A 72089-nucleotide genomic window follows, 5' to 3' on the forward strand; every position below is an offset into this window, starting at 1 on the left:
CATTAATAGATCATGAACTGAGCAGTTTTTGTCAGAACAGTCAATGCCATGACATGAGGGATTTAGCGGTATGGATATTAAACAGGTAAGCAGCATTTCCAAACAAGGCCTCCATGAGATGGCTTTTGGTCTGCTGGTTGTATATGTCGTAAGTCAGAGTCAAGCTTTCAGTGTCATTCTTGGTCCAGAAGGACTAAATCACCTTGGGGGAATTTCCATTTGGTTAGAAAAGCTGCAGGCTGAGCCCAGCAATCCTCCATAAACACGGCCCAGATAGACGATCCTCCTCCTCATGGGTCACAGCCAAAAGTTTCATAACACAGTCATCCATATATCAGACTATGACAGGCCATTTAATCTAAAAGCTACTAGTGTCTATTCTCATGTTACAAGTAACTATTTTTTCAAAGATATTGTATATTTTCCATTAAGTACTAGTAGCTAGGCCTACTTAATGCTATTTAGCTATTAAATGGGATAACAGCAAAAAAAAAAACAACTAGAAATTTCTAGACAGATGTGTGTGTGTGTGTGTGTGTGTATATATATATATATATATATATATGTATATATATATATATATATAATTATTTTTTTAATTTTTTTAAAAAATAAATAAAAACAGTTTTTCCAGAGATGGGTTGCGGCTGGAAGGGCATCCGCTGCGTAAAAACTAGCTGGATAAGTTGGCGGTTCATTCCGCTGTGGCGACCCCGGATTAATAAAGGGACTAGGTTGACAAGAAAATGAATGAATAAAAACATTGTTTTTATTTCAGAATTATTCATTCAAATTTAGTGTCAATAGCAAGCAAAATACTCCTCCTATAGGGTAAGTAAAATCATCTTGTTTTTGGTTTAAAATAAGATGATTTAACTTACACCATTGACATTATTTAGCTGTTTTTAGGAAGAGAAAAAAAAACTTACTTTACTTTGACATATTATTTCTAAAAACAAGTTATTTTGTCTAAAAATGCTTATTTATTAAATCATTTTCAGATATTTGGACCAGACACGAGACAAAAATTCCAAGCAGAAAATTTTCTCCCTTTAAAAATACTACTTATTCATTAGACATCCTTGTAATAATTACAGTTAGTATGTATTTATTAAACATTCATTTCATTTTCTTGTTGGCTTAGTCCCTTTATTAATCCAGGGTCACCATAGCGGAATGAACCGCCAACCCATACAACAAGTTTTTACACAGCAGATGACCTTCCAGCCGCAAGCCGTCCCTGGGAAACATCCACACACACATTCACACACACACACACACACTACGGTCAATTTAGCCTACCCAATTCACCTGTACCACATGTCTTTGGACTGTGGGGGAAATTGGAGCACCTGGAGGAAACCCACACGAAGGCAGGGAGAACATGCAAACTCCACACAGAAACGCCAACTGAGACGAGGTTCAAATTAGCGACCCAGCGATCTTCTTGCTGTGAGGTGACAGCACTACCTACTGTGCCACTGCCTCACCCTTATTAAACATTCATTAGTGCTAATGAAGCTATTTTTTTTTGTTAACATTTCACATTTATGCCATTGGAGATCTGTCAATCAGATATCAGTATTCAATATCTTAATGACTGAAACTCATAGAAGTTAATGTTTTTTAAATGTATTAGTTACTAGTAACTACTCAGGTAGCAAAGAATTCTGGCCCAGGTTTGGCATAAAGCTGGCACAGCAGGCATTTGTCCGGCACTAGCATATAGCATTTGGGCCAAACATGGCCTGGGTTTTGCAAAGGTGGCACAGTCTCTAAGGCGACATAAAAGACTTGGGCCATATCAAATGTAGTATTTATCCCAGATGTCAAAATGTAAATGTATATGTGGGCCATGTAAGTTTGGCCTATCTTGACCCACTTTAAAATACATTCAAATAATTTTTAGGTAAAGAAAAAATTCTACCAATCAGGTCGCTTTGAGAAAAAGGACGGCCATAAAGCGAAATGCTTCATGGGTTCATAAAATTCATTGCAGTTGTGATAAACCAACATATCTGGCCCATATCAGAGCCAGTTATGTGTTAACTTGGTTTAGACTTGGCCCAGAAAGGGTCCATCTTTGGCCCTTGTATGGAAGTCAGACTTGGTCCAGCCATGTACAGTAATTCACTGTGTGTGCCAAGCAAAATCTGATTGTGTGGGCCAGAGAAATTTTGCTAAGTAGGATTCATCAACACCCAGGTAGCAAAGAATTTTGGCCCAAAGCTAGCACAGCAGGCATTCGTCTGGCACTGGCATACAGCATGTGGGCCAAACATGGCCCGGGTTTGCACCAAAGGTGGCACCATCTTTAAGGCGACACAAAAGACTTGGGCCAGATGTTAAATGTAGTATTTGAACCAGATGTTAAAAATTCATACACGGGCCACGCAAGTTTGCCGTATTTTGACCCACTATTAAAATACATTTAAATTATTTTTACGTAAAGAAAAAAGATTCATGGGTTTATGAAATTCATTGCAGTCATGACACACCAACATATCTGGCCCAGTTCAGATCCAATTATCGATTGTTAACAAGACTTGGCCCAGATGTGGTCCATGTTTGGCTCTTGTAGAGAAGGTAGACTTGGTCCAATCGTACCGTAAGTCACTGCGGCATGTGGGCTAAGCAAAGCTGATTGTGTGGGCCAGATCTGGGCCAGAGAAATTTTGCTATGTGGGAATAGTTACTACAGCCACTACAGGGATAAGTACGATCCAATAAGTAAAGAAGACTGCTATCTTTTCAATATCAGCTTTGAATTAGTTAGTAATATAGTATCTAAGGAAAAGGTACTAGTATATGAAATGCTGATCTGTATAGTTACCAATATTGAATGAGCACTAATAAACAAATACTATTAGATAAGGAATACTTAATGAACATTCTATGCTTGCATCCTTAAAAAATGAGTACCAGTAGCACAAAAATAGATGAGTATGTTTTGTAGGTGAAATGTTAAAATGGTTTGCCATATCAGTTTGGAGAAAGGAGAATGTTTAAACATTTTCTGATTCTGTGAAAACAATGAAGTGGTAACTGAACAATGTGGCCTGGTTTTACATTAACATTGTCCTGCTCAACAAATCAATTTAAGGAGAGCCTGCAGTTATGAATTATTCACCCTACAGTGGAATGTGCAAAAAAAAACATGTTTTCCAAAAGCAGAGAGAGGCTGCCCTCCACTGGATCTGCCCTTTAAAACACACTGACTGGAGTCTCCTCTACAACTTTTCCTAAACATTCTCCTGCTAAACTAGGTCATTGAGGAAGTTTGAGGTACTCTGAGGCTTGGGAATGAGTAAAAATACACGTTTACGTGCCACTGATTGTGTCTTTTCCTCTGTCTAGACTCCCTGTGAGGAAAAGCTAGCCATTCTCTGCAAACCACAGAGAGCCGTAGAAACACAACACTCCACCCTACAGCAGGAAATAACTCTATAATCTCCTCAAACAAACAGCAGAAGCTCGCCACACTACAGCTCCAGTGCTGCAGAGACATATTTAGAAAAATTATATGACATACATAAACAGTAGTTCGCCAGTTACCGCAAAAAATGTCGCTCATTTTTAGTTAACAATGTAGGGCAGGCTGAGTGAACTGAACACAGACATGGAGACGATACAATTATGAAACTGTCCATGTCCCATGGCTCGAGGTTTTTGAATACTGTTTTTCATGTTATTTATGTTCAGACAGCTATTACATTTGTGTAAAAAAATGCTGAGCTGCACAGCCTTGTCTTAAAGTCTTAGTTTAGCCAAAAATGGAAATTATGTCATCGTTTACTCATCTTTTACTTGTTCAAAACCAGTTTGAGTGTCTTTTTTTTCTGTTGAACACAAAAGTAGACACTTTGAAGAATGTTGAAAATCTGTAACCATTGACTATGGAAGTCAGTGGTTACAGGCCTTCAGCTTCAGAATATATATATATATATATATATATATATATATATATATATATATATATATATATATATATATATATATATATATATATATATATAGATGCAGAATAAATCAAATTTGTGAAAAAGAATATAACACACACGCACACATCTATATCTATATGTATGTTTATACATATACATACAGAACTACTTTCTTCTGCCATTTTTTCACATCTGCAGCTGACGACAGATCAGCAGAAACCATTGCTACTTAAACCAACGCCACTTTAAAGTATTAAATAATTCTCTAGCATAATGTCTAATGTAATGAAAAAACAGGTGATTTGCTAATTATAGGGCGGAACGGCATGAAAAGTCATCAGTCAGAGTTTTCCCAGTATTTGTCTGTTGCAATCGGGAGATCACAATAATTTTAATCGAAAAAGCCGAAGCTGCTCCAACACTACCAGATTACCGTTGTGTTGCAATAAGGAAAAACACTAAACACATATAGGCATTTCTTCTTCCTTTTTTTTTTTACTGAATTAGTCTGCAGTAATAAAAACAGGAGACTCCAACCAAAAAGTAACTCAGTGTTATATAAAGAGTGATCAACACAAAATACATACATAACATTACTAAAATGCGAGTCCCCGTCTCACACTCAATATAATTACTATTGTATATGTAATGGAGGCCATAGGTGCTGTGCAGGTAAACCTCACTCCCCTGACCTCTAAAGGTGCTCTAGCGACAAATGCTAGAGGCCATGGTCTTTAGCCTCCTTGTTAGAGCACCCAACTGTCAATCGGATAGTCACCGGATCGTTACCAGCTCAGAGCAGGTTAGGTGATGTAGGATCGGTGGGGTTACTTATAAATACAGTTCTACAACATACAAAAAAAATCGAGATCGACTTAGTATGTCACTTTTCTGTTTAATAATGATTTGATGAGCTGCAGTTTGAAATTTGAGTTTTTCTCCTCTAAGGGCTTATTATGTGGTCTCAGTCGCCATGTTGTCGATGGACAATGTCACCTATCTTTGCTCTGCTCAATGACAGGCTGATGAATTTTTTAAGGGGGTTTAACAATAGAAAGAGGTTTGCAACCCTTTGAAGTTGGGTAAATAGTGAGTCAGTTTTCATGTTTGGGTGAAAACTATCCCTTTCAGTATTTAATATATACAATTATCAGTTTCTTTAGGTTTACGAAGTATTTTAATGTACATTATTTATATTTGTGATAGAAAAGAAATGTTTTCCAAGTAATTCCCTTTAATATTTAATTAAGTATAATTATGAGTTGACAAATAATGTAATTTAATTTTCATACAAAAAACGTAATTTCACTTTCAGAAATTGACCATTGGTCAAAATAATAAATGTTTGTTATTGATTTTTTTTATGTGATTAAAAATGAGAGACATTCGACCAAACCCTTCTATAATTAAACAGTGGTTTTGTTGTTCTCTACAAATAAAGACAAACATGGCACAAACCTAACATATTTTATTTAAAAAAAAAAAAACTACAGATAATTAAAGTTTTGATATTTATAAAAACCTTTTTCAGTATTTTGCAAATACTATATAAATATAACAATAGAGCCATTCAGTCTTCAGTAAAACAAAAAAGAGCACAAACACACACACAAAACCTTTGGATATACACTGTTTATTCAGTATTTAGCATCAGTGTTGAGTCTTGTCTAAAAAGCAACACCATCGACCAATGCAAGCATAAACTTGAGTGCCAATTTGAGGCCAGCACTTCGACAGAGGAATGGAGAAACAGATGGAGATGACTGTTTTACAGCTGAAAAGTCGCAGAGGTCTGTGACATGGCGTTATAGAGGAACGTGTTGTTGAAAGGTACAAACTGGTGCGTGATGATTTTAATGGCCTCTTGAGCCGCTGATCCTGCAACAACAAACAGACACTGGGCTTCATTACAACTGACATTATCATAAATGAATGAATTCAGGATATGAAGAAAGTCTTATATATAAAATCAATTACAAGCTAAAAAAAAATACAATAATAATAAAAGTGAAAAGAAGTTTTTTAAAGACAGAGACATGAGCAAAGAAAGGGGAGAATCAAATAAAGTAACTGACAGGTAATCAGAAGCTTTTTGATAGAGGACAACTATGATATTGTACTTAATATCCTTAAATATGTAAACACATTTGCTCTATGAACACTTTCTTAATCACTTCATATCTCTTGAAAACATTGTGCAATTCAAATTGTGCTTCATTTAGGTGAGTGGGCTTGACAAACCACCTGTAGAAACACTTTTTTTTCTTATGCACCTGACACTTCAGTTAAACTCCATCTTACAAGAACTCAATAATAAAAAGGATGATTACTATAAAATGTACCACAATTATGTTGCACTGCTTACTTCAAACTTAAATAACTCCTTTGCACTATATTTAACCTTAAATACCTATTTTGCACAATATTCACCTTTAATACCTCTTTTGCACAACACTAAATGCAAAGGGCACAGTGCATACTCTATGGCAGGGGTCACCAAACTTGTTCCTGGAGGGCCGGTGTCCTGCAGATTTTAGCTCCAACCCTAATCAAACACACCTGAACAAGCTAATCAATGTCTTACAAGGTATACTTGAATCATCCAGGCAGGTGTGTTGAGGCAAGTTGGAGCTAAACCCTGCAGGGACACCGGCCCTCCAGGACCGAGATTGGTGACCCCTGCTCTATGGTGAATCATTTGAGACACAACCACAATTTCGATTACTGTAATATTGTGGCTGGAGCAGCATCATATTTTTATAACTTCCCTGATAGTCAGTGCAAAAAGTGTTAAAATGAAAGCGAAAATCGATAATTACACTTAAGTCTGTAAAGATGTAGTACAAAGAAACTTAAATGACCAATTGTGAACTCCAAAAATTGCAGTTTGGTAAGGGAGATTTGTGTTTTTAATAATCGTTTCATAATTAGGTAGAGATCTGCCTACACACACTTCTTATAAGCTGGGGTATTAGACATCAAATAGTTATAGGACCTCAGAGGGATGGCCCCCCAAAATACTACATTTTCCATATAGAGAATGTTACTTCAGAGCTTCACAAGAAAAAAAAATGACTGTAAGAGCAAAAAGATGCAAAAAATTTGCTATAACTACTTGTTGCGCTACATATTATCGAGTCAAAAAAAAAGAACCCACTGTAAATACCCCAGAAATATTACTTATCTGCATGTTTATGTCTTGTTTTTTTAAATATCGTGCTGCCAGTGTTTTATATGGCACTTGTTTGCCCAATCAATTACATCACCCTAAATACAATGCTGGGTTAGACCCAATTCTGATATAGGAGCTAATTTAGATCCCCCAATTGGTGTTCCTGGAACTAAAACCACTCCAAGTTTCTGGATTGAAAAGACCCTAAAATTGTGTACTTCTGCCAACAGGATGAATGAAAAGTTTCATCCACTGCGGAAGCCCCTATTTTAAATTGATTCTGTGTCTTGTAGCTGTTTTGCATCTGATGGACACATCACAAATGTTAGGGGTACGGTGTAAGAAAATCAAAGTTATCATCAACTGATCTGAGTGCTAATATAGCTAGCATTAATTAATGTTCTCTTGATCTAAACTGAAAATTAAAGGAGCTTTTGTCACAGAAACTCATAAATCACATCAAGGTTAGATGGAAATGAATAGAGTACGACAGGAAATGTTCAACCTGCTCTGTATATAATAGATAATAATGGTTTATAGAGCATCACTCAGTACCACATGGTACTTAAGTGGTTGAATACAAAAAAAGAAAAAGCATTTACAACCTCAGTGAATAACGTCAGAGCTGTCCCGGTGCACCTCTGAATGCACCTTCTATTGATCTGATTATCACATGCACTCAAAATCAAAGCCTCTTGGATGCATTTACACCCCACAATAATGTAGTCAAGTGCTTTCTGATTATTAAAAATGCAAACAATCGTTTATATTTATTATATTTACATAAACTGTTCTTTTGTTTGAATATTTATGCACTTTGCAGATGCTTTTATCCAATGTATTAAGGATTAAATCATGTATTAAATGACCTTTGATTAATCAGCCAGTCTTAGAGTGGTACAAGGGCTGGGCGATTAATCGAAAAATAATCGAAATCGACATTCAGAACCTATAATCAATCTAATTTTTCCAGGTCAATTTCTTAAATTAACGTAGACTAACCATGTTGCGTACCCTTTTCGCTATTCAGCGCACTCAAACGACCACACCTCCATCATGGAAAGCCAGATAGGCATGTTTGTGTGATCATTCTCTGGATGAATATTGTAAAATCCAAATCTTGATTGATGTCTTTTGGACCAGTTGTTTTTGAGAAGGATGGGAAAAGTATCGTCTACGCATGTGTACGGAAGATGATAGGTATTAGCGGTGTTCCGTTCACAATTAAAACAGTGTTCTGTACAGGGCAGAAATCTTAAATTCACTGGCAAAAATGCACATTGCTTTAAGTATTACTAAAAACCAACATCAGAATATACTATTATTGGGTTTATTTTGAAGTTAATGTTATATTTAATAGTCACACTTTATTTTGACTGTCTGTTTGTTGAATTAAGTTACATTGGATCAACATGCTAACTAATTCTTATTAGATTATAAGTAGACTGTTAGGTTAGGGTTAGTGTAAGTTGAAATGTACTTGCAAAGTTTCTTATAGTCAGTTAAATGTCTGTTAAAGGAGCAGTATTAACAGATATTTAGCAGACAGTCAACTAATATTCAACTGGACCATCAAAATAAAGTGTTACCTTTTTATGAAAGTTTGAAATGATTTTTTTACAATCATTTAATTGTTATATCATGTTTATTTTATTATAGCATGACAATTGAAAAATATTAAAACATTAAATTGATGCTGTTACACTCCTGGAATTTAGCGTGTGTGTGTCTCTTTCTCTAGCTCTTTCTTGCGCCTGTGCGCACCTGTTCTCTCTGTCTCTCTTTTCTCTCTTTCGGTTTTACAGGTTCAGCCCCCTTCGAATTGTTATTGGCTGTAGGAGCAGTCAATCATCATTATCTTCGGTGACGTGGTGGCTTCGGTGGCCAATCTGAGTGGTTGCCAGGGTTTTAAAAAGACGATGAGTAGGACGTTGGGAAGAGGCTTTTGCATTCCGTTTTGTGCTTTTTTTTTTAATCTGCCTCACGTTATTTCTTTGTTTTTGGGGGGTACTTTATATTGCTTTGTCAAAAGTTGTTCTTGCTATTTTTGTTTATCTTCACTAATATTCTTTTATTGTTAATTTGAAATTTTGCTGATATGCTTTGTGGTCCCCAGGGAATTTGGAGAGGTAGATGTCACATGACGTACATCCTTACATCAACTAGTAAACTTTAGAAACTTTAAAAAAAGTAAAAAATAATAATAATAATTTGACTGTTATTTGTTGTTATCTATTTTATTCTTCTTTATCATTATTATTTTCTGTTCATCTTTGATTTTTGTATAATAAATTCTCTTTTTGGCAGTATTTTTCTAGATGCATGGTTCTTCTTCTCCCATATTACACAAAACTATCACAATATAAATGGTATTTAGTCCAATCCCTAGTTTAACATCACGAGTTTGTAACAGATGCAAATTGACGCTAATTTAAATGACCTTTAATGAATATAAACATCATCACTGCACAAAGATTATTCAAAACAGTGTTTGTCTCTCAGGCTCTCTCTGATGGAGTTGCGCCATACAATCACCCCCCCACAACTGACATTTAAATATCCCCATTTCAAAGCATTTATTTAACAAAAGATAATTTATTTAACAATTTGTGATAATATAATATTCCTTTCCTAAAGACTATAATATTGTGTGATGCATAAATGACATGCAAATGCATATCGTCGTTGCTCTAAATGTCTCCTATCCAAAGCAACACTCACCCCTTTAGCTTGCCCACTGTCTATTTTCAAGTGCATTAGGTGGACATAGCAAACTTTCTGAATTTTATCAGAAACATTTGGTAGGAGTCTCTCTGATGTGTTTGGGGGTGAAAGATTGACAAATAAAGATTACACAGATATATAGCTTGTCTATGACCCGTAAGAATTTATGCAGACATTGGCGTTAAAATGTAATCTGTACAAAACATCATTGTGTACGGAACATGGTTAGTCTACGTTACTTTCCCAACCAGATGTGGAGCCATGTGACCCATCTCAGCTTAGGCTGATTTATACTTCTGCGTCGCATAACTGCGCACCTCTCGAAAAAAAAAGGAACTACAGTATATGTCGCAAGTTTGCACTACAATGACGATGATTGGAAGCTGCACCAGAGATGCCTTGAGATAGCATATTTTCCATTAAATTTAAATGATTACTTAAATTAAAATGTTTTTTTTTTTTTACAGAAGATTCAAGAAACGCACTGTTTAAAAATATTATTTACAGGATATACAAGGGTTATTTATTTAGAAGAGATGCTGCTTATTTTCTCGTTTTGAAAGCATTGAAACTAATTTTGTTTCCAAAAGTGCAAGTAATTTATGTTCACTTTTATATGAGAAAAAAGTTACTTTTGGCTTTAGGCAATGTGTGTTTTAATTTTGATTGTTTAACGTTGATGTTCAATAAATAATCATGGATAGTAGATAGTGTGTGTTTCCTTCAGTTATTTTAGAATCAAGTAATGCACCCTTCATTCAAAAATCTTTTACTTGTGATTTATTGTACAAACCCTGTCAGTGAACTATGACGGCAATAAATAAATAAATAAATAAAATAATCGTTTATTAATCATAATAAATGTTTAATTAATCAAGATTTTGATTTTAGGTCAAATCGCCCAGCCCAAGAAGGTACACTTACTTTTTTGTTATTGCTTTCCTTGGGAATCAAACCCACACCTTTGGCATTTGTTAGTGAAATGCTCTACTACTTGAGCTATAGGAATTATACTCGGAATTCCAGCAATAAATATTTGATTTCTCATCCTTATAATATAAATTATAGTATGGGATGTGAAAGTACAGTGAGTGAATAAGCATGAACACTGACCTCCCAGAAAAGCTGCGACTGTGTGTGGCTCAGCAGCTCCATATCGGCAGCTGGAAGACATGAAAATAACATTTACACTTGCTATTTGACTATAAACAGAAGGAGCAGCAGAATGAGGGCCTCTTTATCATCAGTATTACAAAACTAATTCCAGTGTAAATATTTAGCTAGTACAGATTTAGGCCAAACAGGCTTAACTGTCAGCTTAAACTTACAACTCATGGATGTAGTCATCTTTTACATTGACGTTAAGACTGTACTCCTGCAGGAGACTGTTTACACACAGCTTCAGCTTGTTAATGTCTTCCTCCACCTGATAATTGTAGACACCTGAGAAAAAAAAAAAAACATCATACTCTAATATCAGTGTGACAGTTCATAAACACACCACTGTATAAACGTTTTGTTCAAGGATAAGATATTAAGTCTGCCTGTCTCATGCTCAACAAAACTGCAACATTTCCTGCAACATTACTTCAGTCAAGTGTCACATGTTCCTGCAGAAATCATTTGAATATACTGATTCTCAGGAAGAAACTGATACTCAGGAAACATTTTGTCATATTATCAATGTAGAAATAATGTGAATATATGTACAGTATAAGAGCTGTCAGAAGATAAGACTCTAAACACTGCATCAAAACGATAAACAGTTGCAGTATGTATTTGTTAGTGGTAAATTAATTGCAAATTACAACTGAAATTAAGTAATTAACCTTAAAATGAAAATTTAAGTCATTGTTTGTTTACATTTACAAAAAGTAGCTTTAGAGATCTTCATTCATTTTCCTTCGACTTTATTTCAGAGGTTGTCACAGTGGAATGAACCGCAAACTATTTCGGAATATGTTTTATGCAGACCTTCCACAATATATTATGCCCTTCCAGTTCAACCCAGTACTAGAAAACACCTACACACTCTCTCATTCACACACACATACACTACGGACCATCTAGTTAATTCAATTCCCCTATAGCGCAGGTCTTTGGACTTTGCGGCGCACACGGAGGAAACCCACGCGAACACGGGGGGAACATGCAAACTTCACACAGAAATGCCAACTGACCCAGCCAGGACTCAAATCAGCGACCTTCTTGCTGTGAGGCTAACCACTGAGCAACCGTGCTGCCACTAGAGAGCTTCATTTTGACTCAATTCATTAGTCAAACTTTGGGCTACAACAGCCATGTTTTATTTTCTTCAAAATAGGTATTTTGATATATTTACAGATCATTTATTGCAGCTGTTGTTATGGTCACACTTTACAATAAGATTGCATTAGTTAATGTATTTACTAATATGAACAAGCAATGAACATAGTGGAAATAAAGTTCTTCTGTAGTTTACGTAAACTATGATAAATAAATGCTGCACAAGTATTGTTCAATATTAATTATTGTAAAAAAATGCAGTAAGATTAGAAGCTTTATTGTAAAGTGTGACCAATGCTTTTTTTTTATACATTCCATAAATATATAGATTTTTTTTAATATTCTGCAAAAAATAAAAAATCAATAAAATCAATACAGGTTTGAAATGACACAAAAATTAATGAAATAATTTTCATTAATATTCAGGGGTGGTCAGTTAAATGTGCTTGTTTAAAAATGGAAACACAGAAAAACAGTAATAGCTGTGAAAACACAATTACTTGAAACCCTTTAAGAGATCTGTAATGACCAATAAGTGTCTGTTCTAATTACTCTGATTACTTCTGACCTGGGTAGCGGGAGTGTTGCTGATAGAAGCGGTCGACTGAGCGGAGCATAAGGTACAGAACCATCTCACTGTCTGGACTGTCCATACAGGATGCTATGGAGACACAAACAACAGCTTTAACACCACCCAAGCATGGATGTACACAACAATGAACCATCAGATTCCCTGTTAGTAAATCCATCTAAACAGTCCTGAACAGTGAGCATAACATTTACACGCTGAGATAAACCACAAGGCCGTAAAGAACACGTACTGATTTCATCTTTATTAAAAGTGTCCACACTGTACTCGTCAGCCAGAGACCTGCAGCGCACCACTCGGAGAAAAGCCGCGTTCTTACCTGTGGGACAACAAAACACCACACAACACAGGTATTAAACAAAGAGGTTGGATGTGGAGAAAACTACCAATGCTCAAAAATGGGAAAAATAATTATTCTGTTCCTTTAACCATGAATTTCATAAATGCAGTAGGCAAATCTGGATATTAAAGAATTCAGATTCCATGACAGTGAACATGCACAATATTGTTATCGTTGGCATGTAAAAATATGGTAAATAATTATTTATTATTTCAAGTTTTTGAGTGCTTTTTAAGATTATTCAAAGCGTATTTTTAGTGTTGTTCATAACAGAGCTAAATGCTTGGTGCCTTATGCCGAGTTCAGACTGCATGATTTTCAAACTAGTCGTGTCACAGATGTTTTCACACTGCATGACTATCTGGGCTGGCGTTTCGTCGCTGCTTTGTTTACACTGCAAGATGGTTCGGCGACATAAACATTCACATTGCATGACTTTACTATAGGGAGAATCGCCGACAACTTCGTCCAAACTACGTCTCACAGCCAAAAACAAGTAGTATATCTTTTGTTATTAACTACATAATGAGAAAGAAGCCTTTAATGGGGTAGAACATGTACATGTTTGCTCACCTGGGTTTAAAGGGAATTAGCCATTTCTCCTCAACTTAAGTTGCTAATAAACTAATTTCTTTCTGTATGAAATGTCAAACAGACACGGTTGCTCCACTAGTTTTTCCTCCATTTTGTGGGTCCAAATAAACCGAAAAAGAGCGCTTTTAACTTCTCCCCCAGCCTCCCGCTGGCCAGCAGCAGGTACACACACACGCACACACAAGAGAAAGCTGCTCTCTCATTGGCTGTAGGCGATGGCTGATGTTATTTTCAGTCAAAACTCAATTCACACGGCATGATTTGAATCGGCGATAGCTCCAGATATTTAGCATGCCAAATATCTCACAGGCATCGGCGACTCATCGACGATTCTCTCAGATCGCGTCTTTGATCATTCATACTGTGTGATTGTCACTCACGTGCACGAGCAGCGATTTGCCTGTGATTTCAGGCATTTGTCGGCGATTTCTCAAAACCTGTCGGTGAGCCAAAATCGGGGCTAAAATCACGCAGTCTGACCTAGGCATTAATTAGTAAATTAGCTTCATTAATCTGTTCTATTACACGCTAAAATATTGATTGAAAATTTGATGACTATGTTTAGGGTTATTGTACTCTAATAGTAAACGCATCGACTTCTCGACTATGGAACTCGCTTCCCCTAGACCAAAGGAGCAGTGACAGTCTTAACACTTTTAAATCTTGTCTTAAGATCCATCTTTTTAAAGGGCCACGAAACCCCCCTGTTTCAGCAGGGTGGATTACGTGCACTGTAATCCTCACGCGAGTCCAGTTGCACTCTCATAGCGGGAAAATGAAAACAAAACCTTTGATGCAGCAAATTATAAAAGCAATACTGACAACCTGCGTCTCCAAACAATTCTTCCTCTTCCACTTGTTTTGGCAACACAATGTGGCGTCTCTCTCTGCCGTCTGAACACTGTACAGGTAAAAACGGTCTTCGAAGCTATCATGCATAATAATGAAGTTGCACCGCATACACAATAGAGCATGCTGATTCGTTTAAACAAAATCTTTCTCATGAATGAATGCAGCACACTCAAAGACGTCACGATGCACTTACAGGTACAGACAGCCAGTCTACACGCTGGATTACACATAAGGATCTAATCGCTGTGACGCAGCTTAAAAAATTTGTTTTAAATCGGAAGAACGAATTTGCTCAAAAAAATGGAAAAACAACCAATTTTCACTTTTTCTGTAAAATATGTGTCCTAATAGTGTTTTTAGCAATGTGGGACACATATGCGACTGTCAACAGCTCAAAAATGAGTTTTGATGTTTCGTGACCCTTAAAGCAGGCTTTCCTATGACTATCCTTTACCATGTTATTTTACACTTCGATGTGTTTATGCTTCAACTCCTTTCATGTATTTAAAATTTTGTCTGCCATTGTTTTATTTTTTATTAATTGTTTTATTAATTTGCTTTGGTGTGTCTGTTGATGCTTATTTTAAGGTGACCTTGGGGGTCCAGAAAGGTGCCATTTATAAATAAAATGAACTACTACTATTATTATTATTATTATTATTATTATTATTATTATTACTACAAGTCTCCAATAGGTAACATTAGTTAATTTAACTAACCTCACTAAAATAAAAACTACAAAAGCTTTTATTAATCTTATAGCTGATAATATTTAAAATCGTTGCAATATTTTGTTATTCTGTGATATATATTGTGATATGAATACAATTCCACCAGATGACTTAAATAAGTGAAGTTTTTCAAACTAATTTCGAGAGGAGCACGTGATATAATTGACTGCAGCTGGCCTCCCATCTACACTCATTAGTTAGCCAATCAGATTTATCGTAACTCACTATAAGTAGCCTAGCTAGATTTACTCCCTTATCTTCGTTTTCCGAAGAAACCCCCCATCCACCCCTTTCTCCTCCTTTCCTCCTTTATAAAAGGGGAGCTCTCGAGAACCACCTGATCTCGTACTCCCCTCACATGCTCTATAGACCTGGCGGGAGCCTTAGGCTCAACTATCTCAGAGCTCAGGGTTCTCTCCCGGGACAGCATGCTAAACCTGCTAACAGTTGTCAAGCAATATCTAAGTGTGAACTTTTAATTCTGTATGGAATGAATTAATAATTAGTTGATTAGTTGGGATGATCCTGTAAGTGTATCAGCATAAAACAATCTACAAGCCTAGAAGAATACAATAAAGAAAAAGATACAAATTAAATAAACAATTAATTGTATTGTTTCCTGGGACGTCTAACAAGTATGCAGATAGAGTAATTGAATAGTAAAATGTAAAATAATACTGTATAGTCTTTGTTGAATAAATAATTAAATAAAACGAATCCTAATTAAGGTTAATAAAGGTACAAATTACTTTGCCCGAATGCTTAAAAAAAACCTTACACAGTCACAGGCCTCAAAAAATATTCAAATGATGAATTATAATCCAGAGTCAACATTGCAGATCCTACGATGTGACAACTGTAAATGATTACGTTGCGATATCGATGCCGAAACAATATATTGTGCAGCCCTAATCTTAGGTGATGCTAATTTCTGATTTAATTACTAATTATGTGTCGAAATCAGTCAAAATCTAATATGTTGTATTAAATGGAATTTAGAATTAATACTATTCATTTGTAATTTTAACTAATATTAACAAAATAACTGTAATATATCTGTTTTTTTCTTACTGCTGATTTTAATCTATTATTTAACATTTACTAAAGATCCTTCATTGTAAATTGTTACCTATTGTACTTTATAATGCTTTAGCAATTTAGTTTGTTTCAAACATCTGTTTACTTTGAACATGTATATTTAATACATCAATAAACTATATATTTTTTGTTATTATACCTGTTAAAGTAGCATTTTTTTTACTTAATGTTCATATCGTGACAATACCGTGTATACGTGATAAATTAATTCAGCAATTAATCGCAACAAGAGAATTTGGGACCATCAAAGGCCAAGAACGCAAACAAGCATATCTGAATATACTCACAAAAGAGTTTGATTTCCTGTTCAGAGATGCTTTCTGGAGTCTTTGGATCAAGCAGAGAGTTCATATTATTAACGTTAATGTGCAAAAAAAGATCATAGCACAACAGTATGCTGATTATGTACAGTAAATACCTTTCCAACTGATTGTAGAAGCATTTCAACATGTTTGGACACAACTGCAGCATCCCTCATGGCTTTGTCTCTGTACCTGAAAGTTGAAAATGTCAAATAAATGCTAGTTTTTACCATCAACAGGCAGTCTGATTACATATTCAATACAGAAACCACCCCATCAGTACAGCTGTTGGTCATGATCAATAATTCTTAGTTAATGCTACTAATGTTATGCTGTTTCAAGGCTTCAGAGTGTGTTTTAAGTAATCCTGAAGGCTTTCAGTGAAGCACGTATTGAAGCTTGTAATGTTTTGACGACGACCGAAATCTCGTTTTGCCTGACTGGTTCAGGAATCGGCTCAAATTTTGGCGTAACCATTGAGTGCGACATCCTCCGCTGAGTTACTCAAGCAAGTTGACTGCCATCTGCCCAATGAAAATCAGCCACAATCCCGTTTTAGGATAATAATATTGCCCCTTCCCTGACACACTTTATTTAGATTTGCCCGATTCATTTTGAGCTAATAAATGTATGACAGTTATGTCATACAATAATCATTCAGCATCACAAATTTTTTTTATTAAATAGATTAGTTTATAGCTGCATCCGAAATTGCATACTTTGATACTATATAGTAAGTTAAAAACATTATGCAAGCCAAGTAGTACCCAGATGACCCACTAATACCAGATTCTGAAGTGCACATGCGATTGATACTATGGTATCTCAAGATGCCTGCAAGAGAATTCATAAATGGGAGTAAAGCAATGCAACAGACACGGATAGGTCACGTGATAAGGTCAAATGATAATGTTTCCAAGTTTAACTCGTACTCACATTCATACTATATAGAATGTACTTTTCTGTAAACGTAGTACCGATTTTATTAGTAGGCGATTTCAGACGCAGCCTGTGTAAACATCTCTTTCTTAATTATTTTGTTTAAGACTTAACATGTAAAATACAGTGGATCACATCAGGTCTTCTGTAACATAGCTGCTAGTTTTAGACTTTTCGGCCACCATGTGGTAATGTGAGCAAATGAAGCCTTGAAAATGAACCTTTTTGTGAAACATATGGGTAAAAAAGATTCAATGATTAGTAAGACTTCATCAGATCTTGCCATCACTAGTTAATTATTGTAAGATGCAGGCTAAATTGCAGTGCATATTTGCGAGGAATGGGTTATTTTTTGGTTTTTCTCCTGTTGTGCTCAACAAACAATCAATTGAACAGAGAAAGGTCCCATGACCTTAAGGCAGGAGGGCCGGTGTCCTTCATAGTTTACCTCCAACTTCCTTCAACACACCTCCCTGGAAGTTTCTAATACAGTTGGAACTAAAATATGCAGGACACCTGCCCTCCAGGACCGAGTTTGGACACATTTGCCTTAAGGTTAACTTCACACCTTTCTCCAAATTTCGGGAGGTAAAATATTGACCCTCGAGCATGACCAAATGACCGGAGAAGGGTCTCATGACCTTAAGGTTAACTTTCTCCAAATTTCAGGAGGTAGAATATTGACTCTAGATAATCATGCCGACACTACAAACCTCAAATTTGTGCGTTGCAATCAGAAATAATGTGCACCTAGCGGAGAGAGAAGGTGGGCCTGATCAACTCACTCTTCTTTCTTACCTAATAGGCCGACTTTTGGCCAGCACCTAAATTATGACTATAAATATGACTATATAAGGTGAGGATTAAGCGTACATCGCCCAGCATTCTCGGACACACGTGTTGGTTTTCCAATGTGACTGCAACGAGCTACCCAGTCTTTGAAGTGGAAAATGATGACACGTCTCTGAGGTTGTATATAAATATATCAAATAGCTTGGGGTTTCATTATCTGTCTTTTATTTATGTAATCTTTATTACCCATCTTTATTTAGCATTATTAGCCTTTTAAGCAATTTTGTTGTATTTCGATTAATAATGTTCATGAGTATGATTCATTATTATTGAATATTTTTATGATAATTGATATCAGCAGTCAGTACCAGCAATAAACAGTTGTACTGCTTGATTAGCATGGTGTATGGACGTTTATTTGTACCTTCTCTTGTAGATTAGCACCACACTTGTCTCACTTGCATAAACACAAACCATGCTAAAACCTTTTTGGTATGCCGAAACATTTTACATCCTAAAATTTGGGGCATATTAAAACAATATTAATCAAATACACAGTGCTCAGCATAACTGAGTACACCCCATTTTGAAAATTAATATTTTTTTATCCATTTCTCAGTAAATATAAGCAAAATAAAAAAACATAATAATAAAAAATACAACCTGCAAAATTTCAACTAAATTTTTTTCATTTTTTTTTACTTATATTTAATGTTTTTCTATAACATATAAATTTGGGTGTACTGGTTTTTGGACCGCTATCATAAATTATTGTTAGATAAGCTCCAGATTTGGCTTTGGTACTGACTAGTCTAATGTACATGCACAAATATAATACTGTATAGCTTCCTATCAAAAATATCAATTTAAAAGATAGATTTGTGAGGGGTCTACGCATATATGCTGAGCATTGTACTACTGAGAATTTTCAAATAGTGATGAAAAAGCTGAATACATACACATTTTGTAACTTGATGAATTTGTCTGAATCTGCAATCATGTCTGGGATGCTTCCTCGAACCGGGAGGTTTCCGTTCCCCTCATTTTGAACAAAGTCCCGAACTCCATGTGCCATCACCCAAAAGGACGAGCTCTATGATAAGACAATCAAAATGAAACGTTTCACAGATTTTGACAACCAATAGACTGAAAAAAACTAATTTATTCTGACTTTAGGTACAAAAAAGATTTGTCAACAAATAAAGGTGAAACTGACCCGTTTATAATTAATTATTATTATTAATTGATTTATTATTCTTAATAGTTAAAAACTAAAGTCAAATCAAAATAATCACAGGCAAGATAAGCAACACCACACATGATAAGCAGCCAACAAATATGCAGTAATTGTGATGCTGCTGTCATGTCAATATTCAAGAATGATTTGAGTGACTATTTTAAATGTAAAATAAAGAAGTTCAGCAGTTCTGAGGGCAAATAGTGGTCAAACCCAGTGCTAGCATGATGCACCTAATAAATTGGCCAGTAAGAGTATATTGATCAGCCCTGGAAACCTGTCTTTGATTCAAATGTACAATATAAGTGGTCAAGTTGTGAAATATATCAATAAACGTATAAAGATAGAGCTTGAAAGTAGTTTTACATATCCATACTAACCTGTGAGGTAATGTTTTCACACTGCTCAGCATTAAAAATGTCCTGCGTTCCACTGGAGATCTACATAAATGCAGGACAAGTCTCAATACAGAATGTAAAGAACTATAATAATTATTATTTCTTTAAACTTGAGGGGCTCCAGTACCTTGGTGGGGTTTAGAGCAGTGTTCACGTTCTTGATCGCCTCCTCAAAGTTCTCTTCATCTTCAAGTCCTCCATTCTCATTCTTAAGGATCCCTGAGGAACGAAAGAAATTACAGAAAGGCCAGAAAATTGATAAATTCCTAATGTGATGCATTATATTACCTTCTCTGAGGAGTTGCCTGAATGCTTCTTTCTCCTTATAATTCTTGGGCAACTGGGAGTTGTTCTGGATCAGAAAACACACACTTTGAGAAGGTCTGACATTCTGAAGATGTCATGATCAGAAGGGTCTCAAGAGTATGTCGTTACCTCATTGTACCACTTTTCCAAATATCTGGCAACCACAATGATCCACGGTGTGTGACTGTGATCCTACAACAGAGCAAAAACATATTGCATAACGAACTGCAATTGATTTAATTCACACTATCAAAACGGACACCAATAATAAACGCTCTGATATCAACTTTAATCTTACCTTCTTCTCCATGTTGTCCAAGTCGTAAGACTCTACATGGCGTTTGAGCTCTGTGAATGGCTGGTCTAGTCTCAGATCCTCCAAAGCATTATCTGGATGAGACTCCACCACTACAGTCAGGGACACAAATAATGCAATTCTTATAAATTTGCAAATTTACTTAAAAGAAAGATTTATGGGTTGCCTAAACAGTACAATTAGACTAGTTTAGGCAAATTTCCACCGACATTAGTCAGTCTTTCATGAGCAAAATAAATATGGTCAAGTTCAGTTTAGCTTTATTATCATTTCACTACATTTGTGGACATGCATTGGAATAAAATGTCATGTCTCGCCGGACCACAGTGCTACATAAACATAATCATAAATATTAACACAAAACTGGACATAAGAGCCTTTTTACACCTATACATAACTAACATTCTGGAGCAGTAATCTAACTATCCTATATACAGTGTACTACTAACTATACAGTTGACGTCAGAATTATTAGCCCCCTTTGAATTTTTTTCTTCATTTTAAAATATTCTCCAAATGATGTTTAACAGAGAAAGGAAATTTTCACAGTATGTCTGACAATGTTTTTTTCTTGTGGAAAAAGTCTTAATTGTTTTATTTCGGCTAGAATAAAATAAGTTTAAAATTTTTATGAACCTTTTTTAAGGACAAAATTATTAGCCCCTTTAAGCTATATTTTTTTCTTGACTTTCTACAGAACAAACCACTGTTATACAATAACTTGCCTAATTACCACATCCTGTCTAGTTAACCTAATTAACCTATTTAAGCCTTTAATTGTAAAAATTAAAGTTGTTTAAAATAAACAAGCGGTCTAATAATTCAGAGGGGCAAATAATTCTGACTTCAACTGTACATATACCATAACTATTTAACTATACACAGGGCTCGAAATTAACCTTTTTGCTTGGTAGCACCGGTGCTCCTAACTTTACGAATTTAGGTGCATCAGCCAAAATTTAGTCGCATCCACCAATTATAAGCACTGTTACTACAAGTTTTATACAGACATATTTATTGCATTTGAAATCAACAGTAATCAAACTAACACACAAAAAATATATGTATGCAAGCGTAAGGAAAATATGTCTCAACGAAATCCTGTTATCACAAGAAAATAGATTTTTATAACATAACTGAGTGACCAAAACATACACGGACCGCTCACCGGCCCTGCACGCACTGCTTGACATGAGTAACTCTGTTAACGATATAACTGTGCTGTTCTCACGTGTGCTGTCTGATATTGCACTGATGCTTTTGACATATACTGTACCTTATTATATGCATATGTCATGTTCATAGCAATACCGGCCTTTTCATGAGTAGCGAGTACACGCTACAGTACAGTACAGTACAGTACAGTACGTGGTGTTAAATTTTACATATAGCTGCCACTAATAGTTGCCAAGGCGGATGTTGCCAAGGCTAGATGTGGCAAACAGTTACCTGAAAATTTCATCCCACAGACGTTTCATAGCGGACTTGAAGCCAATTGAAGTATTTTTTCCACTCTACGAAAAGTGTAGATGGTGGATTAACATTCAGCACATGATCACTAGTAAGATGTGTCATTATTTGTAACTTTAGAGGCCATGGTTTCTAAAACAAAATCTGTCAGTGTTATCTTCATTCTCATCTTCAGCTCTTTACAGTTTTTCACGGTAGTATCTCTCCCTGTCATCCAAAGCCAAAAGGCATTGACTGAGTGACTGACATCTGATATTTCAGTGCTAGAGCAGTGGGCCAATAAGAAGAGCGTGAAGGCGGGGCAAGCATTACGGACTTGGCTTTGTTTAATGCAGCAAGTTGACATGACAACTGTTTTAAACCATTCCTGAGTGCTGCGTTTTGTGTTTCAAGTGCAGAGATGCATTCTGCGTGAATGTCTCCCAAATCTGCACGTGTGGTGAACATTTTGCAGTAAAAACTAGTCGCACACAACAATTTTATGCACTCGCACAAATGCTCCCAAATATATTTTGAGGTCGCATAGATAAAATTTCAGGCGCGTATGCGACCAAAATGGTCGCAATTTCGAGCCCTGATACACATAACCTAAGACTAAGCAAGTACTTTTACATAAGACAGAACTATATTGTGCAAGATATTGTGCATAAGATGTATTTTAAGGTTGAAGAAAACAAATAGTGCAACATGATTTGTGGTGCATTCACAGGTAAACATTGCAATCTTTACTGATTTCTTGTAAGATGCAAAGTGTCTGGATATATAGAGAAGAGTGTTTCTAAGGGTTTGTCAAGCCCACTCACCCACAAATCAACCATCCTGTTCCACTACTACTCATGTATTCTCTCAAAAATAATTTGGCTTTTAAAATGGCAATTACCTGTGTGCTCCTTTACAATCAGCCTCATGTAGCCAATAAGTCCATATGTTCGACATACAAGAAATGGCACTCCAGACTCCCATAACACTGCACCGAGCCTCAAACATGTGCTGTCAAAATAAAACACATGAACATAAGCTGATCTGATAAAAATAACATTCATAACTCCAATTCATAATTGGTTCTAACTATGTAATCTAACATTTGTCTGTTTGGCAATGCATTTCAAAGACACCCACAAAAATAATAATGAAAAAAACAAACATTTCAGGATTGTGTTATAATACCTTTCTGGAAGCTGGACGGCAATTACCAGACTAAATCTGTGAAAAAACTCACAGTCGTTGTCCAATAGCTTATCAGGACTCTGATAAGAAGAAAAAAATAATAATTGGATGAAGAGATAAAAAAACACACAAAAGTCTGGAACAATTTACTGAATTAATGTGACTCACAATCAGGATCAAAGGCTTATTAGTAATTTTTTTTTTTTCAAACAAACTTTCCACTGGACTCTTGTGCTGGCCTATAATTAAATATGCACCATTTGCTCATCAGGTAAAAAATGAACAAACCGCCCTCACTAAACCTCTAAAATAAAGACGCTAACTATAATTTAAATCCACAAATATTTTTGGCAAGAAGAAACAACCTCATCTTAATCACACAATCTGTGAATGTCTAGGATTTCCCTCACCTATGTGCCATATTTGATCAGTTATCAGCATTCATCAGATTAATTTTGCAGTTTTTGTGAATTATTAGTCTATATTGACACCTTTTAATACAACCTTGCTTTTCAAAACAATCCATTTCCTTAAAAAGTAAATTAAAAAATACCACTAATAATTCATTCATTCATTTTCAGCTTAGTTCCTTTATTAATCAGGGGTCGCCACAGCGGAATGAACTGCCAACTTATTCAGCATATGTTTTATGTAGCAGATGCCCTTCCAGCCGCAATCCAACACTGGGAAACACCCATACACTCTTGCACCACTAATAATGACACATATAATCTTTTGAGACCTTATTTCTTTCAAAGGCATGGCATTTTCTAAAACTACGAGCATTTTCATTTTAAGCTACAATCACCTAATAAGTCTTAACAATCTTAAAAAATCCAAAATGCATTGTTTTGATTTACCCGAGTTTACTTGAGTTTGTATTGCAATTAATTAAATAGAAAACTTTGCTGACAGAAATGTATAATATGTTTTGAAGACATGTAAACTGACCTCTTCCACAAAGTTTCCAGAAACATCACTGTTGAGCTCCTGGAGCAATTCCGTAGCCGCCTGTGCCCTGTTCTGAAAAAAAAAGCCCAGTATCAATTACCATATGCCACATTAGGGTTGGATAGTTGGAAGGTTTTATCGACACGGCTCTATACTTACCTTTCCAATAGCACTGCTGCTGAGAAAAAAGCTGCAGAAAATATTAAAGAATGCAATCAGGCATAATTATCAATATATCATATTATATTTCCAAAAAAGATATACATCATCACGCCAACACATTTACTTGTTTCCAACATCCTCCCCTGACACTTTGTGCCCGTCTACAATGGTAAAGGCTCCGATTCCTAAAAAAGGAGGAGTGAACATATAACATTAGCACAATAACCAATATGATTCACGTCTCAGTGCCAGAATTTGAGGTGTACAGTGAGATATATACAGTACCGGGCAGCACAAGGTTCTTGAGGATTTCAGTACCAGATGCAGTGGCATTGATGAGACACACATGGGCATTTTCAAGTGCTTCCTGTCCATGATCTCCCCACAACCTGATACAAACACATCTCAATCACTCAATGACCAGTCTATAACCACATTGAGATAAAGTTGGTTTTATATTGAAACTCACACTCTCTCCTTAATAATATCATTTCACAAAAGTAATCTTTGCAAACTTTAAATAGTGAAATTATACTAGCAGCCAATGAATATTAAATTTCAACATTGTTCACAGTCAAATAAAATGTGCTAATGTTGTTTTCAAGTCATACTTGCATGTGATTTCATATTGAATTTTCAAAGTACCAAGGTAAACAATATAGCAAACATGTCACAAGTTATTACTGACCAAATGTGCAAATATAAAACCAACTTTACTTCAATAACAACCATTATATATAAATCTGACAAATACAGAGAGGAAGGCAGCCTAAATAGCATTACATCGTCAAATAAATGTGACCCTCGACTAAAATCTTATGTTTTATGTTGCACAGGTATATTTGGCAAATGATAAAATAAATAAAATAATTAGCTAAGGGTCAAAATTATTGATTTTCCCTAAAATCTTAATATTAGGTAAAGAACATGTTCAGTGAAGATATTTAGCACATTTCCTATTGTAAATATATCAAAACTCAGTTTTTGATTAGTGATATGCAATACTAAGCACTAGATTTTAATTAAGACTCCAGATGTTCAAGTATTTGTGTCTCGGCCAAATGTTGTCCCATCATAACAAAGTATATTGAAGTAGCTAAAAAAATCTAAACAAGAGCAATTCCGTGCAAATGTCAAACTTAAGTTTTTACTAAAATAGCGAAACCGTTTCTGGGTTTTTGGTGTAAGTATTTTATAGTACTTTAGAAATACCCCAAATTGCATCTGTCAATGTTTTTAAACTATTCTATTTGATTTACCAAAGTCACACAAGAGGCAATTTAACATCTGTCACATCCATAAAAGAGAGAAGTCACATAACGACACTTAAATGTGAAAATATTACATAAAATAAAATTTTCATTTTTTGTTTTATTATCCTTTGGATAAGCATAGTTTCTTTTGGATTGAGAAGTAATTCACATAATTTATACAAAGCACGATGTATACTATAAACCCGCAGACTTTTTTTGTCACATCCATAAGGCATGTTTCCTCATTTTAAATAGGCTTTAAAGCATGTTTACATATTGATATTTTTCTAGTCCCTTAACTCTGTGGTCATTTGTTCTGGAAAATCTAAACAAAAGTTTCAATTTAATTTTAACATTTGCTTTCTGGCGAGGCAGTGGCGCTGTCGCACGCTCAGTTGGCGTTTCTGTGTGGAGTTTGCATGTTCTCCCTGCCTTCGCGTGGGTTTACTCCGGGTGCTCCGGTTTCCCCCACAGTCCAAAGACATGCGGTACAGGTGAATTGGGTAGGCTAAATTGACCGTAGTGTGTGAATGTGTATGTGGATGTTTCCCAGAGATGGGTTGCGGCTGGAAGGGCATCCGCTGCGTAAAAACTTGCTGGATACGTTGGGTGGTTCATTCCGCTGTGGCGACCCCCGATTAATAAAAGGAATTTACTTTCTATGCGAATTTATGTTTTGAGTTTTTACTGCAAATGTCACATCCATAACGCTGGAAATGCTCATAAACAAATCTGAAATATATGAAGTGTTTTCAGATCTGCTACTTTAACGTTAACGTTACTTGACGGGCCAGGCGAGAAGTCTGATTAATTCTGTCGTTGCTGTTTAAATTAAACAATGATGAATTTGACGAGATAATTAAAGCTCTTGCAGTGACCGATGGGCCTCTGTACATTTGCGTTAATGCAATAGGAAAACTTTACCGCTGAAGCAGAATAATTGGTCGTGCGAACCCGATTATTATGTGATTTTCGAACACACAAATGATACATACCTGAGCTGTCGATCATACTTCTGCTCTTTGCTTGTTTTGGGGTCTGTCATGGTCCTCTGTCTCTCTCTCTGTGACGGCTGAATCCTACCGGCGCGCCGCTGTTTCACTATTTTCCGATCGACGGTCGCAGATTCGTTGCAGACAGACTTGATGCTCCACTTTCGGGTGACCGCGAGATGGAGGCAGCGAGCAGCTTGAACAATACTGATTTGCAGCTCTGCATTGACGCTTGGAGTATATGCATTCTAAAGTGGATAGTTCATGCAAAAAACTCATAATTTATATAATTTAGGCTACTCACCCTTGACTTGCTCAAGGATCCAGTTTGAGTTCTTGCACTTTGAAGTTTATGAGCATTTGAAGTGAATCAAACAAGTTTTTCAAATTTCCCCTAAGACAATAATGGGTGTTATTCTATAATTTTAGGGCAACTTTGATGAAAGTTAATGATCCACTTCAAATGTAGACTTTTATATTGTCTATATATTGTCAGAAACATATATTTCCCCAACACATATGTCCACATGCCAGAAACATAGGCTATATGTCCACATATATGTCAAAACCAATATATATCCCCTGTATGTATAACATATGTCACATATATGCCAGAAACACATATGTCCTATATTTGTCAGAAACATAAATCATTTATATACCAGAAACAAATATGTCCCATACATGTCAGAAACATACGTTCTATGTCAGAAACATGTCCACTTATATGCCACAAACATGTCCCTAATATGTCAAAAACATATATGTCCCCTATATTTATAGCACATATATGACATATATATGCAAAAAACATATATGTCCACATATATGCCAGAAACATAAATGGCCATATCATCATGGCAAAGATAAAATAAATCAGTTATTAGAAATGAGGTATTAAAGCTATTATGTTTAGAAATGTGTTGAAGAAATCTTCTCTCCGTTAAACAGAAATTGGGGGAAAAAAATAAACAGGGGGGCTAATAATTCAGACTTCAACTGTATGTCCCATATATTTCAGAATCATATATGTCCACATATATGCCAAAAACATATAAGTCCCATGTATGCATAACACATTAATGTCCACATATATGCCAGAAACACAAAAGTCCCATTTATGTCAGAAACATATGTCAATATATGTAAACCACATATATGTCTAATAGATGCCAGAAACATACAAGTCCCCTAAATGTGTAACACATATATGTCCGATATTTGTAAGAAACATATATGCCAGAAACATATATGTCATTTATGCATAACATATGTCCACATATACGCCAGAAACACATATGTCCCATATATGTCAGAAACATATTTGTCCACATATATGCCAAAAAGGTATACAACCCTTATGTGTATGACAAATAAATGTCCCAAATATTTCATAAACATATATGTATCCATATTTATCTCCGATAAACGTCAGAATCATATGTCCCTTATATTTCAGAATCATATAGGTCAAGATATCTGTCAGAATCATATATGTCAGAAAGATATATTTCCACATATATGCCAGAAACACATAGGGGAAATGGGGTAATGTGAGACACCGCTTGAATCTAGACAACTGATTATATATACCACTCTATAACAATTTTGTTTTCAAGCCCCTTCCATTTCCCCTTGACCATGAAGGTCAGGAACTCATGGTGCCGTGAAAAGCATGTTTTTTTCACAAAATATGTTTTTTTGCATATAAAAGTAAATTTTCTTACAGCCAACTTAATCAACTGTGATTAAAATTTAGAAAAATTGATTAAAAAAGCTTATATCATACATGTTGATGAACTATCAAGATATAAAACCATGTGATGATGCTAGAAGATTAGCATGAACTGTGTTAGATTTTGCTGTATTTGGCTTAACCGTTCTTGGGTGGCTCGCCAATGTATTAGATTACTCTAATACATAAAATAAATATGCTGACCAAATTTCTTACGGAGAGAAGACTTTATTGAAGACAATCAATAGTGCAGTTCCTTAGCAGTGATGTTAACCCGTCGGTCTTCAAGTAACTTAACCCAAAGTACTGTCTGTGAGACAGTACTTTATACTAGCATCAAACAAACCATTCTGTTTACGAAGCTCAGCAGGACCCTCTTCAGATGTTTCAGCTGTTGTTTTGCTAATACCCATTGAGATTGTAAAAGGGTCATTTAGTTCACACCTATCAGTTTGTGGGGGTCGAGGCACAGGTCACCCCATCATATCACATCAGAGTTTAATCAATGTAAATGCAAGTGAACTAAAATGCACATAATCTTTCAATCCCTCCTCTGATCATATTTGATCATAAAACAAGTTAATCATGTATACAGAAATCTGCAATACAGGCTATATAACTTAAAGTGACAGAATAAGAAGTCATGGTGAAGCTTGCATTTCCTCAAATGCCTGAGTCCATTTCTATTTGAAGTTGTGATGTTGTAGAAGTAGCAGGATGTGGTTGTGTTCTGTGGATGTTCAGGTGTGTTCATCTAGGTGTCTGGTGTTGTGTGTCTCTGGTCATCCTCTGGAACACCTGCAATCACACAAAAGGGAAAAGGGAAACGTATCTTGCCCAGAAAAAGATTTCAGAGAAATTTTCAAACTGCCTATAGAAACTGTCCCTATATAATATTGACAGGACACTACAGTGTTTATCAGTGGTGGTTAATGTCTTCATCCTCAGGCGACAAGCTAGAGCCTAAAAACTCTAGTCCCGCCATATCTGGACTCTGAAAAACACTACTGTCATCTATCCCTCGTCTCTAGGCAAACTTACGTTGATCCATTCATCAAGTCCCTGAACATTAATTATTGAATCAGATACTAAAACTTTCTCAAGTGAGCTTTTCCACTTGGATTTTAGTGGTAGTTTCTGAGGTTGTCCTGTCTTTACCCATTTACTGGGCTCTAAACAATGGCCCCTCTTCAGAGGTGACAAAACTTGATTAATGTCCTTATGTACGGCCAGGCTGAGTCTTGCTTCATTTTGGACAAGGCTGTCAGATGTCAGGTTTTCAGTGGACATGGGCTGGCTTGGGGCATGTTCAAAAGGGCATAGTCTGTTTCCATCCATACTGCATTGGTTGTCATCACGCAGTTCTTTTGCATCGTCCATCAGCATTTCTTTTGTTGAATTTTTATTTGCAGTCTGCATTCTGTCTAAGAATGATCGGTGATCTTGCTGAAGCTGTCTTAATGCCGCTGTATGTTCACCTCTCTCCTTTACGGCTTGTTTGGCAACACCATCTACTAGGACATCAAACTTGTTTTCATCTGTTGAGACTTCTGTGTCAGCTTTTACCTTATTGTTTGCATACACATTCAGTTCATCAGCTTCTGGAAAAGACGTCACTAGCTGGTGCTGCAGAGAGAGGTTCTTCAGTTTCCCTGCGGCTATACAGCATTTAGCAGAGTCTGTTTTTGCTGTATTGTTAGCTGCTGAAACTGCTTGAACAGGTGGTCATCATCATGGCTTTGATGTTTTAAACTGAGCTTGCACTCACGGGCCCAGTGTCCTTCTTCATTGCAATTCCTGCATCTTCCTTTAGTTCGTAGTTTTGAGTATCTCTGATACTCACTTTCTTTTTGTTCATCCTCAATTGTTCTGCTGTTGTAAAACAAACGTTTGGATTGCAAAGATCTGAGTCTGACATCTTGTGCTCTCTCCAGTTTAGCTGACCATTCAACAATCTGGATGAAAGTTGTTACAGTGCTGTCCCAGTCATCATACCTGATTTTAAGATCTTTAGAAATCTCAGGATTGAGTCCGTTGACAAATGCTGTTTTCAGGGGTATTCCAGTGTCTTTGTCAAGATCTTCACTTGTATTCAGACCAGAATGTTCCGTCCATATTTGTCTGAAGCGTTCTTCAAACTCTACAACACTTTCTCCAGTTTTCTGCATGCATGAGGTAATTCTTGCCCAATTGACCTCTGCAGGTTTCTGTTCAAACAAGAAGTTTTTTATGGCTTCCCATCCATCCTCTGTGTTTTCTTGTGATTCACCAATCCTTCTTTCAACACTTTCTGTGAGTCTCTTTTGGTCACTGTCTCTTAGGGTGACATTAAGAATCATCACACCGTCTAGTGGATGTAAAATGTAGATTTTCTGCAGTCGTTGAAGAAAATGCCAAACCTTTTGTGGTTGTTTGTATACATCTGGCAGCTCTTTTGACCATTTGTCAACTTGCTCTGGAGTAGCTGGATGGTATGTCCTGTATGGAACATACTTCTTTACCACTTTTGTCACAGTGCGAGTTCGTCTCTCTCCATTGTCTTCATAGCCCTCCTCATTGTCAATTTCAACGTTAGTCCTTCTGTGTTTGACAATCACAGGAGCTAATCTAATCTTTGAGTTCACTGGGTCATGAACACAGGTGTTGATAGAAAGATCAGCCTCACTGTCAACAAAGCTGCTTGAAGATCTTGATTCCAGCTGTTTGGAGATCAAAGTCAATAGCTTGTTGTTTTCCTTTTCCAGTCTTTCTTTATGCGTCTTTAAGTTTTGCAATTGTTCAGCCAGTGCTCGAACTTTAGCTTTCTCCGCTTTGTTCTCACGTTCCAATCTGTCAGTCTCACACTTATGCTCATGTTGAAGAATTTGCTTAACCAAAATCACAGACAATCCATCCTTCTTGGTGGTTGTGCATAAGCGCTGTGTCTTTCCATAAGCCCTTTTAATGTCCGGCAATGCCCATAATCCACTCCCTGAGTGCTTGATGCTGTACTTCTTGCATACATCATCACGACACTTCCTCAGTCCCAGCCTTTTGTCTAAATATGCATTCAAATTCTCCAACATCTGGTCAATGGTAACACATGGAGGTTCTGTTCCATGTTTTTCTGATGTTGTTCTCAGGGTAGCTCCATTAGCATAGTTTCTTGAAGACTCAGCCATGGGAAGTACAGGACAGTGCTCTCAGAGGTGTGAAACAGAACAAAAGGTGTTAGAGCTAATAAAGGTGCTTATTCAAATTTAAATTAACAGCAGTCTGTTAAACCATTACAAATACATAGACAGATTCAACATTTGTTTCAAAGCTAAAATAGTGGCTACTAAATTAGCACTTTCATTATTCAACATTTTTTTCAAAGCTAAAATAGTGGCTACTAAATTACCACTTTCATTCTTTCAGTCCCAAATCTTATTTGGCTACTAACAATCTTTGAACAAATGTATTAAACTATTACTTTTACAATCTCTTCAATCCCAACAGAGAATGTGTCAAGCTTTGCTTCTGCATTATCTTAGTGATTTGACCAGAATTATTTTTTCACAGTTTCTACAATCTTCAAAGCAAGAATCAAGCCTAAAATTGCCTGAAAGCTTCTGTCTAATAACAATTCTTTTTGAGCATTATCTTAGAAGGCTAAGTAACTTTCTTTAGGATTTGTCCCTAATACAATGTGCTTAAATCTCACTGTATCCTTAAACCTAAGGCAAACAGCTTTCAGTTTTATGCCATCATATTGTAACACAGTTAGAATTTTTAAAATTACAATAATGGCTACTGAATTAGCCCACAGTCAAGAATTCCTCATTCTTGCAGCAATATCAGTCTCAAACTTTTTATGTTTGCTTTATATGGCTCCTAACCATCTTTGGACAAATAAGCTAAACTGTTATTTTTCAATCTCTACAATCACAGCTGAGAATGGACCAAGCTCTGCTTCTGCATAATCTTAGTGATTGGACCAGAATGATTATTTAACAGTTCATACAAACTCCAGAAAACTAACCAAACCTACAATGTTTTTAAGATTTCTGTCGTATCACAGAAGGCTCTGTTACTTTCAAAATTAAAATAGTGGCTACTGAATTAGCACCCAGTCAAGAATTCCTAATTCTTGCAGCAACATCAGTCCCAAACTATTTTACGGCTCCTACAGTCCCCTGGGGAAATGGACCAAATTATTTTCAACAATTCCTACAATCTCCATGAGAAAGGACCAAATTGTTTAAATAATTCCTACAAGTACCCTGAGAATGGACTAAGCCTAAAATTTCCACTGCTCTTTCAAAATCTTTTGACAAATGGACCAAATTGTTTCTTTAACAATTTCTGCAAATATCAAGAAAAAGCCTGAAATTTCAGCAATACTATCACTGTATTTAGTTTATTACTGCACTACATATACAGGTCGATCTGCTTACTTTAATGGTTACTTATAAAAGATGTTTCTTTTAAGGGTTCTTTAAGAGAGCTGATAAGTTTCACTCACCAAACTAGGATCTTTGAGATGAGATCCAGTTGATTAAAATAAAGTGTGTCCACAGATACAATATGTAGATCCAGGACTCGTCCACAAACAAAATCCGTTTATCTTCAGCTTTAACTGTAGATTCTCCAAGATTCTTCAGTTCATTTCTTGTTGCAGTTGATGAGTTTTCCTCTTTTCAGTCTCTCCTGGCTGGCTTCGCCAAATTGTTAGATTTTGCTGTATTTGGCTTAACCGTTCTTGGGTGGCTCGCCAATGTATTAGATTACTCTAATACATAAAATAAATATGCTGACCAAATTTCTTACGGAGAGAAGACTTTATTGAAGACAATCAATAGTGCAGTTCCTTAGCAGTGATGTTAACCCGTCGGTCTTCAAGTAACTTAACCCAAAGTACTGTCTGTGAGACAGTACTTTATACTAGCATCAAACAAACCATTCTGTTTACGAAGCTCAGCAGGACCCTCTTCAGATGTTTCAGCTGTTGTTTTGCTAATACCCATTGAGATTGTAAAAGGGTCATTTAGTTCACACCTATCAGTTTGTGGGGGTCGAGGCACAGGTCACCCCATCATATCACATCAGAGTTTAATCAATGTAAATGCAAGTGAACTAAAATGCACATAATCTTTCAACTGCTACAAAATATCATTTTTTTTTCTAAAATGTGGCAGTGGGGTAAAGTGAGACATGATGAACAACTTAAATTTAGTCTACCAGACTGCAGGACTTGTGAATGAGGCCTTTATGTCAGCAGTGACACCACACAACATTCAATTCAATTCAATTCAATTCAATTCAATTCAGCTTTATTTGTATAGCGCTTTTACAATGTAGATTGTGTCAAAGCAGCTTTATATAAATGGTCATAGTAATTGGAACAGAGTAGTTCAGATTTCAGAGTTTAAGTTCGGTTCAGTTTAGCTCAGTTCAGTGTGGTTTAAAATCATTACTGAGAGTCCAAACACTGAAGAGCAAATTCATTGATGGGTAGCTCTGCCGATCCTAAACCATGCAAGCTAGTGAGGACAGCAGAGAGGGAAAAAAAACTTCACCGAGGCAAGTGAAGAAAAAAAAAACCTTGAGATAAAACAGACTCAGTTGGGCACCACCATTTTAATTTCTCCGCTGGCCAAAAGTCTTGTGCAGAGCTGCACTCTCAGCGGTGGAGGCTGGAAGCTGGCCTCAGTGAAGACTCGTCTGTCCCTGGAGCGTCACTGGAATCAGTCTCATGTTCTCCACTCCTCCATGACCGGCGCAGCAGCTGCTCAGGATACGGCCTGGTCCCTGATACGGAAACCTTGGGATCATCACGTCCCTGGTCTTGGATCCAGTCAATGACGCCACATAATCTGAGGACCTCGGGATGAGTATCCCCAGGTGGAAATGGAGAATAAAGAGAATAATTAGCGTAGCTGCTGTTCATAGTGTATATGAGCAAGATGCAGAAACTTTTGTGGAAACCCGCTAAGTGATGCATTGAGTGTATGGTTTACTAAACAGATAGGTCTTTAATCTAGTTTTGAACTAAGAGAGTGTGTCTTAGCCTCGGATGTTATCAGGATGGCTATTCCAGAGTTTAGGAGCCATAAAGGAGAAGGCTCAACCTCCTTTACTCGACTTTGCTATTCTAGGTACTACCAGAAGCCCTGAGTTTTGAGATCTTAAAGAGCGAGTTGGATTGTAGCGAGACAGAGCTAGATTATTTAAAGCTTTATAGGTGAGAAGTAATATTTTAAATTCAATACGAAACTTAACAGGCAGCCAGTGTAAGGAGAATAAAGTAGGGGTCATCACTTCTAGATTTAAGTCCACTGTTTTTTTTTTTTTTTTTCCTGTATAACCGTTTTCTTGATGATGCATTTGCACCATCCATGGATTCAGACTGGCCAAACCCTAAGCTCGAGCCTGCCACTGCAGAACATTTGGATGGTCCACCCCCTGCAGATGACCCCAACTGCAGATAGTTCACTTACTGATGTTAATCCAGTCATTGTGCATGGTCTACATGGATGTTCCATGTGTTTTCAGCCAAACTGGATACGTGTCTCCTCATGAAATTCTACCACTTCTCAAATGTCCCCAGAACACAATCCAAATGAAAGTGTGTGAAGACAGCCATCCTAACTGATACTCCTGAGAAGCAGACAATTGAAAAGGCTAATACTGTAAAGCAAGACAAAAGAAACTAGCAGGGGAAAAGCAAACGAATAGCCAATACAAGGAAAAATATAATAAGAATGCAATACAAAAGAAAATCATAGTAAGCAGTTCTGAGAAAAGCGATTGTGACACTTCCCTAGCACTAAACCCATAACTGTACAGTGTTCCCAAAATCAGAGGGGATTAATAGTTTGATATTAATTATGTAGAACTGCATACATCTAACCGTAAGTCTAAACTTAAAGTTAACTGTAAACGTATCCGTTAATTCTATTTGGCTAAATGGAATGCTGTTCCAGGATCAACATAGATGTTAATCTAGGAACATGTCCTACTTGGTGAAATCAGGTTGAAACCAAGGAAACATAAAAGAGTGGGAGTTGTAGAGTATGACAGTAGGCTGATGTTCTAATCCAGGTGGGTGTAGTCATGTGTTCTGTGTCCTAAGCTGTACTATCTGGTTCTGACTGTCCTTTTCTCTGACCCCCACACACTATGGCAGACTCTAAGGGTCCTGTGTTCTCCTTTAATCCAGGAGTTCCCAAACTTTTAAGCCTGCGACCCCCAAAATGACAATGCCAGTGACTCGCAACCCTCAATATCCTCTGAGGTGGTTATAAATACTGAAACCGTGCATGCAAAAGCGCACACACACCAATAGACCCGAGTCTATTCTTCGCTTATTTATTTATTTTTTGTATGTCAGTGCTGTAAATGGGCCAGAAAGTGTAACCTGGTGTTATAAAATCAATCTGCTGCATATGATGGTGTCATTTGGTGATGGTGTCTTTAACATAATTTAATTACCCCAGAGGTCACAATCCAATAGAACTAGTAACTTTAAGCTACTATAGTAAATATAGTACATAGTAACTAAAAAACAACAAATTATTTCTCTTCAGTAGGTAATGGATAAAATATGGCAATTCTTATGGTTTAATAAAAATAAATTGATTTTTGGAAATCACCAGACGACCCCTCTTCATTGTCCCGTGAGCCCTCGGGGGGTCCCAACCCCACTTTGAGAGCCACTGCTTAATGTAACTGGTTCTATCTGTCATTAGAATGTTGTTTAAAACATTTTGGATTAGATTACTGTTTTTGATTTTGTTCAGAGTTACTTTCAAGTGTTTAGAAAAAAAATGTATATTTTGATTTGGTCAAAGTTAATTGACCAATCCCCAATCCATAAATGACTAGTCCAACATTAGTTCTGAAATGTGTGGTTGTCAAGCTAGCTGTCAGGATTCAGACTCTTACAACATGCATTGTTATGGTAGTTCCAAAGTGAAAAAAAGTGAGTGGATCAGTTTACCCCCGGCTGGTTCACTGTACCCCTTTGATTTCTCTGGTCTGTCTCAGTTTACCCCGACACTGGCGTAAAATGAGACACAAGACAACTTTTTTTAAAACAATCATATTTTTACAGACCTTTATCCTAAATACAGGCTGATGAATTCCATTGCCAGGAAACATTCTGAATTATTGAGAAACGTATAAATTTTACTGATATATAATATTAGCTTACTTGGAGGGGAGCAAATGTAAAGTCTCACTTTACCCCACTACCCCCTATGTCCCATATATGTCTAACAAATATATGTTACGTATCACAAATAAATGTCCCAAATGTGTCAGAAACATAAATGCCCACTGCCAGAAACATATAGCGGTCAACATTTGAAGTGGATGAAAACCTTTATTTTAAACCCAAATTCGCCCTAAAACTATTGAGCAACACCTTTCTTGTCTTGGGACAATTTTGAAAAACGTCTTTAATCCACGTCAAATGTTGACTAATATATATGTCCCATGTATGTCAGAATCATATATGTCCCATATGTAACACATATGTCTGTCTCTCTCTATATACATATATAGACAGACAGACAGACAGAGAGACATTTAGTGGAAATGTTGTCTGACAGTAGTTCAGCTCCAGCTCTGCTGAAGTGCAGACCATCAGCACAGAAAAGCGAATGCTCCCAAAAAAACATTCCAGTTATGAGCAAAGAACAGCTTCTGTTCTCCACACTATGTTAATAGCCATTTCTACTGTATAACACATTTTTGTCTCCACGTGCACAGGTAGAGCTCAACCAGTGCAGAACACATGCCCTTTTTGTAATTACACTCGGAAGTGACTTTTTTGGAGGGATTTTTTTTTTTTAGATAAATCAATGCTATTAATAACACTTTACGTTTGCTTGTCTTTTAAACAAATATATAACAAATTAAAGGCATTAAAAAGCGCATACTGTCAGTCAAACTTCACAATTCCACCCCCCTGAGCGCCGTGAACTTACGTTTCAGAACATCAGTCAGTCGCATGGTGGCAGAGAAAAAATAACACTGGGCACCTTCATGACAGCTTTTTGCCTGAGGATATCCACCTCCTCAGTGTCAATCTGGAAACAAACAAACAAAACAAAAAAAGATTGTAAAGTCCAGTACAGATGCAGTGGGGAATGCAGGATAGTTTGACTGCAGTTCAACAAATGTGCAATATATTGTAAATGATCTTATTTTTTAAATATGTGTAAAAAACAGAGGACAACCCTACTGACCATTCTGGTTTCATTTATCTGCCTTTATTGTCAATTTATTGTTCTGCACTGACAGCTCAATAACTGTGCTGCATGATTTGTTCACAAACTGTTGTTTGGTTCTGAAATCTAACAGCTTGTGTTTCATGTTGCTTTATTTTTGTCTCATTCATTTTGTAAATTACAGTTCTAGTTGAGCTAGGTGTCTCAGACAGCAGCTTTGACCCAAACACGTTAATTTTATTGCATCACATTGCACCATTGTTTTTTGTAGTAACACTAGCTGTTAAAGCAGCCAGTAAATGTCTCATCACAGTTTTGCTAGTGTTACATGTTTTGTTGCTGTCACAGCTGTTTTTACACACAGCTTATTTACTATTCTGACAAAGTATGACTTCATTGCTCACTACAATATGTTATTTGACTGGAAAAAAGTGTCTTGCAGCAGTATTGCAACAACCCACAATCACTAATTGCCTGTCGGTGTAAATAGTTTGAATATTGCAAAATGACTAATAATAAATAAAGGAACAGCTTAAAAAGGGTAACAGACTCTTTTTTTGGCAGATTCAGGAAGTCTAAAAATTGTAGGATGCAATGATGATACATGGCTTAAACTTTTAATTTTAGTCTTTGCCTCCAACTAATGCAAAAAAATAAAAAATCTCAAAGCAATAGTTCACCAAAAATGAAAATTACCCCATAGTTTACTCACCCTCAGACCGTCCTCAGTATTTGGCATTCTTCTTTCAGATGAAATCAGTTAAAGTAGTTTAAAAAACAAAAAATAAAATAAAATAAAACAATTCCATGCTGTATAATGATGTTGTGTAGGGGCTCTTTTGAGCTTTCCAAAAGTGCAAAATTCTGTCATAAATTTAATTCATACACTGCCAAGGGGTTAGCGAATGTCTTATGAAGTGGATCAATGTGCTTTTGTTTAAGAAATACGTGTCATTTTAAAATTATAAACTCAAATCACACACTTCTGAATGCACAGAATCTCAACAACTCAACAACAATCTTAATAACTTCTTGACTGACTTCTGACTTGGTATATGAGATGTTTGTAGCAGAAGCTGTTGAATAAATGTGTCTCACAGGGACCACTACACAGAAGACACAATAAAGAAGAAAGTTTTAAATTTTCAATTTGTTATTGGCGTTTAGACATCCTTATTCATCTATATTCTATGAGCTTTTTACTGATGTATTCTTCATTATGATATGATAGCATGTGGATGAGACGCAAATATCTGAAATCTGAGGGTTCAAAAAAAAAAAAAAAAAACTAAAAAAAGTCACCAATAAATATTCAAAATAAATGGAGATATATTTGAACATAGACTATACCAGCTTCATGCATAGTAAACTTGGGGTTTTTATCCAATTAATTAAGATTTGCCCCAGATTACAGAGCTTTGATGTCAGACAACTTAATTTTTAAAGTGCCACAGGTAAGTGTCTCAAGCAGACATCTTTAAACAGGTAGGTATCCTGAAAAATACAATGACCCAGTTGAAAGGTTTGATTCAGAAAACGTTTTACTCATGACAGAGATTCACTGGAAGAGGTGATTTATGAGGGTCCCTTAGGCTTATTGCTTTTGTGCATACCAAAAACTAAATAGGTGGCTTACTACAAACATTATTTTTAAATTAATACATTGTTTAAATTGCAATTTTTTTTGTTAACACTGATTCATAGCAAAAAGTCATAGCAAATTTTAATGATAAAGTTCATCAGAGATTTTCTTATATTGTGACAAATGTAAATATAATTGGTGCTTTCTGCTTGCTCTCATTTTGCTAGTTTTCAGCATCTTACAAATTAGGCTATATACCAGTGTTTAGAAAGAGTATTCTATTTTGGTAATGATCGTTTTGTTGATATTGACCAAGCCTGTGTTTCTAATTTTACTAGGCCTATACTTTTCCCTCTTTCTTCTACTATCCTCCTCCTCCTCCTCCTTTGTACTCATTTCATTGACATATGGGGATTTTATCAGTTCTCAAGTCTCATTACATAATAATAAAAAATATGTTTTTTTTTTCATTTGATAGCAAAACACTACCAAAATAACCTATTCAAAATATCTACATCAATATCCCTGCTTACACCTAGCTACATGAGTAGACTCAATGATGCTCTCTTTCTTTCAGTGGATTTCACCAGGTGAAAAAAACTCGTTCATTTGCAATCTACAGTTAAAATAACAAGATTGATGATAAGTATCCAAATGAAGACAGAAGTCTTCGACAGCGCAATCGGCTTTAGAGGAGGCGGAGCCGGAGCGGATCAGCTCATCTGTCAATCATCGCTCTTCCTTCACCTGTGTTACCGCTGTCAGTATATTCAACCCGCCAACACAAACACACACGCACACACATTTCTTCACACACTCCTCCACACACTCCTCACTTGCGCTCTTTCGACATCTCACACGCTGCTCAGAGAAGAGGAGCAATGACTGGCCATCACTGGGGATACGGAGAGGACAACGGTAAGTGTGCCAATTTAATAACCTCCGAATCCACATCTCCGAGTTTACTAGAAGCCATTAAACTAAAGTCGTTGTGTAAATCAGTTTGACCACCGCAGAACACCGTATCTGGTGAACTTTTGCATGTGGTACTCTGCACATATTTTAAAGATTTTTTTTGTCCTAAAGCCTGGAAACAGTTATCAAAAATAACATTGTTGAAGCGAGTTAAGATAAAATAAAATGGGAGGAAAAAAAGTCTTGCAATTTATAAAATGAGTCATATTGTGGCAACAATATTTATGTAATACAGTTTAAAAATATGCATTAGGAATGTTGGATTACAATTTTATGATTTAAGCATCGCACAGCTTATCATTTTAGTTGATGAAGTAGCCATGCAGGCTAGGCTAAGTACATCTCAAAAAAAAAAAAGTTTATGACAACATGTTTCTACCGGTTAGATGCAGTAAAAAACAAAACATCAACACAAAAACTATTCTTACTGGCTATTTTTTTGCCCTGAATTCTGAAGCTTTTGTTTTCTACATTTAAGTTATTTTTTTGTGTGTTTGTGTTTTGAATTTATTCTATCTGGCTGATGTATCATGTGTTGTTGAAATTGAGGTAGTTCTTCGCACATTCAGTCTTTCTCATGAATAATATAATCTCAGAAAAGTATTAATTAAAAATTCTAAATAGTGAAATCAACAGCAACCATCAAAGTACAGCAGTACTGTTCACAGAAAATGAAAGAGTGCTGCTAATGTTGTTTTGAAGTCATTCTTGCATGTGATTTTAGTCGGAATATTTAAAGTACCATGGCAAACAATGTATGGAGCTATCACTGAAAGAATGTGCAAATATAAAACCGATTTTACCTCATTGTTGTTGAATGCTCCCTTCCTTCTTGGGTTGTACAATCTTCAATATAACAACAACAACATTATATGAGGAGTTCAGATGCAAAAACCTCTAAGTGCCATCTAGAATTTATTTTTCTACAATGAGCATTTTTTTTTCTCTGCTTTTTATGTTCATATTCAGTTATTTCATGTTAACAATGCCGAAAATAACCTATTCTTTACCATTAAAGTGAAAGGACTAAATCAAGACATAGAAGTCTGAGAAAAATGCAAATCTTTGAAGAAAATTGCATCTGAACTTCCTATATACACCATAAAGATAATAGTTTTTCTTCTCTTTAGAAAGATGTACCTCTATGACGGGATTTATTTGACTGCTTGAGCAGACCATCCTTCACCACCCCTAACTGTCAGACTGTGAGCTAGATATGGTGTGCTAAAATCATGTCCCATCTTCAAGTACTGTTTGTCAAAACTGTCATAGCACACAAGACTTTACTGTTTTGACAGTTCTTGAAGGCAGGACTTGATTTTAGAGATATGCAAATTCTTGTTCACTAAAACTTTAGAGTGTGTTTTTATTGTTATGTTCAAGAACAGAGAGACAGATTCTACTAGATTGACCAGCAGCTGTTTTATGTTTATATGTTTGTTCAGTCATCCATTTATGTGCCTAGTCATCTGTCCTTAGATTTAGTGTAACATTTGGCTGCCCAATCTATTGTTAATGCGGGATTAGCCCAGTGATCTTCTAAAGAGATCGTTTGCTGCTTAAACATAACAGGCTGGAAGAGATATTAAGACAATACAGTTCACTGACACAAACATTGGAAGACAATGTTGTTTGGTCACACTCAACAATATAAAACATGTCATCTCTGTAACTTGTTTATGCAAGCTTAAAAAATGATTAATATTTAACAACAACAGACATTCCTAGCATAAAATATATGCTATATTAGAAGATATAAGATAAATGAATTTTTTTTAATAATCATTCACTGTTTAGTTTTAGATTTTGTTTGGAATTATTAATAATAATTATTAATCATATTTTCCCTCAAAGTTACTAGATAGATAGTCCCATAGAAAAAGTCAAACATATAACATCTTAATATAAATAGTGATAAGACCCATATGCATCCATATCTTCTAATCACTGTGCTCAATTTTAATGTCCATTTGGTTGTGCATCGTGTGTGTGTGTGTGTGTGTGTGTGTGTGTGTGTGTGTGTGTGTGTGTTTTTTAGGTCCATCGGCATGGCACAAAGATTATCCCATAGCTGAGGGGAATCGCCAGTCACCGATTGATATAGTCCCTTCAGAAGCTGTGTTTGATTCCAAACTGTCTCCAATCTCACTGTCTTACAACAACTGCACCTCTCTCAGCATATCTAACAATGGCCATTCAGTGGTGGTGGAGTTTGTTGACACCGATGAGAGATCAGGTTAGTTTCAGTGGCTTGACAATATTACTGCTTTAGAAATGTTTCTGTCACTATCTGATAGGTGAACGACACAGCTTGGTTTAGTTCTCCTTGCTCATTTCCTCTCATTAAATCTCTCATTTCATGCAAGGTCACTGTGAGTTTTGTGTGTGTGATCGAAATGTTAATTTTCCTCAAAAGACCCTTGACTAGCTGCAGTGTAAAAAATATTGCTGCCTTTTTTTTTTTTTTGGGGTTGAAGCTTTATTGTTGGCTCCACTTCATCAGTCAAACTGACTAAAAATATATACAGTTAAACTTTCTGTACCTTTAACAATTTAGTTAAAACCTGATCAGCTTCTTAAAAAAAGTTAAAGCAACATACATGTTTGTTGTCTTGACTTTTTGTCATTACGTTTTGTTTTGTTTTTACAGAGTGAAGATTGTAGCAACACATGAATAATTTGGCCATTAAATAAAGCCATTTGAGTGTACATTATTTTACTATTGATGAAGTGACATGTCCTCAATATGATTTCACAGGTCAGAATTTGCGAAACACAGCAAAATTATTTGCATTTCTTTTGGTGTTCCACATTTGCATGTGTTTGAAACTGATGATAAGTAATCTGTGAGAAATACATCTAGAAAATAACTGAGAAAATGAGTATAGAGTGTGGAAAAAAAAGGATAGAGACAGACCCTCGTCTCCAGTGCTATCAGATAGATTTTTTTGTATGTGTTTTTACATTGTGTTACGTGCAGTGTTGGAGACAGCTACACATTAGAGAAAAGAATAACTAAACTACAGTCAAACTGCACTTCTAAATATAGTTATCTACACTACAAATTACTTCTTAAAAGTAGCTAGTTACATTGAAATTACTTTTTTCAAAGACATTTATTACAAAAATGTGAAGATTTTAAGTAAAATATTTGGGATTTAAAACGGAAAGTGTAATAAAATTATACGATGTTAATGCTCAGTGGTTTATTACGGTTTTAAACAATCAGACTGTCAAGAGTCAAAGTACAACACTGCAACTAATGTAGCTAGTTAAAGTAATTAACTTAGATTGAGCACATGGTACTATCTAAAAAAAAAAAACTCCCTTCAGGTTACTTGCCAACTGATTGAATTTCAAGTGCAGTTACTGTGCTGTAATGATGCTGTGCTGCTTCGTACCATCACAGGTTCACTAAATGTACTAAGCAAGCCACTCTGCTACCGGCTGGAAAAAGCACAAGACATTGTATGATAAGAAGCTGCATTAATGTCGGGCTAAGTAAAAAATGTAGCTGAGTAACTTGTAGAAACTGTATCTAGTGTTTGGTCACACACACACAGCAGCAATTTCAGGTCATTGTTGTTTTTACCCCTCTTTACACTCTGAGTGACTCTTTAAAAAAGCGATGCCCACTTTACATGCAAGTCAAGGTTCATTCACACAGTTTTGCATTCAAAAGGATAGTTCACCCAACAATGAACATTTGCTCACCATTCACTCAATCTCAAGTGGTTTCAAACCTTCATGAGTTTCTTTCTTCTGTTGAACGCAAAGTTATTTTGAAGAAAGCTTAAAAATTAAAACCAAGCAATAACTTCCATAGTAGGTAAAACAAATGCCATGGACATCAAAAGTTACTGGTTTTCGTTTCAGTTTTTCAAAACAACTTTATATTGTGTTCAATAGGAGCACGAAACTGTTGTGGAAATCTGCTAAAATTCAGTCAGACAGGGGTCAGAGCAAAGCAAAAAGGTAGTTTATTAAAATAATCCTGCAGGATGACACCTGTTATACACAGAGAGAGAGTGACTGTAAAAGACTGTGTCTCAGTCTTTTAACTGACAGTTGAATACCCATCAGCAAGTATACACTCACCTTTGTGCAAAAGTACAGGAAAATACATTTCGAGTGGGAAAGAAAAGATCTTGTTGTGGTCTTCTAAGTCCTGACTTGGAGTGCTACAATGTATCAGGCTTTGGCCTTGGCCAGTATCAAACTGCTTCTGTCTGCGTTTTAAGAGAACGTGTTGTTCATATAAAAAATTCTATCACAAAACTTGAACAGGTTTGTTACAAGTTAAGGTAAATGATGACAATTTGAAATTTAGTGTGAACTATCCCTTTTAGCTGCTTTTCCATAATTTTTTCATATGTAAACATGTTAGACAGACGTGTCTCGCATCCTTTGCAGCATCTGACATGGCATGACACTGTAGTTAAATGTAGCACCTTGCATTTGCTTTTCAATCCAGTTCTTCTTCTTTCAATGCATTCTGTGCGACTGGTCTCTTAAAGGGACATGTCAGCCAATAATCCCTCCATCCTCCATGGTTTGAATCTTATTTGAGTTTCTCTCTTCTGTTGAACACAAAAAAAAAAAAATACAAAAAAGATATTTTGATTCTTCAAGGGGGAAAAATCAACAGAAAAATAACCAGTTGATGGTGAGTAAAATCTTCATCTTTAGGTTAACCATCCCTTTAAACTTTTTTTTTCTTGTGCAGTGATTACAGGAGGTCCTCTGGAAAATATGTACAGGCTTAAACAGTTTCACTTCCACTGGGGAAGCAAGGGTTGCTGTGGCTCCGAACATACAGTTGCTGGAAAAACCTTTGTTTCTGAGGTGAGGCTGCAGATCCCGGGATCTCTTTCTGCTCTAATGTTTTTTTTTACACAGTCTTCATTATCACAATCCTGCGACATGAACACTCTCTTTATTTCCATCCAGCTTCACCTGGTTCACTGGAATGCCAATAAGTACAAGTCCTTTAGTGAGGCTGCAGCTGCCCCTGATGGCTTGGCGGTGCTTGGCATCTTTCTGGAAGTTAGTCTCAGTGGGAGTCTGGACTCCTTTAAGACTTGTGTCTATCTATGTCTATTTGTCTTGTCTGTCTGTCACTTTCATGCTCCCTTTGATTAATGAGATATTGGATGCGAGTATGAACTGTTGGAGGAGTGTTGTTTTAATAGAGTTTCATACCGCACGCCCTATGGGAAAAAAACCCTTTGCATTTCACAATAATTTGATTGCAGTGCTTGCATGTCAATACTGCACTTCAATACTGCGACTAAAACCAGCAAACTCTACATGTCTTAATCCGATTTCTGTTTAGTTCAACTATGACCTTAATCGGATTAAATTAATCAGAAATCGTTGTTTACATGGTATTGTTTTAACCATATTAAAATGATTATTGGTGTCCATGTAAACATACATAATGCCTAAAAACGAAACCAATGCTAAATGCAACATAAACCCAATTAATAGTTTCTAATTTTTACCTTCTCTAAAACTGTTATAAAATATAATGTGTGTAAAACCAGAAATTTAGGATCCAGTATAGACATTAAAGGACCTATTTTGTCGTACAAGGAATTTAAGACAAAGAATAAAGTACTTTAGCACTATTCTTTTTTTATTTAGGAGAAAATAAAAACAATGTTTATAAACTAATACTTTTGTATTAGTATTGTGGTATAAAGGTTGTATTATTCATCTTTTTCAATTTATACTTTAAAAATGTCACATTTTTTGGTGCTTAAAAAGAGAAAGTGTTGCTCAAACCAATCATAATTTATTTTCAGGCACAATTCTGTTCGTGTGCAAATTAAGTCAAAACATAAAAGCAAACATGATGTTTTTCATTGCAAACATCTCCTTATTTCAACTTTTGCCTTTGTGGAATTTACTAACTGTTTTCATGCTGGTGTTTCATGCAGATCTTTATTCTAAAAAAGTGTTTAATTATTTTTTGTGTTGTTTCAGACCGGTGATGAGCACAGAGCTCTTCATCAAATAACAGATGCCTTGTATATGGTTAGATTCAAGGTAAGCTATATACATTTAATGGGAAAGCATCAATTCGGACAGAAGGCATGAATGAATAAAGGTCTTAGGAAAGCACTACTTTAATCCCCTTTTTGCATCTGATTGAATTTGGAAACACCCAGATGCCTCTTTGCATGTGATTTAATTTGGAAATATTTGTCTTGAAATATGTTAATGATTTTCTAAGCATTCAAATGAACACCACTTTCACGGTGTCTATGAGTGACCCTTGTTGTTCTTTGTTTATTTTTTTTTATTTTTTTTTGTTTTTTTGTTTTTTTTTTGACTTGGCATTACTGAATTACATGGCTATTCTGCTTCATTTTTATTTTTTTTATATTTAACATTTTTATTTTATGCAGTTACTTGCATTGTTCTTACTTGCCTTAAATTTTATGTACAGGTAGATTTCTTAAGGAGCACAACCAAATATCAGTACCAAAGAAGACTAAATTTCGGAGATTTGTCCATTCATATTAGATGACCTCTAATAATCAGAACAGAGCAGTAGAGTACTTGCATGAATGCTTTTTTCCTCTTGTAGGGCAGCCTTGCTGAATTTAAGGGCTTTAACCCTAAGTGCCTCCTGCCAAACAGTCTTGAGTACTGGACATACCCGGGCTCTCTCACCACTCCTCCGCTGTATGAGAGCGTCACGTGGATTGTGCTGAAAGAGCCTATTTATGTGTCAGAGAAACAGGTGAGCCACATGATTTCTCAAGTTTTGATTAGATGGCAAACTGATTATCACTTTATTTCTGAAACGGTATTGCTAGTGTTTGTCATGGCCATCATCTGGTCTATTGACAGATGTCGGTTTATGAAAATGAATGGTTGTGGAGGGAGATGGATGTGGGAAACTCTCGGGCTGAATCAAAATCATTGGTAGTGATGTAAATTAGGGATAATCCACAATATCCCTATATGTCAGCGATGACTGTGGATCTAGCCAGAAAGGATTTCTGCTGATGTGATTGAATGTCTGGTTTTATGGCTGTTGATGTGGATTTGTAAATGATTCTAGTATTTGTTAATATTAAAAAGCAGTATGAAATATTACAGTGGTTATAAGGTTTAAAGGGGACTTATTATGCAAAAATCACTTTTATAAAAGGTTTTTAACACAGTTGTGTTGAAACAGTCTGTGAATATAGCCAGCCTCTAATGATAATACTGTATTTTTTATAATCACACTTGATAAAAACAGTCTGCAGAAACACTTTGTTTGACATTCTTCCTATATGTCCTCAAAAGGAGAAAGCCCAGCCGCTAGTGGTGATTTCTCCCTCATTGTATAGGATATTATTCTTGTTTCTTAATCTGCCGCTATGCTGACACGCGGGCATTTGTAGCTCCATCATCTTTTCAAAAGACAGCACAATCTCATTTGAATTTAAAGTGTCATTTAGGATAAAAGCCCAATAGGGTCAGTTTCAAGAGTTATAAAGCAACATTTGTTAGGTATTTTAAGCTGAAACTAGGGACATCAGAGACTTATTTTATCTCTTGTGAAAAAGTCATAATGGTTCCCTATTCGTTTTTAAAGTCTGTAATTAAAGGCTTTTTTTGAGACAATGCAACATTTTTAAAATGTCACCTTTTTTTTTTTAAGTCTTTTTAGATTTTAGATTATGGGAGGCACTTCTGTTTTAGGGAATTTTGACTAAAAAGTCATTTCAAATCATACAGTGCTATTACAAGTAGCCTTGTCTTAAACAAGGTTGGGGAAAAGTAATATTGCAATCTTATGTCACTTTTTTTAACTAAATGTGTTGCTTATGCCGAGTTAATACCCCACAATTTTCAAAGTAGTCGTGTCAAAGATGTTTTCACACTGCAGTACTATCTGTGCTAGCATTTTGTCACTGCTGTGTTTACGTTGTAGGATGGATCAGTGACAGGGGGTTCACACTGCATGACTTTACAATAGGGAGGAACGCTCACATTTTTGTCTCAGTCCGCAAACTACATCTCACAACCAACGGCACACGGGAAGTGACATGAAAAACATGTCAATACCATGAAGATTATCTTGTGTTATTAACTACATAATGAAAAAGCTCACCTGGCTTTTCAAAGGAATTAGAAATTTCTCTTAGGGTGCTTTCACACCTAGACTTTTGTTTTGGAATCTGTCTCGTTTGCCAAGTTAGCACGGTTCGTTTGGTATATGTGAAACCAGCAATCGCACTCGGATCCATGCCAAATCAATCAGTCTGAGATAGCCTGAATGTCGTGGTCTCGACTCGATTGAAACGAACTCTGGAGCGGATCGATTGTAGTGAGAAAGTAAAATGATCCGAGCCCTATGTAATAGGCATATATGGCTATTTAAAGAGAGAATTATCAGTAGGGGCGAAGCAGTGGCGCAGTAGGTAGTGCTGTCGCCTCACAGCAAGAAGGTCGCTGGGTCACTGGTTCGAGCCTCGGCTCAGTTGGCGTTTCTGTGTGGAGTTTGCATGTTCTCCCTGCGTTCGCATGAGTTTCTTCCGGGTGCTCTGGTTTCCCCCACAGTCCAAAGACATGCGGTACAGGTGAATTGAGTAGGCTAAATTGTCCATAGTGTATGAGTGTGTCTGTGAATGTGTGTGTGGATGTTTCCCAGAGATGGGTTGCAGCTGGAAGGGGATCCGCTGCATAAAAACCTGCTGGATAAGTTGGCGGTTCATTCCGCTGTGATGACCCCGGATTAATAAAGGCACTAAGCTGACAAGAAAATTAATTAATGAATTATGAGTAGAGTGGGATGTCATTCTTACCGGTTAATGTGCGTTTCATGGTAAATACAAAAATGAAAGCATGCTGAACTAATAACGAGAGCTGTTTATCCGTTAGGAACATTTACCGAACTGCAGTCTAGCCAAGGGCTCTGTATGAGAGAGTCTTACCTCTGATTTATATTTGGTGACGATGTCTGTGGACGTCACCATTCAAAATTAAAGCGCAGCTTTCCGCTTAATGTCTTATTGCTCATCGCCATAAATTAAAACAAGGACGCTTGACAGCTGAGCGGGACAAAATAAACCATGAAACTCTGACCAATGTAAGGAGAGTTAACTCACATGTGACTTGTTTTAGCTCTTTTGGTCCGTTTAGAAACTTTGCCATGTGAAAGCGAACCGCACCAAGAACAAAGGGCAACATTGTAACAATTTAAATCCCTGTTTCAGACCAAATGAATCGATTCACTGGTGTGAAGGCACCCTTAATTTTTTTTCCACCTGGTTGTGGTCTACCCCAGTTCAGATTAGAAACAACACTCACGCAGTGCTTAACACTCAACGCTTGCTCTGCTGCGCTCGCAACGTGACAGACATGCTCGTCTATCAAGCATGTGTTTACATGGAAAAACAATGAGAATTAGCACACTGGAATGTAAAGACACATGTGAATGAGCCTTAAGTGAGATTTAGAGAATTCTTTCAAACTCTCACTGATCTTTTGTTGCATGTGTCCTCTGCTTTAACCTTTTCTTATTATGAGATTTACATTTCAGACCCTCCACTCAATGTCCATCTAAAAGACTGCTGTGGATTTGTTTTCCGGCTGTGTACTAGTCTCTCAGACTTTGTACTAAATTGCATTAAAGCAAGCATGAGCAGTTTACCATGTTGGCGACACAGTTGCGGCAGCGGCCTAGTGTGACTGGCGTGAGGCCACAAGACTTTGATCTTCTACAGCTTATTAAAATGATTGATGAGCTATAAGCGGAAAAAGCTCAGGAGATTCACAGCATGGAGTATCAAGCCTCTTATATAAGACACCGAACTAGAGTTGATTTCTTTTTCCTGAGCTTGTTTTTCATGCTGTTTTTTTGTAATGTTGTTTAATCTTAGATGGGAAAGTTTCGCACGCTTCTGTTTAACGGTGAGGAGGAAGAAGACCGAAATCGAATGGAGAACAACTACAGACCACCACAACCACTGAAAGGCAGGATGGTGCGAGCCTCTTTTAAATAGCCTGGTGCTTATTGATGAGCTGGAGCTTCAAAACCACCAAATATGATGAACTATATTCTTCAAAACACTGTTCCTTGATCACTTTTGAAGTTCAGACGTATATTAAGGGTGTTGGGTTTGTTCTATCATGTCACTGTCTCTTGACCGCTGCTTAAAGGTTTTGGGCAATGACCTTAAACACACAGCTTGACTGACATTGAGCTCTTTGAATCCGAGGCTCTCCATTTTTAGATCTCTTCTCATCCACCTTGATCAGGCTTGTGCAAACAGATCCTCGTTGTAGATTCAAAGGGTCCAGGCTGTGGGTCTGGTAAGCCCACTGTCGCCTGCTTCTTCACCGGTGTACACAGTAAGAATGGATCAGTAATCCAGGAGTCTGAAATTGAACCCGTTCGTCTCCAGCTGGGGCTCTTGTTAACTTTTGATAAGGCATGCGCGGTGACATTTAAGCTCTTCATAGTAAGGTAGATGGTTGCACTCAGTTGACGCTTGAAGTTGCATGATTACACAGCGTTATTTTTGATTTTGTTGTGATTTTATAAAGTAAGTCGTCTTTGCAGACTGTAGTGGGACTTTGTTTCCTGGCAGTGAAACTTTATAAATGCTTTTACGGTAATGTGTGGAGGTTGAAATGACTGATGGATCACACTGTGCACACTTTAAAAAAACAGTTCCTATTATTAATGTAATTCCTAATGAAATCTCTGGCAGGGGAGTGACGGAAGCTCTCCAACAGCTCAGAGCCGTATTTAGACTCAACTCCTGGAAAACATCCAGCTCAGACGGCAGGGATTTTCTTTTGGATGTGTTTGGGGATTTCATACGTTTTGTATTGTAATTAGGTATGTTAAATATGTACAAAATAAAATTATTTTAATAATCTATTTGTGGTATTTTATTTGTCACTGTGTTTCGTGCATGACGTGTAAACTATGTTGCTTCCTATTTTAAAAGTAATTGCAATGAAAAATGCCACAAATTAAATGTTCATACATATTGATGGGCATATATGATTTCTCCTGCACAAATATAGATATTTAATCAGATAATGTTTACTTGAAAGGACAGCATAAGCACCTTAAAAAAAAACACCACTAAATCAAGTTATTAAAATAACAGATGACTATGCACTGAAAACCCTATTATATTTGTAAACATGCATCCTAATAAAACACTACTCAATAAAGACTAGTTTGTTTATATTAATCAACAAGTTGTCATTATTAGGAATTTTCTTTTATTCCTTAAGATAAAAAGTACTCGCCTGAATCTTTCTGACTAGTCTGGCACCCTCATTTGGTGAAACATGGGTAAACACTGACCATCTTATGAAGGGCTGAAGGTAAATATTGTTGCCGTGGCTTATTTCCTAATTCATTTAATTATGTTTAAAAATAACTAGAAAACATTGACTTCATATGAGCTAATAGTGTATTTGTGGCATTTTATAATGAACGTATTACAGTACAAAACAAAACAATCTCATTTATAACAGAATTACATAGTTTTTGCCTTGATTCGCTCACAGATGTCTTCTGCATAGTTTTCTATCCATCGAGTGACAGTATCTATATTTGAAAAATCATTTACAACATTTAATTAAAGCCTTTAATTTCAGTTTGTTCCAAATAAGATAACTAAAAAAAAGCTATTAAAAAAAAGGTTACGTCAAATTAGAAACGACAGTCTCCGTGTTGAAGGCCCAACCCTTTCCATTATTCTCACTGTCCGTTCAGATGGAATGGTGGGCTAAATCAAAGGTTACAAATTTTGATGTGCGGGCCCTACTTTGGGCATCTCTGGTTTAGACATGATCTCCTTTGCTACTCAACATTTCTAAATTTAAGTTAACAAATATTTCTAGTTTGAAATCATTGATTGCTTTCCCAATAGACATAGGCATAAAAATATAGGCCTGTTTATAGAGCCCCAAAACATTGAAACACAACCCTAAAATTAAACGGCATACAAAGTTCTGTGGTTCAAGCACAAATGAACATACTGTATATGCCCAAATTTTGTGTTAGTTCACTTTTATCTCTATTACATGTAGCTAAAAATACAAGTAAAAAGGTTTGTGTACATTTGTTATATTTTAAATATAACAATATTTTATATAACAAATTTATATGAAGTAAAAAAGTTTGTGTACATTTGTTATATTTTAAACATGAACTAACTATATCATTTTGAAACTAACAAATTACGTAATAAAACAAAGAAATACATTTCAAGAAAAAGTCTTATCAGTCAAGTGCAGCGACAGCTTTAAAGTTATGTGCTTGAGTAAAATTGAATATTTGAATTTCTTCTACAAAGTAAGGATGACATTTTAGTAACAATTTCAAAATAAAATGTAATTTAGAGCAGTGGTTCTCAAACTTTTTTCACCAAGTACCTCCATAATGACTGGTATTGAAATACATGGTAGGCTTAAATAAGCGGCTACAGCTCTGCACAGTTCACAAACGTGGCAGATGAAATCTTATTATTATAAAAATGTATTATTGTCAGCCACTTGAAACATAATAAATAATTTGACCAATATCACACAAGTGCAAAATAAAGATAAATAAAATGTCAACGTTTAAATTAAAATGTGATTTTAAAAATTATTTAAACATGGCACTGTTCTCAAACGTTAAAAGAAAACTGCTGTAATTAAATGTAAAGTATTATCATAAATAATAATACTGCAGGCCATTCCAGGTGGGCCCCACGCAGGCCAACCCAGCCCATTTTGAGGGATGCTAAAAAAAAAAAACAATGGTCCCAATGTATTTTCTGTTTTATGTTTACAAATTTTATAGCTCCCGAGAATCTATGAAGAACCACATATTCAAAAATAATGTTATGATAGCTTTTTTAAAATTAATTTATGATTGAATTGCCTTTTGTTATTGATAAAACTATGAAATAGTTTGATAACAAGCAGGAAAAGTTTATGGGCCAATGACATCACCACATTGAAATGGTTTATACCAGTGATTCTTAAACTTTTTTCACCAAATACCACCTCAGAAAAAATTGTCTCTCCAAGTACCTCCATGATGACTGGTATTGAAATACATGGTAGGCCTAAATAAGCAACTACAGCTCTGCACAGTTCACAACGAGGTAGATAAAATCTTATTATTACGAAAATTTGTTATTGTCAGCCACTTTAAACACAATAAATAGTTTGAACAATATCACACTTACAGGTGCAAAATAAAGATAAATCAAACGTCACCGTTTAAAAAAAAAAAAAAAAACATTTAAAAATGGTACTGCTGTAATTAAATGTAAAGTATAATCATGATTAATAATACTGCAGGCCACACCAGGTGGGCCCCACACGGGCCATCCCAGGTGTAACCTTTGATTATCAGTGTTTTAAAGGAAAAAGAGGCCTCTAATTAACGCTTGATCCCCCTGAAGGACGTCAAGCATGGTTTCAGCCCTTTAATAGTGAGAAATGGTTTTCTCTGGATCTTAAATAATAGTATTATGAATTCAAATAATACTCTGTTAAACTCAACAGTTAACTTTATCCAATGAAATGAGTGCAGTTAATTCAAAATTTACTGCAAGGTAATGCTACTCATTTGAAAAAAGTTTTGAACTCAGTGTTAAAGGTAATGAGTTAATTAAATACCTCAATACTTCAACTTAAATGGGAGCAAGTTCACAGTACTCATAGATTAGTTCAACTCAAATGGGTTGAGTTGCCTTTACTTATTGGGTTTTACAGCACTCAGTTGGTTTGAGTTTTCTTCATTCATCGGGTTTTACTGTGCTCAAATTGCTTCGTTTACTCAAATGGATTAAGTTCACAGTACTCATTAGGAATAGTTGTTGAACTTAAATGGTTTGTTGCAAATCTGTTTCTTCAAACGGTTTGAGTTACAGTACCTTAACTTTTTGAGTTTTACAGTGTAGATAATATAAATCTACATTTGACCACCCCTATAACAGATCATACTGTAGTGAATGCATAATCGCTAGAAATTTATTGCAAGTGTTTAAAATATTTTTTTTTTATTGTAAAATGGCTGATTTTATCTAGATTTATCCTTAAAGTCAAATTAGATGCATATATTTTTAAAGTTTGACCTAAAGTATCATCTGAAGTAAGCAGAGGTTAGCCTACTCTAAGTTAGCTCTCTCAAAACACTGAACGTTTATGTTTTAATAATGAATTAGATTGAAATAATTTCAATAAATACTACATTTGATTCACTAAAGCTTTTATTAAACAAACATTACCCAAAAACTTGAGCCCCCCTTGATTGTCAATAATTCGTACCCTACTTTAAATGTGCCAGTGTTTGCAGCCTTCAGAAGTGACTGGAGCTGGAGAATGTTTAACCTTGTGGATCTGTGAGTCAGTGTTTTCCTGCAGGGTCTGAGTCTGGAATATTCAATAGCTTGTTCCATCAGGTAATCAGGCTAAGGCTCATTACACAGGAAAGAAAGGATAATAAGGAGAAGCGAGGGGCTGCCTTCTGTTTGCCCAGCCATGTGCTGCTGTGAAACGCTCACCATCCACATGAGTGATGATGAAGTCTGGAACACACTGACTAATGTGGACGATTAGTTGATCTTGACATTTGCTCAAGCCAAGCACTTTTCTCTGAATGAAGCTGTTTCTAAAGAAAGTTTGTTAGGGAGGTCTGTAATACCCAGAGAAATTTATTCATTTAGCATTCAGAGGTAGTTCCTCAGTGAGTACATCATGTATGCTGTTGGACACTCAGTTCCAGACTGTTTTTAGAAACGATATGTGTATAGATGCCTTCGTTTTATAGCCAAAATGGCCAAAAAATTATATAAGTCAAAATTATATACATAATTTAAGGCAAAAATCATTAGAGTATAAAAAAAAGATGATGTTTTGTGAAGACATTTTGTAAATTTCCTACTGAAATCTATCAAAACTATCGAAAAAGAGAGCACACAAAAAAAGAAATAGCATAGCTGTTGCTCATAATAGCAGTTTATGTGAGTTTAATAGAGTGTATTTAATGAGATGGAGCATACAGTTATGGGATACATGCGTATATATTATTTACTAATAAGTCTTTAATCTAGATTTTAAAAGAAGAAGTCTGTCTGTGCCGTGGGCATTATCAGAACGGTTATTTTAGCATTTAGGGGGCAGATGTGAAAATTTAATAATATACCATTATATGTTTACAGATATTTAAGAAACATGCCAAGTGAACATTTTTGTTTATCTGAAAAACAATGCTGAAGTCAGATGTTCTGCTTTGAAAATGTGTTTTCCGTGCCAAAATCATTTCAAATTCAAAAATCATTGAAATGCTTGCCACATTAACAATGTACAGTTTTAATTTTATCATCATTTCAATGTAATTGAAAAAACTATTTGTTCGTTTAATTAATTAATTTCAAAATTCATAGAAGTAGTTTAGTAAAGGCTCAGTCTAGATTTTCAGTAAAAAATATATGTTTGTTCAGTTTTTTTAACGTCTGATAATTGGTTGTTGCTTGTTCTTTACATACATAGCTCAGCATAATTGAGTCCATTTTGAAACTGAATATTTTTCTCCATTTCTCAGGCAATATATTTTGGTGCATTTAAACAAAACAGATATTTTTATTAAAATGACATTTTAGTCACCAAACATATTTTCAAATGGAAAGATAAAACAATTAAATTCAAGCTAAATTCATTCATTCATTTTCTTTTTAGCTTAGTCCCTTTATTAATCTGGGGTCGCCACAGCGGAATGAACCGCCAATTTATCCAGCACATTTTTTACGCAGCGGATGCCCTTCCAACTGCATCCCATCTCTGGATAACGTCCATACACTCTCATTCACACTCATACACTACGGACAATTTAGCCTACCCAATTCACCTGTACCGCCTGTCTTTGAACTGTGGGGGAAACCCGAGCACCCGGAGGAAACTTACGCGAACACACGGAGAACAACAATAATACAACCTACAAAATATCAAAAATCATATATCATAGTTTTTGCTTCTTTCATTTTGCATTTAATATTTTTCTATAACATGAATTTGGGTGTACTAGTTTTTGGACCAATATCATTTTGTCAGATAAGCTCCAGATTTGGCTTCAATACAGACTAATTTAATTTATATGCACAAATATAATATTGCTTCCTATTAAAAATATGAATTTAAAAGAGTGAGGGGTGTACTTACTGTATATATGCTGAGCACTGTAGTCTGTGTATGGATGATTTAACTTATTTAACAATTTATCAAATTTACATTAACTTTGTTTACCAAAACAAACAGTAAACAAAATCCAACCTGATGTATGAGAATTTTTTTTATTAATACCAGGGGTGCCCCAAGGTAAACTCTGTGTAAACTCTTGCCACGCCTGTGCCCACCCCAATATGATATTATTAATTTAAATGTTTTTACGTAAATTCACAACATTTCAATAAATAAATAGCAGCCACTAAATTATTGTTGATCAATTGGTGCTACTGAAATAGCTGATTCACTGCCCCTCCCCAATCGTCGTTGACAGCACACACACAATGGCAATTTAACATTTACCTTAAGGTAAATCAATAGAATAAGCTGTATTAATAATATTGTGGCTCAAAAAGGAATATGGATAAATTATATTATTAGACTATGTAAAGTGAGTGTGTGTGTATGCAGTTATTGTTACAGTTGTATTTGTTTGTTTTATTAATTCATTCATTAATTTTCATTAATTTTAGACATGGCATATACTATATGCTTTACAATAAAAGTAAGTGAAAAATAACTGAATATATATATATATATATATATATATATATATATATATATATATATATATATATATATATATATATATATATATATATATATATGAAATGTGTTTTAAACTAGATATTGATTTTTATTTGGTTTGTACATGTACTTGCTCAATTATTTCAAGGAATAAACTGTAAAATTTCAAGAATGATTAATGGAATTCATTAAAATTTCTTTATTTCATTTAATAGAAACAAAAATATTACATTACACTGAATAAAATTTTTAAGTGCCACCCTAAGAAAATTTTCTGGGGGTGCCACTGATTAATAAATTTCAATAAATGTTACAACTGTCCCCTTGCGTTGTTGCAACCGTCTCTCTGCTCGGGGTGGGTTGCAACATTCGACTTTATCTTTTCAAATTTAAATGACATATTATATATACAAATATCATAACAATATGAGTGGGGGCCTGGTATAGATGTGGCTTATTATATTAAAATTTTGGGTTTCCACAAAAAAACTGTCTCTGGGAAACTGCGGGAAATGCAAAGTGTGTTGCAACTGTCGCTACTCTCTACTACACTGGGTTAGCGCCTCAAGCTACCATTTTAGGCTAAAATGTTGCTTCCTACTTTACTTTTCTTTTACGGTTTTAATTCTCTTCTGACAGCAGATGGCAGCATTTACATAGGGAACAGTCTTTAGACACGCGGCATGCAGACCTCGTGTCATTTTTATAGCGGGAGACAAGCAAATCTGAACAGACAAAGCTAAACAGCTTACAATTAAAATATGAATGACCTACATTACTTTTACTAATAAACAAAAACCAACAGCAAACAAACCTGTTTCATGTAGGATATCCACATTAAACCAACCACATCACTTTCTTCCGCCAAGGTCAATTTCCTGCGAGATGACATCATAGTATCTGATTCTTTACATAAAGTGATGATGTCATGCTTTCGGTTGCTAAGTAATCCCAGGTGGAGTCATATCTGCTGCTATCAGTCATTTGAGCAGTCTGATTCGTGGAAATATTTCTGTTTGGAGCTTCATTAACAATGGATGAGGCTGCTGTCTGGTATATATTTGACATATTTGCAGAAATAGGATTCCCAGAATAGTCACGGTGTCACTGTGTAAAGATCGAGGATACCTGAGCAAGCACAAAATGTATGGTCGCGATCAATGTGGCGTGTAATTTAAACTGCATCTGGACGTCATAAAAATAGCAGCAAGCTGATATTTTTGGCTGCATGGTAATAAAGCCGACCACTGTCTCAATCTGAGATAATAACCAATATCGCCCAAGGGAAAGCAAAACAGGCTCTAGATAAGATCACAACCCCATGCTATTGCTCTTCTGTTAGCTGCCAAAGAAGAGACATGGGCGCACAATCAAATTATATGAAATGTAGTTGTATTTTAGATGCGGCCTCACGCTCCTCATCCTGTTTAACTCACAGACTACACCACACAAGCATTCACTGACCATCAAACAAATAATATACTTCAAATTTAATACTTTAGAAAAGCCGTCAACAAAACCAAAAGATCACAGGATCGATCCATCCATGATATTTTCCAGTCAAAAAAATTGATACAGTTTCAAAAGACTAAAATCTCATAGATAGGCTATATAGCATGCTAGCTTTGCTTAAGTTTTAATTTCCCACAGAAAATCAAGATTTATGGGACTAGTCAGATTTTGTTTTGATTTAATTTGATTTATTAATTTTGGGGTGTCTGCAAAATACTGATCCATGACAATATTATGCTGTGGTAATATATTATATTGCATTTATGTTTATTTATAGCAATTTTTACAATGTCAAAGCAGCTTAACATAGTTCTAGTAAAGTCTAGATTTCAGAGTTGAAATTCAGTTTAGTTCAGTTCAGTGTGATTTAAATTTCACTGCTGAAAGTTCAAACACTGTAGAGCGAATCCAACGAAGCACAGCTCCACAAGTCCTGATCTGAGCATCCAGTGGCGAGGAAAAAAACTAAACCAATTGATGAAGTGAAGGGGAAAAAAACGTGAGAGAAACCGGGCTCTGTTGGGTACGACCATTTTTCTTCTGGCCAAACTTCCCGTGTGGAGCTGCAGTCTAGGCACCGGAGGCTGGAGAAGCTTGGATGTCCATCGTGGAGAAGCTGCAGGTGTGAGTAGGGCACTGGCGGGAGGTCAGGCTGACCCACAGGATTAATGCGAGGACTCGTTTGTCTTCAGAATGCAGAAATCAGTCTCATGCACTTTTGGGGCAGTGATGCACGACCACACCTGGCCTGCGTCCAAAATCGCATCATCCTGTATAGTTTGTGAAACACAGTATAGTTCTATGGGCTTAAGACACAAGTCTGGCGTCAAGTTGACTTTATGGTAAACGCTTGATAGTCGTAAACTTATGGACCATCAGCTTCAAAAGATTTTTTTTAAAGATAGACTGCATTTAAATATTGATTAAAGTTGTAGTTATTTAGTGAAGAGCAGCAAATGAACCTCAGTTTGATCCTCTGTTTTGTTTGATAACAGAGGCGTGACTTTAAGAACGCACATAATGAAAACATTAGTTTTGTTTATGCTCATTTAAGATAATAGCTGTGTATTTAAAATAAAACACTCTTAAACATACAAGTTTACATGTTATTAAGTGTATTTGTCTGTTCACACACCCAAATCTTATTTATTTATTTAAAGAAATAAAATTTAATGTTGCAACTATAGCTTCCTATTTAAAATATGAATTTCATAGATATATTTGTGAGGGGTGTTATAAATGCTGAGCACTGTAATAGAGCATTTTCTGATAAAAAAAAAAAAATAGAATATTGAACTTAAATTGGTTATAAGCTAAGACTATAATCCTGAAATAATACACGCATATCAGCAAGAGGCTGAGCAATTGTCTTGTTTTTAAAGGCAGATGATTGTAAGTTTGTGTGTTATTAACTGCAGGGGTGCAGTCAGTCTGTCAGTGACGTTCAGCTTAAACACAACACACCACATCTCTTCACAGGTTGATGCTGCGATGGTTACAGACAAGCAATTATTTTCAGTCTTGTTTGAACAGCTCTTTTCACAATGAGTATTGTTAGAAAGCAACTTTACAAAAAGAGCCCGTTATTACATTACAATCCCAATCAAAAGCAGAGAAGTGTCTCATTACTTTACGTCGATACCTCTAAACAAGCAAATCTATAGTCTTTGCACTCAGAAAATTAAAAGCACACTAAACTAAATCTTCAGCATTTCTGTGATAGCTAAGATGCTGTCACATATCTGTATACAGAACTCAGACGCTGTCAAATCCATTAGCCATGATTCTCATCGTCAGAGTCCATGTACAGCTACATGTATAGGAAGCTTGTTTGGTTCCTGATCACCTATCTATAACTCGTCATCATGGTCTCTATATTTGGGGTCAGGGATGGTCCACGTATCTATTCTGACATGACTGACTGGGTCATTTTCCAGCAGGGTACTGTTTCAGGTTTGGCGGGGTTAGTGTGAGTCTGTCCTGCTGAAATAGCATCTCTGAAGAACCACAGGCATGCCTGCTTCACGTATGCGCCACTGTAAAATTGGCAGAGGTGCAAAGATGAACTGTTGATTCCCACTCACAAATTTTATTGATGAGAAATACTTTATTACAGTGCTGGATGCCATCATCGGTCACAAGATTCTGCCAGTCTGGGGTTTTTCCCAGCTGTAATCGGTGACATTGCTCTGCTGGCACAAAGACCAAATGATTCACGGACTCATAGTCCAGTCATTTGAATCTGAATCGTCATAGCAACCAAACAAGCTGCTCAAATTTCATGTATTGCAGGAAAGGTATTACTGGTAGTGTTTAAATGATATTTGAGGATGTTTCGTCGAGGCACTTCCCATAACATCAGTGGACATTTATAAATACTCTGTGAGATAAAATTGAGTAATTCTACTTACATATAAGTTTCGTTGGATTTGAACTTTAGTCAAGCGCAAATAAATCTGACTACAACATTTCCAATAAAGATGCCAAATAGAAGTTTTCACATTGATGCAGAAAACCCTTTTGTTTTTCTGAATGGATATAGTGAAATATAGTCAAATTTTATAATGTGAAGTACATTTTAATAATTTAAAGTACAAAAAAGAGACATTTCCACTGTACAGAACCTTTTGTGGAATGAAAAGGCTTTACTAATGTTAAAAGTTCTTCATGTACTTTTACTTTTTTACATTTCTGAAGGTACCCAATATACATACTTCTGGAGAGCACCAAATACCCTCAGGAGCTACTTTTTTTTGGCGTTTTTTTTAATGTTTTTGCGAATCCATCAGAGGCCACTGTGTACGCTTTTTCAGATCTCAAACTTCTCTCTCTAGTGCCATTCACGACTGTTGTTCTTGCATAAATCCACTAGAGGGCACTGTTGGCTGACTGACCGACCAACTGCCTGAACCCCCCCATCTCACCCATTCCTAATCCCTACCGATAGTGTTTTCAAAAGCACCGACTGACTCGACCACCCACTTCCCTAAACCCAACCGCAATGTTTTAAAAAGCAATCTTGAAAAAGGAAAGCCCTAACCTAAATTTTTACCATGTTATCAGATTTTACCAAATTTTCACCCTGTTATTTACTTGTTTATTTTATTTACTTTTGTTTTTGTCTTATCTGCTTTCTGGAACTGTTCTTCACCAGACTTGAATCCTGTCGTCGTGGTCAACTCCGCTCTGCGGATACCGTAATGCAGCCATACGTACTTCTGGCTACATAATTCATGCTCTCCAGAAATGTATATAAGGCTGTATTTTCAGATTGAGCCTATGTTGAAAAAAGAGGTTCTTTTTACTTTATTCAACTACTAAAGAAAATCTCTCATACATTATATGGTTAACAGAACTGGTGGGAAACACAAACCTTGCTTTGTAAAATGTGATGTCAGTATTTATTGTTTGTGCCTTTATTTAGAGTGAAAAGTAAAAAGTTGAAAAAGACATACATTTATTTTTAAATAAATAAAAAAATAAAAATTTTAAAAATTTTCAGATTTCTGTTTGCTTTGTGTAATAATTTTAATTAACAAGCTCATAATTAATTATGTGTTGCTGGATAATACATTTGAAGGCTGTAAACTGGCTCTAAACTAAATTAGCTGTAAACATAAGCCATTAGGCATATATAGTTTTAATAACTAATTTTAATATTATTTTAATTTGTTTTGTCTTGCCATGATGACAGTACATAAGATTTTACTGGCTAATTTGAAAGATACTAACATTCAGCTTAAAGTGCAATTTTAAAGCTTAACTATAGGTTGTTAGGCAATTTGGATTAATTAGGCAAGTCTCTGGACAACAGTTTTTTTTACTGTAGCCAAAAAAATAATAATAAAAATAAAATGTATTCCTACCAAACTAAAATGAAAGTGACCTTACTCTGCTTTAATTATTGAAAAATAATTATATTTTCACAGGAGAGCTAATAATTTTCATTCATTCATTCATTCATTCATTCATTCATTCATTCATTCATTCATTCATTCATTCATTTTTTCCCCTTTGGCTTAGTCTCTGATTTATCAAGGGTCACCATAGTGCAAGGGTGCCCAAAGTCTATGCTGGAGGGTTGGTGTCCTGCAGATTTTAGCTCCAACTAACCTCAACACACCTGCACTAATGTTTTTAGAAAGCCTATTAAGAGCTTGATTAGCTAGCCCAGGTGTGTCTAATTGGGGTTGGAACTAAACATTGCAGGACACCGGCCTTCCAGGACTGAGTTTGGGCACCCCTGCCATGACCACCAACTATTCCAGCATATGTTTTACAAAGCGCATGTCATTCCAGCCGCAACCCAGTACTGGGAAACACCCATATACATTCATTCTCACACACATCATACCTGCCAACACTCCTGTTTTTCCGGGAGTCTCCCGTATTTCAGACCCATCTCCCACCACCGTTTTGTTATATTTCCCAGAAGACTCCTGTAATTTCAACAGTTCTCAACAGTTATTCAGTTCTCAACTTATTCAGACACCTCAACACCAAACCTAACCCCCCAATCCCCCCCCACCCAGTCTCCCAGATTTTCAGGCACAGATATGACACACACACACTCATACACTATGGCCAGGTTAGTTCATTCAATTCACTTACAGCACATGTCTTTGGAGGAAACCCATGTCAACACGGGGAGAACATTCAAACTCCACACAGAAATGCCAACTGACCCAGCCGGGACTCGAACCAGCGATCTTAATGCTTGTAAGGCGACAGCGCTAACCATTGAGCTTGTTATATATACACTATTTTTTGTTATTATTTTGCACATTTGACTTTTCTCAGTGTTTTTTACTTTATAGATGTACTTTCACACCCGGGTGAGAGAAGATTTTAATGTGCATTGCTGTACTGAACTAAAGCTGTAATACCAGCACTCAGCAGAATAGACTGAAAGCCTTCTCATCATCCTTCTGTCTTATTCATCATTCATCAGCCAGACAGTGACATCTCAGGTTTAAACCCACTGACTGTATTTATGTATATATGATCTCTTTCCCCTCACACATTTCAAAACGGCCGTGTGTCAAAGGCAGAAGTGCTTTATTTCTCTAATTGTGTTGAATTCACTAATGCAGACTCAATGATGGGAAGAACAAAGTGGTCAGTATGTCTGCTTTGTGTCAGTTGAAAAGCGGCGCTCTTGAACATGCCATCACATTAACCTTTCACCTAAAGAAGCGCACTCAGATGTGTCAGGATCGTCAGTCAGGTCACTTGTCTATTACAGTCTGTGCTCACACTCCTGACTGCTAATGAAGAGCACTTTGACGTTCACAAAGAGTCCACCGTATGTGTGGGAAATATATAATGCACAGCAGCAAGGTCATGGGTTCAGTTCACTGAGAAGACATAGAGGCTTGTCTTTAGTCTTCATTCATTAATTTGTACAGAATGCTTAGGATGTGACAATAGATTAATTATATGTCAACACTGTTATATTTCAGTGAATTTCTCGTTTAATCTATGATATAGTGAAAATACATAAAATTCTGTTTTAGATATGTCATGTAGTTTTTGGTTTGAGATTAGCTTCATGAGCTAAAGCTCAAAAGGGTGGAAATGTGGTAACACTTTACAATAACAGCACATAAATAATGATGTGTTAATATGTAAACTAAATATTACTTAACTAAGGACAAATGACAAGCTAATGCATGCGCTAATCATGAACTAACTTTGACTACATGAGCCTCATGAGTTCATGTGTGAATAATGGCTAACCTTAAATACTTCTTAGTACATGATTGTTTGTTGATTGATGTATTAATTACTAAATTAGTTTATGCTTAATTTAACCATTATGAACTCATGAAATGTTAATGTATAATTATATCATGACTTTACTTGGAGGGGCACATAATCATTAACTCATCCTTAAATACTCATGAACTTCTTATGCACGTCCGTCTAGTGTATTTACACTGAATAACAGTAGAAAAGTGTTCTGTCAACCTCAACATCAACAGTTTAGTAACACTGGAGCTAATTAGCAGTTAAGGATGAGTTAATGATGATGTGCCCCTCCAAGTTAAGTCATGATATAATTATACATTACAACTCATGAGCTTAAACTTAAATGGTAATTAATTCATTTTTTGACAATCATGCACTAACAAGTAATTAAGTTAGTTCATGATTAGCGCATGCATTAACTCATCATTAATCCACAATGAAGTAATGATTAGTTTACACATTAACACATCATTATTCATGTACTGTTATTGTAAAGTGTTACGAGTTAAACAACAATGATCAAATGTTGCCCATCACCTTGATTCCCTAATTCATTTTCTTTTTGGCGTAGTTCCTTTATTAATTAGAGGTCACCACAGCGGATTGAACCGGCAACTTATCCAGCATATGTTTTATGCAGCGGATGCCCTTCCAGCTGCAACCCATCACTGGGAAATATCCATACACACTTATTCACACTCATACATTACGGAAAATTTAGCTCACCCAATTCACCTATACCACATGTTTTTGGATTTGTGGGGGAAACCAGAGCACCCGGAGGAAACCAACGCAAACAGGGGGAAACATGCAAACTCCACACAGAAACACCAACTGACCCAGCCGAGGCTCAAACCAGCGACCTTCTTGCTGTGAGACGATGTGTTTACAGTTAAATGTTAGTTAGTTAGTTCAATTACTTATTTATTAATCCTAAAAGAAATTTAGTCATCCAATAGCACCCAAAACAGAAAACAAAAAAACAAAAAAAACAACTTACATACAAACATACTCATTCGGAATATGGAAAGAAACAAATAACTAAAATATATACTAATTAAAAGTCTGGACATATAAATATTACTATAGTTGCTCTAAATAATATGAAATATGAAATACAATTTACCAATATAACACTTTTTCAGGCAGCACAGGGACTGATGGAGGTTCATTTCACTGTGGCGATCCCTGATGAATAAGGGACTACATTTACATTTACATTTAGTCATTCAGCCAAAGCGAATTACAAATGAGGACAAGGAATCCATTTACATAACTATAAGAGCAACAATGAATATGTGAAGTAGGCAAGTTTTTTTTTGGAATACAGTTAGCGGTGGAGCCAGAGAGGCAATTGCAGCTTAGGAAGGGAAGTGGAGACTAAATAGTTGAGTTTTTAGTCGTTTCTTGAAGGCAGCGAGTGACTCTGCCGTTCTGATGCAGTTAGGGAGTTCATTCCACAAACTGGACAGATTGAATGCGAAAGTTCGGGAAAGTGATTTCTTCCCTCTTTGAACCACGAGGCGACGATCATTCACTGAATGCAAGTTTCTGGAAGGCACATAAATCTGCAGAAGTGAGAGCAGATAAGAAGGAGCAAAGCCAGAAGTGACTTTGTAAGCAAACATCAGAGCTTTGAATTTGATGCGAGCAGCAACTTGCAGCCAGTGCAAACGGATGAGTAGCGGAGTGACATGCCCACATTGCAAAATTACTCTGGCCCAGCTCTGGTCCACACAATCAGGTTTTGCTTGGCCCACATGCCGCAGTGAATTACGGTACATGACTGGACCAAATCTGGCTTCCAGACAAGGGCCAAACACAGAGCATATCTGGGCCAAGTCTCAGCCAAGTTGATAACTCATAACTGAGCCTGAACTGGGCCAGATAGGTTGGTGTGTCACGATTGCAATGAAATTAATAAACCGATGGAGTGATGCGCTTTAGGCACACTATGGGCACGCTTTTTCTCAAAGTGACCTGATTGGTAGAATTTTTTTCCTTTTCTTAAAAATGATTTTAGTGTAGTTTAAATGTGGGTCAAGACTGGCCAAACTCACATGGCCCACTTATCAAATTTTTAAATCTGGGCCAAATACTACGTTTTTCATCTGGCCCAAATCTTGTGTGCCGCCTTAAAAACGGTGCCACCTCTGCCAAACCCGGGCCATGTTTGGCCCACATGCTGTATGCCAGTGCCGGATGAATGCCTGCTGTGCCAGCTTTTTGCCAAATCTGGGCCAGAATTCTTTGCTACTAGGGTGTGCTCTTTTACGTTCATTAAAGACCACTCGTGCTGTGTTTTGAGGCAGCTGAAGAGGTTTGATAGAGTTAATTAAGATAGACTAAGTTAGCTTTGACAGACTAAGCCAAAGGAAAATGAATGAATGAATAAATAATACTTTTTCATTTTGTTTTATTTTATTACTTTAATCTGCTTATATTGCTATTATTCTCAATAAAAACGTTCGAGGTTACTAAAGTAACCCTTCGTTCCCCGAGGAGGGGAACGGAAGCACTATAAGTGGATTTGATTGTAAAATCCACGCATTGGGAGGTTCGGTTCAGAAGCTACTCGTCTGAAAGAGTATTGAACGGGCCAATTAAGAATGAATTGGCAGCGCAAGCCTGCGCAGGTGAGCGGCATAAGCAATCAACTGAGTATATAAGCTCACCTGGCGCCAGCAGACGCTATCCTTTTTAAGCTGAAGAGACTTTCAACAGCTAAGGGACAGTCATTATGGCGACGGAGTATAGTGCTTCCGTTCCCCTCCTCGGGGAACGAAGGGTTACTTTAGTAACCTCGAACGTTCCCCTTCGGGGGGAACTTCAGCACTATAAGTGGATTTGATTGTAAAATCCACGCATTGGGAGCCCATTGAAAGCGCCATAATGACTGCACCTTACCAACACCCCCGATGAGGAGATAGTCAAGCAAGCGTGACGCACCCACATCATGGGGGGCGCGGTCCTCCAACGTGTCCCTGGCCCTAATTTATCCTACTTCAACAGAAGTTTTACGGATTTATATATATTTTTTGGGAAGTCGTGAGCATCTAGATAATTCTAGGAAATACGACAGTACGTTGGGAAGCGTGCAATCCCGATAGGGAGGACGCTGCGGAGGCCATCCGTTACCCAAGGGGGGATAGATGGCAGAATTTACATATGGACTAGCCCTAAAAAGGGGGAGTACGCATAGCAAAAGAGTGGTTAGCGGGGAGGGAAGACACGGGTCCGCCCAGGGGGGGGGGGGACTTAACCGTGGCTGAATAAGCATATGGGATCGCCTAGTGGGGATAACGCATAGCAGGCACCTTTACCCAAAACGCGGGCTGACCAGCGGGCAGACCTACAACGTAGTGGGCCAGCAAGTGACTCCTCCGCTGAGTCAGTGCTGGGGGCCACGGAGGAATCTGCAGGGCTCACCTGACGGGGAACTTTACTGACAGATAAAAAGGCGCACGTATCTCCGTGTTAGGGAAAATGGCGCAGCAAGCGTGTTTCAACACCCTACCGAATTGTTTCCTCAATCACCAAGGGTTACCTAATACCCTTGAGGAAACCGGCTCCACTCGCAGATTGTAAAACCTTGCAAATGTGTTGGGTGTCACCCAGCCCGCAGCTCTACAGATGTCTGTTAGAGGGGCGCCGCGTGCGCGCGCTCGAGAGGATGCGAAGCTCCGAGTGGAGTGCGCACGCGCTCTCGGGGGACGCGGCTCATCTCGGCTCTGATAGTGAAAGAAAGGCATCCACAATCTAGTGGGAACTTATTTCGGTACGGCACTTCCCTGCTGCCGACCGCTATAACAGACGAAGAGCTGCTCAGATGATCTAAACTCTGAGTGCGGTCCGGATAATACGCAAAACGCGAACTGGACAATAAAGAAGGGCTGGGTCTGCCTCCTCCGAGGGCAGCGCTTGCAGGCTCACTACCTCGTATTAAAACGGAGTGGTAGGAACCTTGGGCACATATCGCGGGCGGGGTCTCAGGACGTGAGAGAAGCCAGCCCAATTACAGGCACGAGTCACTGACCGAAAAATGCCTCCGGGTCCCCGACCCTCTAATCGATATCAACGCGACCAGCAGAGCTGTCTTCAGGGACAGAAATATACTGAGTCGAGGATCGAAGGGATCTGACGCGGCTTGTGTAGCGAGGGCGAGATCCTAAGAGGGCATGAGAGGGGGCGGGGTGGATTAATTCGCTTAACGCCCCTGAGGAACCGGATGATGAGGTTATGCGTTCCCACGGTGCTGCCAGCCACCGCGTTATGAGAGCGGAGATGGCAGCCACGTAACCTTGAGTGTGGAGGGCGACAGCCTGCTCTCCAACTTCTCTCGGCGTAAAGAAAGCACAACGCTGATCTGGCAAATTACGGGGGTCTTCTCAGCGAGAGACACACCATTCAGTGAATAGACTTCACGTCAGGGCATAGGCGCGCCTCTAGCCCGAGTGACGGTATTAGCCACCGCAATCGGAGGTTACCTAAGTCTTCCTCGCGTCTAAAAATCTCTTCAAAGATCGGCGAGGGTGCCAGGTGGTGCCCTGTCCCTGAGAGAGTAGGTGCTCTCTCGAAGGGACTGCCAGGGGAGGGCTATCGCGAGGGAGAGCTCTGACATCCAGGTCCGGTTGAGCCAGAGGGGCGCAACCAGCAACCTGTTCCTCGTCCTCCCTGACCTTGCACAGTAACTGCGCGAGCAGGCTCACTGGGGGAAACGCGTATTGCGCGTGCCCCGAGGCCAGCTGTAAGCCAGTGCATCCGTGCCGAGAGCACTCGGTCAGGGAAAGAACAACTGGCAATGAGCGATCTCGGGGGAAGCAACAGATCGATCTGGGCTTCCCCGAATCGCGCCCATATCAGCTGAACAGACTCGGGGTGGAGTCTCCATTCTCCAGGACGCAAGGCTGCCGTGAGAGCGCATCGGCTGCACGGTTGAGCTTGCCTGAATATGAATGGCGTGCAGCGATTTCAGCCGCGGATGACTCCAGAGGAGCAGACGGCGGGCGAGCTGAGACATGCGGCGAGAGCGCATACCCCCTATACGGCTGATATACGCCACCGCCGCCGTACTGTCCGTCCTGACCAGCACGTGTTGCCGCTCCAACACCGGAAAAAAACGGTGGAGAGCGAGGAACACTGCCAACAGCTCCAGGCGATATGCCAATGCAACTGGGTACCTTTCCACAGGTCCGCAGCCGCATGCCCGCAACGCACAGCCCCCCAGCCCGTGTTGGAAGCGTCTGCTGAAACGACAACAAGACTGGACGCCTGTTCTAGAGACACCCAGGCCTGTAGGAACGAGGGGTCGCTCCAAGGGCTGAGGGCGCGGCGACACAGCGCAGTAACAGAGACTCGGTGTGCGCGCCCGTGCCATGCGCGTCTGGGGACTCGATCGTGAAGCCAGTGCTGAAGTGGTCTCATATAGAATAATCCGAGCGGCATGAAGCGGCTGCGGATGCCATATGCCCCAGGAGCCTCTGAAATAGTTTCAGTGGGACCACTATTTTACTGTCGAGCTCTCTCAGACAGTACAGCATCAGCTGAGCGCGCTCTCCGGAGAGGCGCGCTGCCATGGTGACCGAGTCCAGCTCCAGCCCGAGAGAAGAGATCCTCTGCACGGGGGCGAGTTTGCTCTTTTCTCGGTTGACCTGAAACCCCCACAGGTGGAAGTGCCAGAGCACTTTGTCTCTGTGCATAATCAACTCTGTGCATAATCAAAAGAGAGGGCAAAATTCAGCCAGTCGTAAAGAAATTGAGTATGCAGATGCCCGTGAGCCGAAGGGGCGCTGAGGCACCCTCCGCGGGCTTGATGAGGACCCGCGGAGACAGAGAGAGCCCGAAGGGGAGGGCTTTGTATTGCCAAGCTCAACCTTCAAACGCAAACCGCAGAAACTGTCGGTGGCGAGGAAGAGTGGAGACATGGAAATACGCGTCCATCAGGTCTAATGCTGCAGACCAACCCAGAGGACGAACGCACCGGAGGATGCGCTTCTGCGTGAGCATTCTGAACGGCAGCTTGAGCAGGCAGCGGTTCAAAACGCGCAGATCTAGGATTGGCCGTGACCCACCGCTCTTTTTGGGCACGATGAAGCGTGGGCTGTAAAACCCGCTCTCCATCTCGGCTGGAGGGAGCGGCTCGATTGCATCCTTCGCCAGGAGGACAGCAATCTCCTCTCGCAAGACAGGGGCGGACAGGGGGCTGACCCTGGTGAATACACACCCGTGACTTGGGGGGCCGTTTCGCGAACTGAATCGCATAGCCGAGTCTGATTGTGCGTATGAGCCACCGCGAAGAGCTGGCCCGCGCTAACCAGGCAGGCAGAGCTCTCGCTAATGGACTCATCGCTACAATCGCTGACGTACCAGCAGTGGGGCAGCGCGGAGTGGGTGTGCTGATCCGGGAAGCTCGCGGGTCCCACGGAAAAGCTGGAGGTGAGATATTTGCTCTCACTCCAAACCCGAGCTCCGGAGGGGAGGCTCGAGGGGTGGGAGAAAGGAGACCGTCCTCCCAGCGCTCGTGAGCCACTGGCGAAACGCACCGAATCTGCAAGCTAGAAAGCATAGCGTCCCAGACTGGCAGATTTCGGGCTGTCACATCTGGGGAAGTGAAAAGTGCCCTTTCATAATGTTTTCATGGCAGTAAAAAGTGCCGTTGGAAATGGGGCCCCGCCCTCCAGCGGGGAAAGAGCAAGTTCCCTCTTCTCCAGATGGCCTGTCCCAGGGGCGCTTCGCGGTCCGTTGCCGGACTTAGCGGCGTTCTGGGCAGGGGGGCTGCCTGCTTCCGAGGTGCCCGACGCGCTCGCTTCGCCTTAGGCGTGTGCGGGGCCGGAGCAGCTCTCGTAGGCGGGCGCCTTCGGCGAGGAGCAGGTATGAATGGCACGGCGGGCGGAGCGGGCTACGGACCGCCGAAAAGACATCACCCACCAACTGCTCTCTCACCGCCTTGAATTCCTGGGTGAATTCACAGACAGTGTCGCCGAACCTGGCTGGGGATATGGGGAAGTCAAGAAAGCGGACTTTGTCGACTTTGCGCATATCAGCCAGGGGTGGCGCTCCTGGACCACTAATGTGGACATCGTCCTCCCCAACGCACACGCAGCGGACTCAGTAGTCCGAAGAGCTAAGTCGGCGGCGGTGCGAAGCTCGTAAGCCTGGGTTGGACCCACCCTCGTGCAGCTCGGCCAGCGCCTGCGCTTGGTAGCGCTGGTAGGTGGCTATCGCATGCAAGGCGGAAGCAGCCTGGCCCGCAGCTATGTAAGCTCTAGCTCCGAGGGAGGTAGATAACTTACAGGCTTTGGATGGGAGACGAGGCGGACCCCGCCAAGAAGAGGCGCCGCGCGGATTTACCGCCATCGCGCACTCAACCTGAGGAATCGCCACATACCCCCTGGCTGTTTCACCGTCAAGAGTGGTTAGGGTGGAGGAACACGCAGCACGAGCAGAAAAAAGTGCTTTACAAGACCGCGTGAGCCTACTGTGCACCTCCGGGAAGAAGGGAACGCCCCTCTAGTCGGTCCGGCCGCGGAGCTGGGGGATAAACCATCTCCAACCCACGGCCGAAGCAGCCCGGGAAAGCACGGCTAACATGTCCGTTTCAGGATCCGTAGTGACAGCGCTCACCAGCCCGAAGGGGGCGAGCGGGTCTGGATCATCATCGGACAATGAAAGCCCACCCTCCGATGCCGCGGTGGACATCTGGTCTCCGGTGTCATCGGGCGTAAGGGCTACCATCTGTTAGACGGATCGCTTCCCCCGCCCGAAGCTTGGATGGAGCGCTTAGAGGAGCGGGAGGTCCGCGGGCCCGTGGGCGACGGATTATCTCTCGCTGAAACCCTCAGATCTGCCCGAGTGCCCGCTGCAGAACAGGGGACAACTGGGGTGGTTCGCCCTTTTGCAAAGGCTAACCGCGATCTTGCGCAACAGTCATGGCATCGCAATGACGACATGAACTGCCCGCGAGCAGC

The 72089-nt window shown here is 37.7% G+C and overlaps 3 protein-coding genes and 2 long non-coding RNA genes across 6 annotated transcripts; 1 reads left to right on the plus strand and 4 right to left on the minus strand.

Annotated features, from left to right (window-relative positions):
* Positions 1–5558: 5558 nt before the first annotated feature.
* On the minus strand, positions 5559–26707 carry nae1 (nedd8 activating enzyme E1 subunit 1). Its single transcript, NM_200499.1, is given in 20 exon segments — positions 5559–5819; positions 10951–11000; positions 11166–11280; positions 12671–12763; positions 12924–13010; positions 16594–16633; positions 16725–16800; positions 19299–19432; positions 19957–20016; positions 20102–20193; positions 20263–20326; positions 20410–20472; positions 20579–20688; positions 22947–23056; positions 23234–23313; positions 24185–24256; positions 24344–24374; positions 24471–24531; positions 24632–24735; positions 26595–26707. Coding segments are annotated over 20 exon segments (1602 nt in total). The 5' UTR covers positions 26645–26707; the 3' UTR covers positions 5559–5709.
* Positions 26708–28534: 1827 nt separating this feature from the next.
* On the minus strand, positions 28535–33201 carry LOC147843152 (uncharacterized). Its single transcript, XR_015496124.1, has 2 exons — positions 32813–33201; positions 28535–29124 (listed from the first exon to the last, which is right to left on the minus strand). It is a non-coding gene; the product is annotated as an uncharacterized LOC147843152 (long non-coding RNA).
* Positions 28535–33201, minus strand: LOC148679678 (uncharacterized). The gene is made up of 2 exons (XM_088651053.1): positions 31701–33201; positions 28535–31645 (listed from the first exon to the last, which is right to left on the minus strand). Exon 2 carries the CDS (start codon positions 31485–31487, stop codon positions 29985–29987), a length of 1503 nt encoding a protein of 500 aa, XP_088507179.1. The 5' UTR covers positions 31488–31645; positions 31701–33201; the 3' UTR covers positions 28535–29984.
* Positions 33202–33593: 392 nt separating this feature from the next.
* On the minus strand, positions 33594–58023 carry LOC147836090 (uncharacterized). Of its 2 annotated transcripts, none has more exons than XR_015496125.1 (3): positions 57674–58023; positions 37281–37382; positions 33594–36348 (listed from the first exon to the last, which is right to left on the minus strand). It is a non-coding gene; the product is annotated as an uncharacterized LOC147836090 (long non-coding RNA). The 2 variants fall into 2 exon arrangements; XR_015496126.1 differs by lacking the exon at positions 57674–58023 and adding an exon at positions 38236–38263.
* Positions 39894–50972, plus strand: ca7 (carbonic anhydrase 7). The gene is made up of 7 exons (NM_200813.1): positions 39894–40023; positions 42119–42316; positions 44807–44925; positions 45031–45126; positions 46069–46131; positions 46676–46831; positions 49968–50972. Exons 1-7 carry the CDS (start codon positions 39987–39989, stop codon positions 50088–50090), a joined length of 792 nt encoding a protein of 263 aa, NP_957107.1. The 5' UTR covers positions 39894–39986; the 3' UTR covers positions 50091–50972.
* Positions 58024–72089: the final 14066 nt, after the last annotated feature.

The sequence above is a fragment of the Danio rerio genome, chromosome 7 (assembly GCF_052040795.2).
Source record: "Danio rerio strain M-AB ecotype USA chromosome 7, GRCz13ab, whole genome shotgun sequence".
NCBI lineage: Eukaryota > Metazoa > Chordata > Actinopteri > Cypriniformes > Danionidae > Danio > Danio rerio.

What these genes read in the sequence shown, in the direction of transcription:
- LOC148679678 (XM_088651053.1), bottom strand. Translation starts at nt 31,487, where the DNA reads ATGGCTGAGTCTTCAAGAAACTATGCTAATGGAGCTACCCTGAGAACA.
- ca7 (NM_200813.1), top strand. Translation starts at nt 39,987, where the DNA reads ATGACTGGCCATCACTGGGGATACGGAGAGGACAACG. An exon ending in GGGATACGGAGAGGACAACG is followed by an intron (nt 40,024 to 42,118) that starts GTAAGTGTGCCA and finishes TGTGTTTTTTAG; the next exon opens with GTCCATCGGCATGGCACAAA. An exon ending in GAAAAACCTTTGTTTCTGAG is followed by an intron (nt 44,926 to 45,030) that starts GTGAGGCTGCAG and finishes ATTTCCATCCAG; the next exon opens with CTTCACCTGGTTCACTGGAA.